The 64,146-nt window shown below is 38.5% G+C and overlaps 3 protein-coding genes across 3 annotated transcripts; 2 read left to right on the forward strand and 1 right to left on the reverse strand.

The window, feature by feature from the left end:
- Positions 1–7,775: 7,775 nt before the first annotated feature.
- On the reverse strand, positions 7,776–19,532 carry LOC137294683 (deubiquitinase DESI2-like). Its single transcript, XM_067825755.1, has 5 exons — positions 19,132–19,532; positions 13,472–13,544; positions 12,334–12,427; positions 9,660–9,801; positions 7,776–8,541 (listed from the first exon to the last, which is right to left on the reverse strand). The coding sequence occupies exons 1-5, from the start codon at positions 19,168–19,170 to the stop codon at positions 8,353–8,355; spliced, it is 537 nt and encodes a 178-aa protein (XP_067681856.1). The 5' UTR covers positions 19,171–19,532; the 3' UTR covers positions 7,776–8,352.
- Positions 19,533–19,799: 267 nt separating this feature from the next.
- LOC137293588 (2-oxoisovalerate dehydrogenase subunit alpha, mitochondrial-like) lies at positions 19,800–34,067 on the forward strand. The gene is made up of 9 exons (XM_067824225.1): positions 19,800–19,934; positions 24,641–24,811; positions 25,489–25,684; positions 26,159–26,320; positions 26,985–27,129; positions 28,134–28,195; positions 29,405–29,546; positions 30,542–30,713; positions 32,763–34,067. The coding sequence occupies exons 1-9, from the start codon at positions 19,839–19,841 to the stop codon at positions 32,937–32,939; spliced, it is 1,323 nt and encodes a 440-aa protein (XP_067680326.1). The 5' UTR covers positions 19,800–19,838; the 3' UTR covers positions 32,940–34,067.
- Positions 34,068–45,899: 11,832 nt separating this feature from the next.
- LOC137294803 (putative transcription factor p65 homolog) lies at positions 45,900–59,616 on the forward strand. Its single transcript, XM_067825919.1, has 12 exons — positions 45,900–45,992; positions 47,311–47,430; positions 48,148–48,413; positions 49,044–49,195; positions 50,328–50,419; positions 51,625–51,759; positions 52,095–52,193; positions 52,398–52,489; positions 52,713–52,851; positions 53,306–53,374; positions 54,092–54,187; positions 55,001–59,616. Exons 1-12 carry the CDS (start codon positions 45,974–45,976, stop codon positions 55,477–55,479), a joined length of 1,758 nt encoding a protein of 585 aa, XP_067682020.1. The 5' UTR covers positions 45,900–45,973; the 3' UTR covers positions 55,480–59,616.
- The last annotated feature ends 4,530 nt before the right edge of the window (positions 59,617–64,146 follow it).

Here is a 64,146-nt window from a genome sequence, read left to right on the forward strand (position 1 = left end):
ATTTGTGGCTTAGAAACTGATTATTCATGATAGGGTGAGGTTATGGTTGGAGAAACCTGAGATTTATCGAAAAACAACAGATATCCTTGGTGGGAGTCATTGACAAAACAGTCCAACAGCTTCAAGTAGATACTTCACTTCACTCCATGGAAGAAAGGCTGACCTCTGTAACACCTACTTGCATTTAAATGCATTAACATACTCATGGAAACAAAAAAGGGAACATATGTAACAGTTGTACAAACAACTATGGTTATGATGAAAGCATTGATTATTATCATAACAACATTGACTCCCATACACCTCAAAACCTTTTTCAGTCATAAATTAACAACGAAGTTCCCGTAATCTTTCATAGAGCATATATTACAAGGACAAATCATGGATGCAAGCCAATGATCGTGAGATTCCAACATAGTAAAGGTTACTTCTAAAAATAGAGTTATTTCCCTTGTAATGACTGAGTGTATTTGGTGTGAAGCTGCATTGGAAAGTAATTCTGTTACCTGGGCTACATCAAACCATAGAAGCTTACTGATGGAGGAAACAATGAAGTGTCACAGACTGAAACATGAAACCCTGAAACACTGAGTGAGTTCAGTTTTACACATCACTCTGCAATATTCTATCTATACGGCAGCAATCTGTAAATAATTGAGTCTTGACCAAACGAAGTGATCAACAGCATGAACATCGATCTACACAAGTGGGGGAAGATGACACGAGGCAACCAAATCAGACATTCCATTAGTCGCCTCTTACTATAAGCATGGGTTACTGAAGAAATCCTCAAACGCATGTGGACAGTTTATACAAGGGTTATAGTCAATATATAATTGGGATTCACAACCCAAGAAGCAGATCCTAACAAAGCAAAGAGATGCTACTCCACAAAACAAACTGCTGCATCTCACACTTTACCGATGAATGATGAAATTTGTTGAGACACAACAAATCCGCAAGAGTATCACCTGGCAGTATCACCTTCTGACTTGGTCAGAAAGCACAAAGTTGGCAGTTGGATAACATGGGTGATTTCCCTTGATCTGGCCAAACAGCAAATGCTTACTCTTATTATGAATATACTGATGATATACTCACCTTGCATATGACACCCTTATGATAACTGCCTATTTACTACTCCTTAATAGTGGCATAAACATTCACATAAACTGAATAATATACTGCAGCAACACAAAACTAAACTGAATGGTGTACACTCTCACAAGAAGATAAATACATCCCTATTTTGTGATTGGACTATAGAGATTAGTCCTGGTAATGTCAGGTAACTGTATTCATATGAAAACAAAACACATGCTTTTTAACTTCTTTTGAGAAGTGACTTTGGTTTTACGACGCTTTTAGAAATATTCCAGCAATATCACTGTGGGAGACACCAGAAATGGGCTTCACATACTTTACCATGTGAGGAATTCAACCCGGGGCCTTGAGTGTGACAAGCAAAACGCTTTAACCACTATGTTACCCCACCACCTCCCTATACAACATGAAACAACACAAAGTAACCACTAGCTATGCTGATCTGTAACATCCTGTATTATATGCAGAAATTTGCAATTATCATTCTACAACTGAAAAGGTATATTGTGAGTTATGAACTCTGTCAAATTCAAAATAAATCTGTTTGTACTTGCACCTAAAATGGTCCCCAAGTGGATCACATTCCGTGGACCTTCATTTATCATACACATAGTCAGCAAAACACAGATCTTTCTAGGTACAAACTCTAAACATAACAGGTCCCAAAATGGAGACTAATCATCTCTACAGATACAACCCACAGTCAGTTCAATGTGCAGAAATTAAGATTTTCCTTGTGCAACCAAGTGAATGCATTTCAAGACACAAAAATGAGATTATTGCCTTATTGTCCTATGACAGTCATAAACATCGTCTGTGTAACATATTTCTCCACTTGCTACATGCAAAATAAAGTAGTGAGTGTGTGTGGTTTTACACTGCTTTTTGCAATATTCGAGCAATGTGACAATGGGGGACAGCAGAAATAGGCTTCATACTTTGTACCATGTTGGGAATCAAACCCAGGTCTTCAGCATGACAGGTGGCCACTTTGACCACTAGGTTACCCAACACCCCTAATAAATACTGGACAAAATAAGTTAGGGATATTGGTATTTTTACGCCTGATATGGGTTAGGTCTAAGTGGGTTAGGTCTAACACTGCTTTAAGCAATATTCCAGCAATATCACAGAAGGGCACACAAGGAATGGGCTTCACACATTGTACCCATGTGAGGAATAGAACCCAGGATTCAGTGTGAGAAGCAAACGCTTTAACCACTAGGCTAAACCACCAGCCCCTGGATTATGAAGGTAAAACAATAACTTATGTAACACATTGTACCCACATGGGGAATCGAACCTTGGCCTTCAGCATGACGAGCAAAAGGGTTAACCACCAGGTTATCCCACCACCCCCTTGGATTATGAAGGTAACAAAACAACTTATACAACACACTGTACCCATGTGGGGAATCGAACCCGGGCCTTCAGCATGACAAGCAAGCGCTTTAACCACTGGGCTACCCCACTGCCCCTATTCCAGCTATGATGTGTGTATAATAAATATAACTGGACCAAAAAAACCAATGAGCGATACAAGGAGCATCAAGTACGGCCACTATGTTGCCTCTTAATTCCAGTTGGGTCGCTGGTGTAATATTCTCTCCCATACTCCTAAATGGGTTTCAACTTACACAAATCAAACTAGTTTTCTTGCATGATCATTATCGATGCATGACATGGTGCTTTGATACAAAGATTGTCCCTCAACAGCTGGTAGCGTAACTCTTCAAGGCAAGAGTTTATTATTGCATAGTCAGAATCTTTTGTGATTGATTGTATTACCATGGAATCAAAGTATGTAAAATGCATCTTGTTTCACACAAGCCTCTGGGTCTAGAACCTCTTTCCATGGCTGACATGAAAGGCAGGTATTGTTGATACCAGACTGATACAGAAAGTATAAAGTGAACTGTCTGAACAACACACATCCACCACAGTGTAAGCTGTAGGGGCACTAAGCACTACCACTGAACTACAGACTGGAATTATGCATTCACATATATTGTAATACATGACAACAGAGGTCCTTTAACACAAGCAGTATTTGCACTGTGATCTCAGTTACCGTATTTCATCTAATAAATGTCTGGTCTCAGATAAACACTGGCAGTAAAGCTGCGGTATAGGATATAAGGGGCATGCCTATAAGTATAACAAGTGCTGGGTGCATGTTTTTGTAAATGTATTGTCCTGTCGATTCCGAAATAGATTTATTAAGGAATGGTCCCTTTTGTCATAACTCCCTTTGCGCCAAATGGCTCAGGTTGATGGATATTATGTAATCGTCAGAACAATATGCCCCGGGTCTCCAATAAAGGCCTCTAACAACTGTCGGGTGTGGAATTCCATTTAAAAAATCAGCACCCAGGTGCTTATTAGAGGAAATACGCTGCCTATACAACTGGGCAGGAATATGTTACAAACCTAATCACAGATCTAAGGCATATTCCTAATTTTGACATATATTTTGATATGAATATACCATTTCCTAGACCACTCCATCTTAAATGAATGATACAAATAAATACCCAATTGAAAAATTCATTTTAAATGATAACAGACACTGTTCATTGATTGAAAATTCAAGCCAATGCAAAGTAATAAAATTGAGAAAGAAATTCGAGACATTTCATGGTCAGAGTAAGTCTGAATGTGTCGCACATTTCATAGTAATGCTTCAACAGGGCATTTACCATACTCATATCCCAACATATTTTCTTGCAGTGTAGGATATTGAGCGCGCAATTTTTGTGATGTTTAAGACTGAAGTTATAATTCAGCAAATTATTGTTTCGGATAGCATTGTTTCATGATATATGATCAACAGAATCCACAAAACAGTACTGAAAAACAAGCCTTTCCTTCTGTATTCATTTGAGGTTCAGTTTAAAGTTGATTATGGTGTAACAGCAACCTAAGGTATTTGAGCTAATTCACTGAATGAATAAATGCATTTTTATGCTGCTTTTAGCAATATACCAGCAAAACCATGATGGGAGGAAATTAGATATGGGTTTCACAGATTGTACCCATTTCTGGAATTGGAGCCGTGCCTTTTGTATGATGAGCAATTCCTTTAACCACTAGGCTACCGCATATCCCTGCTCCTTGAACATAATGACTTTGACTGTAAAGAACAATGCTCTCAGTATATACAGAACATCACAAATGTATTTTGTATATACAAAAAAACTCAGAACATTCTTTTATACATGACATTTAAGATTTTCACTAAACCATGTACACTTGCTACCACTTTACTGACTATGACATGTCTTCCACATACATCGGCTTCTATTGTGTGAAACAATTAACAGAATAGATATAACAAGATAATGAAAAAGAAATATCAATCAAAAGGAATAGGTTGTTAGTTGAAGTGATTAAATAGTTGAAGCAGCCATCAACAAATAAACAGGCTAAAATTATTTTGTACACATCACATTGATAAAAATCACATTTTCTCATACAGACTAAAGTATCCATGAGCGTAAGTCTTGCACTAAAACCAATAACAGGCTGGCAGTAAAATCACAAACAAAGACTGGCAATATTTAAATTACACTGACAAAACATAGAAACGACAATCTCACAAATACTGTTTCACTTTGTTCTCAGAAATATATGCGATTACCATTATTATTATCATTATTATAGGAACGTTTTAGCTGTGGCAAGTCAGCTTCAACTATTCAGGATATCACACCTCCAGTTTGCCATAATAAACACCCTGAAATCACTTATGAATCAAAGCTACATTGATAAAAACATCCTGGTTATTTAGTGAGTGAGTTTTGTTTCATGCTACCTTTAGCAATATCCAAGCAATATCAGGGTGGGGGACACCAGAAATGGGCTTCACACATTGCAGTTATGTGGAGAATTGAACACAGGTCTTCAGCATGACATGCAAACGTGTTAACCACTAGGCTACCCCATTGTCCCTCTGGGTTACTTACAATCGCCTAGAGACACAATACACTGAATAATCAAGAGACAAGGAAAATATCTCCTAAAAGTTTATCTGTTGATTGAAATCACAATTACAAGAATTCTCAACACTTTACATCTTCAAATATTATTCTTGAAAGGAAGGATACATCTGGGGTTTACCATGAAAAAACACTCTCATTATCAAGCCCAAAGTAACTGTGATCATGTTCTTACTGACCAAATTGTCATGACTTGTCACAAGCTTATCACTCTCAAATACAGTTGAACGAACTCTGAGAAGATTTCCATGATCAAGATTACTTCTGTCTTTGAGGATATTTCAGATTCAGATTTGAACATTTGTCAGTTACGAATGAGATAACGAAACAGAAATCCAGATCAACCTTTTAAAACTGTGTACTCATAAATACAGGTTGCAGGTAGCACACACTAACCTCACATAACCACAGAACCTATCATAGTAATTTAAGTGATGATAAAACATGACCTTTGCACATTGTCAACACTGAAGTGACTTCACTGATTCAGCACGTCGATTTAAAAACATAAAAAACAAATTCACAGGCTTCAAAAATGGTTTCATACAAATGCAAGCACAATTTCAACACAATCAAAAATATTGCTTGCACAACAGACTGCTCCTGAGTAAGTCACAGGAGTGATGGCAAGTCCTTCTAATGATGATGATGATGTTAAATTTCGTAAAAGTAAGATGAATTGTTGGTTACTTGGTTGGTTTTAGCAATATTTCTGTATATGGTGGCAGTCTGTGAATAATCAAGTCTGGACCAAAAAATGCAGGGATCAACAACATCAACATCCATCTACACATGTGTCAACCAAGTCAGCGAGCTTGACTACCCGACACCATTAGTCGCCTCTTACGACAAGCATGGGTTACCAAGACCAACTCTAACACGGATCTTCACAAGTAGAAATAACATGTCATTCTAAACCAACCAAGGAAACAACAAAATCAAAGTTCAGATGTAAGTATCAAACATAATCTAACCCTTTGGAAACAGTTCCAGAGTTGGATGTCTTTGGTGTTTACTCACAGCATACCTTTACGTTGATGAAACACTGACAATGATAGCCCTTATACTGTATCAAGCTACGACTGGCAAAGAAAACACTCCTAATCATCAGACAGGTATCTATAACCTGCCTTGTGGACCTTGTGAATCTATTATTAATGCTGTTATTTGAAATAGTCACATATTTTGGTTCAGTCAGGTGACAAATCCTGTCCCACAACTGTGTCATAGCTGATTCTGTGAGGGATAGCCATAACTGGGTGGATGTTTAACCAAACCAAACGTCAGATGAACACTTGAAAATTTTACTTTTTTACTTTCTACTGACAAAAACTTATGGTGAGCTGGTCATATCAGTGAGGATTTCATCACAACAGCCTCAGAAAACGACCTCAAAGAGTCACGGATTATCAGTGCCAACTGAATTCAGTTTGTAAGTCTTCAGCTCCAGTGGTCTTCAGTTAAAACATCATTTGAGATGTACATGTATATATAACCAGTTAATTCCAGCTGTAAGGAGCTGCTCTTGTTACAATAAAATCACATAAAAACGTCCTTGAAACAATGGATAACATTTTAAATTATTTGCAACAATGTGTTTACATGTAAAAGAAATTGCACAAGTGAAAACTAGCCCTTAAGCATGTGGCAAAACCTGTGATCCTCAGAAATTACTGAAAATTAAATGCATCCATGTAACTTGATGACTCGTCAATCTTTGACTGTCCGCAGTGATGCTGATCAATTCTAACGATATATAGTATATTTAGGAGGTACTACAGGTACATATGATAAACAAAATGTGGAATTATATCTAGCAACGGAAAGAATCACTGCGTGTTAAAACATGTTTGAGACACTCTTCACTTCTATTCTCACATAGAACATGAACATCCATGACGGAACAGGAAGCCCCATGAAAACTATTCAGTTACGTCACCATTCAATGGCAACCTCATCTTGGCATCCTGGATGACTAGGTATAATCTCAAAGCAGCAAGCAAAAGCCTATGTGCCATATAGATACTGTGCTACATTTGACATGGATTGTCTCCCCTTAGAGACCGGCATCACTGAAATGTACATCAATGAATATACAACAGTGCTGACCATGTCAGATATGTCACAGTGATGAAAATACTTATCAAAGCATGCACATACTTTACACCTGACTACAAGCAGGTGCTTGCATTCAGCAGGAAGCAGGAAGGTAATGCTTATTGCTATGTCCGTCAAAATGGACATCATTGTGAAAGCTAGCATAGTTTGGATAGCAAGGCAATTCTGTACTGTGGTGCTGTGACAAGCAGCTTTTGGCAAAGTGGTTGTGTTTTATTATCATCTGTTTTCAAAGAGTAAAATATTTACATACTGCACAGCACTTTATAGTAATGACAAGCAGCTGGGAAGACATCCTCATCACACTATATCCCTGATACACAGAATCATTCTAAAGATACCAGCATGTCCTCTCATACATACCTTTAAACAATTCAGCCAGAAAAAGCTATTATCTATTCTTATGCTATCAGATGAACATAGTAATAATAATTATCCCTTTAATTAATGAAAAGTTTAGAATCAGAAAACAGTAATAAACAAAATTTGATAATAGTGACAATCAAAAATGACCTTCAGTCTAAATATTTCAGAACAGTATGTAAACATTTCCCTTTGTCTGATCAAAATGAAGCTAATCTTCAAAAACTGGCTTCATGGAATAACAATTACAGGATTAATAAAATGCAATAACACTGGCACTTTCAATAAGTAACTGATCAATGTAACATTAATAATCAACAGAATTTGATCATCCCAGAACAATACCATGGAAAGGAAAAAAAACTTTACCAATGGGTACTGGATGACAATTCCAAAAGCTTTGTTTTACCATTGTGAACACACCTGCAAAAAACGACCTTAATCCAGTATGTGACCATCACTACAATCATATCAAATATTAGCAATGGTCACGGTATTAAGACTGCTTTCAGCTTGCTGACCACCCCTTCAACCTACCCAGATTCCTATGATATCCGCTTAAATGCACGTGCATGCACAAGCACCAAGACAGTACCTGAAAACATTTTTCTTGCATTGTTCCCTGATGATAATACTTGATCGTGGCCAATGGCAGCCATGTAAAGTATATACATGCTCCGACTTGTAAGTAAGGCACAGAAGGCAAATGCAGTTTCAGACCATTCTGGTAATATCAGACACGACCGACGAAAAGCAGCCCACTTGGGTATCACCTCCTCGTCGATGAAGATTGCTGGGATGCATTTCTTTGTTCCTCTTCGGTAGGTTCGGGAATGACAGCCTGGAGAGCTGCTGGTGTTAGCCACTCCTTTGGTATTGCTTTCTCAATGAAGGGAATACAAGAGCTCATGTAAGCTAGCCTGTTGACCCAACTGGGCAGTTCCTTGCCACAAATGATCTGAAACAAGCATTGTTGTATTGCAAGACATGACCGGCATAACAGCTAAAGAGTGAACTAATAATCAAAGCTGATAATAGTATCAAAACACATTGATGGTAGTGGAGCATATGTTGCCAATATGGAGAAGAGTGGAGTATTAGACTACTAGGGGTGACTATTGAGGGCGAAAACAACTATTGTGATAGTGATAGTCTATTGCAAGTAATGCAACATACTATTACCATAACGACAGCCTATTACGACGAACTATTGCAATACTATTGCCAGTTTTTTGCTCCTTTAATTGTCTCTTTTGAGTCATTTCCCAAATACTCGTACAGCTTACATGAAATTAAACAAAACTGTTGTAGTTTCAGTTTCTTCTAATAACTGACAAGAAACTTGAAACCCAGATCTAGTTAAAACATAAATTCAATGAAGCCGAAAGAGTCAAAGTGAACAAATCTGGTACTTCCTGTATTTTGCAGTGTGCATTTATCTACTAAACTATATACAGTAAGGCATACCATTGATAGCTTTTCATTTATACCAACGATGACTTACTCTCAAAGACTAAAAAATTGCAATCCATCAATAATCCAATGCATCGTTACAGCCCAATAGACTACTATGGAGAGCAGGGTCTAGATTTTCAAAGCTCTCTTATTGCTAAGATAGTCGCATGTGCCACACATTAACATTAACTTATGACTATCTTAGCACTAAGAAAGCTTTGAAAATCAGGGCCTAGAGGATTATAATGATGATATATACAGAGAAGTAATCACATGGAAACTCTATGGTTTACAGTGGATTATATGAAAAGTATATGGAGAGTAAAAGGTTCTGGAAAGTAAACGGATTACAGTGTTTTACATGGAAAGTATATGAAGAATAGATTATTTTATGGAAAGTATATGAATTACGGAGCTTTATACAGAAAGTATATAAAGAATTAAGGGTTGTATGGAAAGTATATGGATTGCAATGGGTTACATGAAAAGTATATGGAGAATAAAGGGTTATGTGGAAAGTATATGCACAGAAGTAAGCATGACTGATTTAACAGAGTGGACTACAGTGAACTGGATAAAACAAATCTTATATCTACTCATATATTCAAACCCAATACCAACCTGTGTAAGAGACTGAGTAAAATGATTGCAGTTTTTATTGAGTAAGTGATACTGGTCCCCACGGAACTCCTTCCCAAGTTGTTCCACTAACTTCCTGATTTCATCTGATGTGAAGTCAGTATATCCTAATACAATGGACTCCCTGGAAGTGAAAATATCAGCATCAGTAATATAAATGGACAGGTGTTTCCAGTGATATAACTATTTGGTAGACAGATGCTACAATATATGAAATGGTGTGCTAGTCTAAGAAGAGCTAAATTAAGGAAGTACTGATCACTTGTATTACTTGGTAAATCAAACCTCTGTAGTTATGGAATGGGTCATTTTTAAACAAAAACTAACTCCTAACCCTGTGCTTATCTGCAAGACCAGTTACCATATTGTACAATATCACAAGAAATGGGTTTCTTACATTGTATTCATGTGAGGAATCAGCCTTCAGAGTGACGAGCAAACGCTTTAACCATGACCCCACCATCCCATACAGTTCAAGGTACAACACAGGATAACTCAGTGTACAACATAACTCTGATAACAGATAAGCAAAACAACTGCATATAAGTTCACACTATATTCTAGTGCTGGGAATTGGTTGAAATGCCACAATTGATGATTGGTTCACTACCAACAAGCAATCATTAAAGAAAATCAGTTTGTGTCATTTTTCAAATTTTCCTATTCAGGTTGTCACTGCAGATAAGCGTAAGGCAGGTCTTTGTTGTTGTTGCTGTTGTTGCTGCTGCTTTTAGAAACTGTGCAAATTGTATCTGCATTTGCAAACTTCACATCCAAGGAAAGATGATTCAACTTGCTTCTTTGAAATGATGACTAATACATCATGAACATAGACTTCCTGGAATCCTCATGACATATTCAGTCATGACATTTCAGCAAGTAAAGTGAGATTTCTAAGAACTAAACAAATGTTCAGGCCCTGACAACTAACATATGTTCCATCATCAAGTTCAAACTCAACCAATCTGCAGATATTTCAAATAACTCGAACACCACTACTGTGTTCCAGTTCGTAATATATTCTACTATATATGAGACACTTTCTGTTTCACACTTCATATAGATGACAACCAATGATAGAGAGTTCAGCACTGTGTCACCTCCACTGTTCCATGCATACAACTGTAAACATGGTGAATAAATAGTTCTGATTCAGGGACTGGGAAAGAGAACTTTGACAATGGGCCATTTTCAGGATTATTCGCCATCTGCTGAATTAGGAATGGGCCACTGCTCTTGTATTAATAGAAAACTTCAAAATTGTAATGGGCCATATTTTATTCTAATGTGTAAAACAGAATATGGCTCCTGCCTTTCCCAATCCCTGTTGATTTAGGTGACACCAGTCATGGCTGGCCTGTACCATTTGCAAATTTTAATGGTTTGGAATGAAAAATAACACTCTATTGTAAACTTGTTGCCATGGAAAAATAGAGATATCTAAAATCCAAGCGTCAAAGGTGTGAGTTCAAAGTACCAAGTACAGGTCCTGTTCTTAGTTTCCATCATACTTTCATTCTCTGAGATTTCCAAGAACTTTTCATTAAGGACAATGGTTTGTCCCCAATTCAAGTTGGACAGAAAGATGGGCACTCAAAAATCAGAAACTTATAAAACATACATATGCTCTTGAGAGTGAGTGAGTGAGTGAGTGAGTTTAGCTTTACCCTGCACTATACACATACTTACTGCTATATGGCAGCAGTCTGCAAATGATTAAATGATCAAGTCTGGACCAGACAATACAGAGATATACATTGATCTTCACAATTGTGATACGATGACATGTGCAACCAAGTCAGCGTGACTGACAACCCAATCCTGTTAGTCGCCTCTTACAACAAGAATGGGTTACAGAAGATCGGTTCTAACACAGATCTTCACTTCATGAGTGAGTGAGTGAATGAGTATTGTCTTTAGCATAATAGTAATATTTCAGCAATATCACGGCGAGGAACACCAGAAATGTACTTCATCCATTGTACCCATGAGGGGAATCAAACCCTGGATTTCGGCATGACAAGCTAACACTTTATTTGCTAGACATGTTTGTCTGATGTCGCATCATGTTTATGTCAGGTCAGCTCTATCCTGGCATCCACAAATGATTGGGGATTGATAGATCATCTCTTGAGAAAAGTCACACACACTGATGTTATTATGACATGTATAGAATCTGCCAAGTCAGCAAAATATAACCTTTGGAAAAACTTAAAACTAGTCTGTCTCAGTCTCTGAACCACATTATGTACCCTGCCACCTAGCCCTACCTGCAATGTTAAAACCCTAAATGACGCAAATCTAGACTTAACTAGGTTAAGGAATCACCCTACTCACTAGGATTACTTTTCAATTTAAATAGGTTTACTTGTTGATATTACTTATATCATAGATAGTCAGGCACTAAGCATGAGACTTTTTCAAAACCTGCATAATGTTTAAGAGTACCCTGGAAGTGACAATCTAAATAGATCTCTCTTCAGATGCTACCATTTCATTGTATGGACAAATTTAGCAGCATTTTATTTAAAGTCTTATTACCAGCAGTTTCTGCAAATTTAACTATTGTTATTCCTGTTTACACAGTCAACCAATTAACAGGAACTCCTAACAATGAACATAGTGCACACACTGAATTACAAAATGTTTATCTCACTTGAATTTGAACTGCTCCCCCAAGTCATCTGCATCCTTAGGTGCTATTTCAAACACACCAGAAAATGGAAATGGATGTCCTCCGTACGCATATTCTGAAATAAGGAAATAATATTCAGCACAGTCATAAACATTCTGTCACTATAGTTACAAGAACATCACTGTTGTTACAACATCACCAAAGTTTGGTTGGGATAGGTAACTTGGGTGCCAGCATCAGGTCAGTACTGAATAGGAACTGGATACATGCAGGACTACCAAGACAATTATTTTTGTTTGTTCCTTGTTTATCACCACACTAGGCAGTATTCTATCTGTACAGTGTCTATCTGTAAATAATTGAGTCTGGACCAAACAATCAAGCGATCATTAGCATGTGCATTGATCTATGCTGTTGAGATAAAATGACGCATCAAAGTCAGCAAGCTTGACCACCCAATCCTGTCAGTCGAAGTTTGGGGTGCTGAAGACCAATTCTTCATGGTTTTAGTCAGTTATTAAGAACTCTGTGCTTTCATTACAAGTTACCAAAATTTGCATTTCTATGAACTATGCACATGTTCTTTCTGACCTTTATATGTTTTGTTAAGATTAAGCTTCAGTCAAAGTCAGTGTTTGCAAGTCCAGATCATTTTATATGGCTGTCAAAATATTCTTAACAGGGTTCCAGTCAAACAATTCTCAAAAAGGACACATGGTACCCATCTCTCGTTTGGTTGGTTGGTTTCTTATTTAATGCCGCATTCAGCAATATTCCAGCTACATGGCGACGGTCTTTAACTAACTGAGTCTGGACCAGACAATCCAGTGATCAACATTATGAGCATCAGCCAGCACCATTTTTGGAATACTGGTTGGGGGATAGTATGAGAAGAATTCAATTTCCAAGTCACAGAGCCTGACCATCCACTCACCATTTTAGATGGGTCTACCACAAACCAAAGCTTCTGACTAAGTGAGTGTGTTTAGTTCTACCCCACACTCAGCAATATTCCAGTTATAGGGAGACAGTCTGTAAATAATCAAGTCTGGACCAGACAATCCAGTGATCAACATCATGCGCATCGATTTGCGCGGTTGGGATACTGGGAACCAGGAAACAAAACACAGTATATGACCTTCATAATTTATATGCTCACCTGTCCCATACACCTCAATGCCTGAATGGAAGACCCCAATGCCAAGCGATGACGTGTACTCATTTATCCAGTACTGCAAATGAAATTGAAAGGAACATCAGAATTAGTTGTTCTTGGATTGGTAGGGTTAAAAATGATTCTTTTCCAGCTCCAAAGAAATTATCAGAACATACCATTCTCTAAACCATTACTCCATAGCACCCTTGTATTGCCTGCAAGGACCATTATAACTAATAATTAGGAGTTCCCAGGGTCCCATACGCTTGTAAGTCAAGGTAAAACCCTGTTAGACCTGTTTTTTGTGTATTCATATGATCATATTTACTCTCCTCAGTGGAGGAGGTAAAAGTAATGCGACTCATGCAAATGACTGAAAGAAAATAGGAAATATTCTAACATGGACTGAAAACCCTTTTGATAGCTTGAACATGACCACTGTCCATACCTCACTGGTTTCCTTACTGTATTTTCCTAAAACTACACACTGCTATAAACATGACACAGACACGTAACATTGACACATTTACCTTAAGAAAGGTCATTTAATATGGACGCGTATCATGTCCACAACACATGGAATCCAAACAAACATTACTTTGTGTGTATGTACTTCACTACTTCACCATAAATCCTACTATTGCATGACACTTAAGAAATGTGCATGACACGCAACCATCAGGTTAAGTAGTGCTGATATTAGTTTACAACCTGCGATATGATACTAAATGTTTAGTCACAGCGATATATTGCCAAAGTATTGAGCACTGATGCCTTGATACGATACAAATAGTGAGTGAGTGAGTGAGTTTTAGTTTTACGCCGCTTTTAGCAATATTCCAGAAATATCACGGCGGGGGACACCAGAAAATGGGCTTCACACATTGTACCCATGCGATACAAATAGCAACATAAGGGAACTAAAATGATTAATTCTAAAATCAACTATAAAACATGTTAAGATCAAAACAAAAACTTTGTAAAGTATTTTATCAAATTCCATTAGCATTTTTCAATATTCATTCAGAAATGAGATAACAAAGTTTGTGAATGTTGACACATGTGAGCACTGAGTCTGACACAGTTCTTTACACAAGAAATTTCTCAGAATATGTTTACTGATGAAGAAAAGCCTATATCTTCATCATCAAACAAAAGTAAGTCTTTTTCTTGCAAGATATCGAGATTCAGAAATATTCAAAGTTACCATCGATGTATCATAGCCCATTTGAAGAATCATACTGGTATATACTACCATGCTTAACTTTGTATTGATTCAATGTATCTAGCAGGCTATGGATCAATGCATCGATACGCATGGATGAATCTTCACACCACAGACTATCATATACTCATGTTCTTCTAATCAATACAGTCACAGAGTTGGTAGAAATATATTTGGGTTAAGAAAGTTATGCATAGAGTTAACCATCTCATCCAATAAACATGATCAATGGGGCAGGGTTCTAAAAATAATTCTCTGGATTTATGTTTATCAGAGATACTGATGATTAGGTTACTAAACCAACAAGCATGATAAAACACTTTGTACGTATTGGAGTTCAACTTGATATTGAGGTTGCAGGTATGAGTGTTGCATCTGCATCAGTGCCATAATCATGTTACTAATGACCAACTATTGTCAATTATGTGGAAAAAAATATGTGAATGTTACCAGTCTGAGTAAATTTATCCTCAGTACTTTTCGTTACACTCCACTACTGAGTCTCACAAAACTTTATGGGAGGTTGCGTCAGGTAACCTTTGAGATTGACCAATCAGAACACAGCTTACCAAATCGCGAAAATGCACATTCACACATACCTTTTGAACTTTTTATCTTACGTACAACCATGACAACAGTGAGTAAACAGTCGCTGAAAATAGTGCTTTGGGCAATATTCAAGAATGTCATCTTCAGGAAATATTAGCTAATGGTAACCATGTCAACAGAAACCTTAAAGTGTATATACTGCAGGTCAAATAACTGTGTTATGTGCAGATTTTTGTTTGTGGAGAGATCTGTGTCACTGACTTGAATATTTTGAAAGTCCCTCCGATCCCTAAAGAGTAGCTGTTGTCTGATTGGTTAAATCTATTCAACCATCTCACGTTTGATTGGACAGTCATTGGTCGCTCAAAGGTTACCTGATGCGACCTTCTACTAGGTTTTGTTAGACTCAGTGGTGGAGGGTAATGAAATACACTGAGACTAAGTTTACTTAGACTGTGAATGTTACATTTAACAATTATCATATGGATCATTTGGATTTATCACTTTGAATGAATATTTACTGAATGATATTTACACTTGATATAGTGATCATTTTCGCTGGAAACTGAAATGATAACACAAGATAAGTGCAAAAGTTATCATTTGTGTTTGCAGGATTTTTCAGTAGCTTATCTACTTAATTGGCCATTCGAAGGGCCAGTAAGTCAACAGTTTGGCCAATGATCCACTAAGCATACATGTCCTGACCTTTGTCTTGTTTATAAATTGTAAAGAAGTGTTATTTTCTAAAATAATAACACATGGACCTAACGCTAGTTTCTCATATTTGTCTGCTTCATTAACTGTAACACTGACAAAAAAGAAAACATAGACATTCATAGAAATGAGGGTATGTGCAGTATTCATCTACATTTCAGGGGTTAAACTATTTCGTTTACAGGTTTGTACAAACCTGAAATCGCGAAAGCTGTTGAGAAAAATGAAAGCTATATGTTCTCACAATCTACTATCATTTAGTTTTTTCTCCTGCTTTGCCTAGTTTTCGAGTTACAACCCTTGTTTTCATAGATGATTCTGTCAAAATCACTTGGTGTCACTAGGTTGTAATTCGTGTTAGGTGGTATAAACCTACACGTTATTTGTCATCATTCACTTTATGCTCAATTAATGAATTTATAACAGGTATAATTAGTGGTAATGCCACTTAGATTACCCGACAATGGCCCCCATTTGGCATTTCTTTTGTCTGGATCCATCAAAGGATTAACCGATAACACTCTGATTGATTAATTAGTTTTATGGGGATTTAAATGGGGGATTTGTCAAAAGGTAGTGTTTATGTATGTACATTTACTAATCTATACTGAATAGACTCTGTCGTCTCTATGTCTATGTAAAACAAGACCCTTCTTTCAAAGGATTAACCGCCAGTACATTGATCGCTCATTATTGGCTAACTAAATAACTTTTTAAAAAGAATGACGCACATTATGCAATTAGTTGGCAGGTGTGCTATCTTGGGTAACCAATGAAACTATACAGCAATGTGAAACACCTGAAACGATACATCACGTTTTCGTATATTAGACTGTTAAAAGACACATCACTTGGGAAATCTGCAGATGAATTATATATCACTTGTTTTTTGTGGATATTGATGGATACATTCCTCAAAGAAGGTAATAGCCTGACATTGTTCCTATAACTTTAATTTTAATATTTGCATTTTTGTTTTTAATAAGTTGTCGTAGCTTTCAATAGAGTCATTGTAATGATGCAGACAACATACACTAGGGCGTGCATGCGAATTTTGATTCATATAGGCAAACTATGAAATGTCTACATATTACATTCCTCTTATACATTCGCAGATCGCTTCTTTTTATTAAGTTTCAAAATGCATACAAATATGATTATAAAGTAATTAGAATTATGAGACCAAGTATAAAGACGTATATTGACAAGTGTCTACATACTGGTGAGTGAATGTTACAAACCAAGTATTATTTATTATCGCAGTATTTTCATTTCGACCCCGACCTCGCTTAGGTTAGGTTACAGGTTGTGCCACGCAAACTCTTTTTGGTAATGATTCAAATACATATTTATGTAGTTTTGATTTTCTAACTTACCATACATAATCTCATTAATTCAAATGGACTTGACTTCACGATTTTCAAAAATGGTGGTGCCCTGTCTTGGGATGAGTGCTATTTAAGTTTGTTTTCACTGACTTACAAATGGACAATTACTTTCTACTGGTAGTAAAATATGTAGTTTATTGATGGACAATAGGATTTTGCATGGCATTGCTTATAACATAACAATTTCACTCTTGGAAGTGAGGTGAAGGTCAATAAAACATTGCTTGCAATATAAATGTCACTTCGACCGCCACCTTGCTTCCTTGGAAGAAGTCCTTATGTTAAAAGTTGTGTCATGCAAAATTCTTTTGGCCATGATTCAAATGCATATTTAACTACCAGTAAAAAGTAGTTTTGATTTTCCAACTTGATGAGAACAAATCATAATCTCAATAATTCTAATGGACTTTAGCCCGTGACTTCACGATTTTCAAAAATGGCGGCGCCCTGTCTGAGGATGAATGCTATTTAAGTTTGTTTTCACCGACTTACAGAATCAAAATTACTTTCTACAGGTAGTAAAATATGTTTTCTATTGATGGACATTAGGATTTTACATGACACTGCTTATAACATAACAATTTCACTCTTGGAATCGGTCAAAATAAGGGGTCAATATAAGCTAACTTACGATAATATTGTCTCTTCGACCACATCCTCGTTTTCGAGGAAGAAAGTGCTATATCCATGCAAAATCCTTTTGGTCAGCAATGTGTAGTAAGCAGTCTTAATTTTATAAACTCGATGAAACTTAAACTCCATTTCCTATCCTGCACGCATGGTAGGGGGCGAACCATCCGATTTAGTATATACCACAGGCTTCCACACGCTCGCTTCGCACGCATTAACAACCAATTTAAGCACAAACTACAGAGTCTGGTGGAAATCTGTGCATAGTGACACCATCACCCGACTCCAAGGAACAATTGGCGGCAACACAACAATTCGGCATGTCTTTGGTGACGTCGAGAAATCAGCAACATGACGAGCTTCCTACACATTTTCTATACATTTAACTGGAAACCGTTCCTTCTATGACGTCACTGTAGGGCTCTGGCAACAGAGTTACGTAACCTGTCTGTGGTTTCGTTTGTGGGCGAGAGAAAAGCAGAAGGCTTTTTAGCAACTTTTAAGCGCTTGGTATGAATTAACCACAAGTTTGTTTTTTAAAAAAAAATGGTGTTTCGTTTATGACTAACCAAAAGTCTTTCATATGCAGTGATAAAAAGAGTACCAAAAATTGAGTTTAGTGGTCCTTTAAGATTTCTCTTCGATCTTCCTCAGTTATTCCGCATAGGGCTTGGGTTAGCTGTTGTTTTCCAGTAGTGTGTTTGTTGAAGAATTTAATCTCTCTGATATTGTTTCCTGTGTGATATAATACACCCAAATGTCAACTGTCAACAGACTTGCCCTTTAACATGTTTATGGGTTATTTCAACTCCTCTGTTGAAACCACAGAGGCCATTTTCTCAAGGCAAATTTAGTACAGTGGCACTACATTTGGGGTAATATCTGGGCTAGTTTTTCTAACATACCCATCAAACTACACAACCTATCACTGCATAAGAAAACATGAAGATGCTCGTACACACATATCTGGATACATGCATGAAAACATAAACACTCGCACCCACCATATTTTCACTTGCCAAATTTCAAGGCTTTCCCAGTGAATAAAAGTAATTAATGCAAATATGAGGTTCCAAATGTTAGAACATACACACAGAAATCAGCACATGTCAAAACTAATAGATAAATACGTCATAACAGAAAATATCACTTACCATATCATACACATTGACAATAACTGGCTCTTGCGCCATAGCAGTGCACACAATTGTCGGTTGAAAAGCCAGTTAGACGATTTTGCATTTAATCAACTGGAAGAAACGTGTAGTAAGGTTACACACAAAGCCTAGGTGTGCAAAAGTTGGTGCACATACAGTTGGTCAAATGGTCTTCGGCTAAGTGAGGTCACACCAATAAAGCAAGAGATGATCTGTCAAAACCAGGCACCTCAAATATCCTTTCCTAGTTTCAATCAGCTGATTGGGTTACCAACATAACTATATCCTTCTTGACAAGAAAACACCCCAGGAATGACACATATCTGTCAAAACGTCAAAAATAAGAGTGACATGAATGAGTAATATTGGTGAACAATAAAAAAGTGAGAAATGTTCTACTGTGGGAGTTGTACAGGAAAGTGTATTACGTCATTTCCAGCAACTGAGTAATCATACTATTTTCCCTTAAACTATCTCACAAGGTGTAGAATAATGTTCAGTGAACATATCTTTTGTGAATCAAATGTTGAAATTACGTTTTAAATAAAGTGAATAAGCATGTAGCTAAATAATTACATCTTTGTACAATTCAAACCATGAGTACAACAAACACGTTTGCCAAAACATTTTAACGATTAAGCTTTTCCAAAGTGAATACTTTCTTGCACATATATTGATGACGTAGTGCACACCCACCGTCAGTCATGGCATTTTCCAGGTCGCTGCGGATATTCCATTTACTGAAGAATATCCACAGAGGACAACCTTGTTCCGTTGCACGAACCTTTCATAAACAGAGCGTATGTTCTATGTCGTTACGTCATAATGCATATATATTCTGTTGACACCTAATCTTGACAAGTGCACCTAGGTCGTGCATGATACGGTGCGCAGCCAGATTACCTTGTCATTAAAGATGCATGAAAAATGTGAATTGTTCCAACGAGTTTCCGAAACAGAAACCAGATGACGTGATCTGTAACCGTGGCCGTTTCAAATAGCATCTAAGTAAGATTGTCTATCGGGAAACCTACCGATCTGCCTACAATATGCCGAACGAGATCTACTATAATTTATTTTGCTATAGGCCAATTGGACTATAGTTGGACTTGTTTCTAATTATTTCACAAACTATCAATTTCCGGACAAAATGGTTTGTTAGGTCACAGAGATGAAAACTTAATGGACCTCCTCAGTTTGAAAAGAACAATGTTTTTGGACAAAATTGAAATTTACATATGTAATGAAGCATCTTTTCTTGAACATTAATGTTCAGGTAAAGATGTTTCATTGAAAACACAATTTTTCATAGATTTTCCTTCTGACAACCTAAACTGAATATCTGTGTCATTGATTTTCGGTGAAAATTGTAAGAAATATTATAACCTTATATTTAGTTAACAATTTCCAAACTCCTGTAATATGTGATGAAATTTCTCAAAAAGGTTTCAGTGGAAACCTTAGGACAACAAAACTTAAATCATATTGATATCCTCATGCAGAAATGCACCACTTCAAATTTATCTGATAAATATCATAATAAGTAACTGATCAGTCTATAGCAAAATAGGTAGAATGGCCAGGATAATATCCTGTTTGGCCTATTATAAGGCAATCTGTAGGTTTCCCCAACCTGTTAACGGTAAAACAGTAATACTTGCCAAACAGATTGTCATGGCACAGTGGGTGAAAGCAATGATCTGTTCTCATCTTTTTGCATACACTGTTGTTGAACAGGCAAAACAGCTTTTGCTGTGATTTCAGGACATAAGTAAATCAAAATTCTTGTTTGTTTTCAAAGACATTTGCATGTCTTCATCATCCCAATAAAAATAGAATCCTGATGAAGATGTGACTTTTTTACCCTTTAGTAAACTTCTGCACTCAAATCACCAGTCTTCAAATACAGGCTTACTGCTAGACACATATTAGATGATCCTGCGCACTAAACGCATTTGTGACAAGAGAGGCGGTACAATGAATTGGGGGAGTACACTTGGCTGCTACAGGTAGCTTGAATATTATGCACGTGCAATACATGCTACCATGACATGAAATCAACACTGCTACTGATTAACACCTGTCTCGCTACTGTTCTACACCTGTCTCAATACTGTTTAACAGATTTCAGTTGTAAAAAATGTCCAAGTTAGGAAAACATGGGCAAATAGTTCATTCTCAGGCAAGGGAGATAGCATACAATGTTATCATGTATATGGACAAAAATTGTGCAACCAAACCAGATTCTCTTTTACAAAGTAGCCTTGCTACTGGACTCTAAACGGCAACTTTAAAGCACATTAAAGCAGAAGGTGGTAGGATTGCGAGTTGACCTACATTTATCAGTCCCACCAAGTTGTGCAAACCCAAAACTTGCAGTTACAAACTTGATGATTTCGACCGGTGTGCAGTCTGTCAATTTGTACGAAGTTTATATGGCGTAAAAAAAACAACTACCCACTCTGGATACGATGTATGATATGGCAATTCGTTGGGATTGTACCTCTTCCCAAATTGAGTGTGCTATAACAATTCATGCGTGAAACGCTCGGGGAAAATGAACTTCTCAATATTTATCAGACAACCTGTCTCCCTCTTGTTTCAAGTGGATCATGCCGTGGTGCGTTCCCAAGTATGCAAATTGGGGACATTTGTCAGGTCGTGGATCATCTTATATGTGTTTACCAGTAAGTTGATACATATCAGGGTTCCAGCAAATGAAGAATGGTGTATGGTGAACAGTTCACATAATTAAGACCATCTTGAGATGACTTACAGTAGATAAAGAATAGTTCATGATAATGTAAGTATTAGGGCATGACCACAGTATATGAGCCAAATATGATGCTTTATGAAAATATAGTAACAAACAAGAATTTTAATTCATTTCGAGGTGAATATAATATGTTTTATGAATGTATGGTAATGAATATGAATTTTGATTTATGGACATTTTACTTGATACTTGATTCAACATTTGATTCAGTAGCAACAAACTGTTGTGGATCCACATTGCGATAATGTCATCGCAATCAGTTGCTATTCATGAAGTACATGTACTTGTTTTTATTTGTGGCCACTCTATTCTGTTTATTTAAGTGTCACATTAACATGAAAATAATACATATGTATGGTATAATCAGTTGACAACAAGTTGCAGTATACCACTGTATATCTAGAGATCTCTGGTGATGACTGTGATTGCAAATTCTGAGAGATCTTTCAAATCAGTAACATTTGAAATTTTTTAACATAATTTCACAGAGAGACAGATATTGTATTAACATCTCACCTTGTGTTACACTGCATATACAGAGATGCCAGCCTCTGTAATTTTATCATAGTCTCTATGAATTTTAACTTTGAACTATGCCAATATGATTCCACGAGAATTCCCAGAAAATTTGAATGAAATGCATTAAAATTTTGACATACAGACAAAAACATATATTTTCAATGAAGAAATACAATTTCGGACTTCACATACCTTCCAATCATATTTAATGACATATTTCAACTGAAATAATTGCAAGTAACAAATGTAATGAGTTCAATACCTTTGCGATTTGACATATTTAGTTCAGGTGTAAATAATGTAACCCCGTGACCGTAATATCATTCATTTTTTTTCTCAGAATCCATCGTGATTTTGTTTATTTAGTTGACTACTAATTTTATGGTCAAACTGCTAATTTTGAACATTGAAACTACTATTTGCAATACTTTATGGTCTGCATCTCTTCATATATCAGAGCTCCAGATATTTTTGAAGTAATCGGGAGTATGTCCTGCCACATATTCTTATATATGAGTTATTGCATTTCTTGAGGAGTAACTAGCATTTTGTATACTCCCATTAGTTTAAAGAATTGAGTACTTTTACACAGTGTCTTTTCCTTATTGGGTAATTATCCCTTCTAACTATGCAAATATAAATGCAAGACCTAACTTTTAAGTGATTCTTATATTCCCAAGTAGATAGCAGCCATTTTGGCACAGGCAACATAGAAGTCACGTGACCTATAGTCATCGCCAGACAGTGGCTACGGCTTTAATAGTATATGTACATATAGGCATGACTTAACATTTGCTAATACTGTTGTAGAGTTCGGGCTCCACAATGAATTATTATAGGCAAGCCAGTTTAGTTGACTGAGTAAAGTTTGCCAGGTGTTATAGACCTATGGGGTGTTAAGTAATTCTTATGCTTTTCTGTACTTCCAGATTTGTAAGTAATTGAGTAAATTTGATTTTTATTGAGTGATATAAGGAAATATGCACCTTATCTGGAGGTCTGATTTATAATTTTCACAAGCCTTTCCATAGGAATTACTGGAGACAAAAATTATATATTGAATAAACTTTGCTTGCATCAAAATTACTAATAAACATTTTGAAATGTAAATGGATGAAGTATTAATAGAGCAATATACACACATAGATATTGCAGTACTTATGTAAACACCATCTGCTTCTTTGTGAACTATTGAAACAGGCTTTGGCACTCAACAGAGTTAAATCAGCATGTGTAAGGAGCACTTGAAAGTTCCATAAAAAATGGGACATGTATTCTGCTTCTTTGAAAGGGGTATATATTAAATCCTTATTATCAACACTCTTGGGCAAGAGGTGTCAGCTTATTTGTGTGGCAAGGCATAATAGGAATAAATGTTAAACCTGCTGATTACTTAATCAGCAGATTCATAGTTTTGTGAAATCAGTTGTTATGTGCTCGTGATTTATTGATGTTGACATCATGTTCAATTTAGCATGAGTACTGCCAATGAGTGTCTGACTTGTGAAGGTCCAGGTTAGAATTGATCTTCAGTAACCCATGCTTGTCGTAAGAGGCGACTTACGGGATCGAGTGGTCAAGTTCGCTGACTTGGTTAAACATGTCATCGGTTCCCAGCTGTGCAGATAGATGCTCATGCTGTTGATCACTGGATTGTCTGATCCAGGCTTGGATATTTTACAGACCGATGCCATATAGCTAGAATATTTCAGAGTGCAGCATTAAACAATAAGCCAACCAACTCTAACAAACTGTGTTCGAAATTTTTCTCACAAATGCTTAAGACTGTTATAATCATGTTACTAATAGAGGCAGAGCACATTGCTAGACTCTGGTATTGACTTTCCTCCATGTCATGATTTACGTCTCATCACTGGAAGGGCAGTGGCCTCGCTAAGTAGTTAAAGCGTTAGTTCATCATGCCGAAGATTTGATTACCCAAAAGGGCACAATGTGTGAAGCCCATTTCAGGTGTCCCCCGCCATGATTTTGCTGGAATATTGCTAAAAGCAGCTTAAAACTGAACTCACTCACTTACTCATCACTCTAAAAGTGGTGGTAGAGTAGCTTAGTGGTAATAGTGTTTGCTCATATTTCCGAAGACCAGGGTTAGTTTTTCCACATGAGTACAACATGTCACATCTGTGCCAACTCAGAAGTTTGTCACAGGTAAAACACTTCTTGTTTTAACATCAGTATCGCTTACTGCAGGTGCTGTCGTCTCAGAATATTACATTTGAAGAGAAACCTGAGTTCCCTGGTTCAAAGTCACAGTATGTCCATAAGCTGGAATACATTCAGCCCGAGATGCAAGAGGGTATTCCCGTCTACAGAGTCATGGGAAGAGATGGGAAGATTGTGGATGAAACACAAGATCCAAAGGTAGGTTACCCTGTTTACAGTTTTAGATTGCTTCAAAAACTACCATCCATTCCTTTGAATATTGTTTTACATTTTATTTGCCACCTTATATTGTGTATAGTACACAACCCTGTGCACTTAAAAGAACCCATGAATCCATTGGTAAATGACTAGATAGTGGCCTCATGAATTCATGAAAACACCGATAGTCCATTTGTCTCATAAGCCTAAGCTTATGAGCCAAATGGACTATAGTTGCAGGTACATCAATTTGTAGGAAACATGGACAAAAGACTGTGACTATGTGTCCCAAACCACCCAGCTTTGAATGGGTACCTTGTTAACTTATCCACCCTAATGGCTGCAAGAGTTGTGTAATTTCCAGGGAATTGTGACTGAAAAATGCAATGTGCTGTTGAGATTGACGTACTGTGATTAAGCAGAGCTGGATATGAGCACTATTCAAGATTTTCAAATCTCTCTTAGTCTTATGATAGTCATAAGTTAATGTTAATGTATGGCACTTACAATTATCTTAGCCCTAAGAGAGTTTCAAAAATCTAGGCTCAGAAAAATAGTGTTGCCCTTATAGTATCAAGGAAATACACAAAATCTTCTGTTTGGAATCACTGTAACAAAGTAGTTTTAAACAATCACTAACAATACTATGTGGACTCAGTTTTTGTGAAATGTTCCAGTTGGACAAAGACACTGTGATAAAGATGTATAAGGACATGACTCTCCTCAACACCATGGACCGTGTACTGTATGAGTCACAAAGACAGGGCCGAATCTCCTTCTACATGACCAACTACGGTGAGGAGGGAACTCATGTGGGGTCAGCTGCTGCCCTTGACCCCAGAGATCTTGTGTTTGGTCAGTACAGAGAGGCAGGTATGTTCATTAGCTTGAAGGAGAATTTTCAGGCATTGTCCAGCTAATGGTTGGACTGGACAATATGACTGTCATTAGCATATGACTAGGCTTAAAAATTGACTCTCAAGCATACTTCAGGGTTCCTTACAGTTAGTGTGAGGGTTCTTTGAATGGACCGTTCAACTGCACATGTTGATAATATCTTTAGAGCCTGGAATGAATCATTGATCATATGGACTGGTGGATGAGATGGTGCACTTAACAGCTCTGAAACAACTAACCACTTCGCTAAGTCATAGATGTGTTGTCAGTACAATGAATATTGTACATCTTGATGTTTCTCAACAGGTGTGCTGACTTGCTATTTCTCTATGTTTGTCAACAGGTATCCTGATTTGATGTTTCTGTATGTTCAACTGGTGTGCTGACTTGCTATTTCTATGTGTTGTCAACTGGTGTCCCTACTAGCTATTTCTGTATGTTTGTCAACAGGTGTGTTGATGTGGCGGGGCTTCACCCTGGACCAGTTCATGAACCAGTGCTATGGCAATGCAGGTGATGCAGGGAAAGGGAGACAGATGCCAGTCCACTATGGCTCGCGAGAACTCAACTTCATCACCATCTCCTCAACTCTAGCCACACAGATGCCACAAGGTCTGCAGGAAAAATGATGAAGCTAAAATTATCTGTGAAATATAATGGACATGAATACTTATGATTATTCGTAAAAATAAGTAGCATCAGGATTGTAACTGTGAAAGGTTGTGTTGTATGAGGTGGAGCACTTTCCATTGCATTATTACTGTCTTCAGCTGTCTCCGAAACCATGAGTATGGGTTCGAATATGGATTTCTTAAAAGTGGAAACACCCAAAACCCAGATCACGTGGGCTTTTTCTCAGATATCGGACACACCACAATAACATTAGTAATGTGTGTCAAATGATTTATTGAATTTTATCTTCCCATATTGCTATCAGATTAGTGTAGTTTAAAAATGGCAATGGAGTCAATATCCCCTGTTATATAACATGCATGTCCTTATGTGCTGTGTTCAGGGTCGCAGTATATACTAGGAATCTAAATTAGTGTTGATTGTAAAGGCCTGTGTTGGGGGTGGCAGGTGTTTTCATACTTTAGAAGGTATGGGCTTATGATTGCCTCAGCTTTTGGATACATTTTGCGGAATGGTGCTTATGCTAGGGGGTTCGGTTGACTGCATGTCATCATACTTCAATTGCAAATGAAGCTACCCAACTGATGTCACATCCATACTCACCTATTCACACCAACAAACATGCAATCCTTCCTCCTTGCAGCTGCTGGGGCTGCCTATGGCTTCAAGCTGAAGAAGAACGACTTGTGCGTGATGTGCTACTTCGGGGAGGGGGCAGCATCTGAAGGAGATGCTCATGCTGCATTTAACTTCGCTGCTGTTCTAGACTGCCCGATCATCTTCTTCTGGTGCGACTTTCTGATAACATCTAACTTACTCAATCACAATGCACCCAATAGGGACACCAAAATAGAACCTGTCCTCAACACAACATGCTGCTTGTTGGGACGTCAGTTAGCCTTGTGGTTGAAGTGTTTGTTTGCCACATCGAAGACAAGATTTCATTTCCATTCAGAATGTGTGAAGCCCAATTATGGTGTCTCCCACTGCTTGAATATTGCTTAACACAACATTCAAACATTTCCATTGTGCTGGATGTATGAGGGATGAATTTAATGGACTGGGTTGTATGATTTGATGATGAGGATGTTTGTGCTGCTTCACTATATGGATCATTGTTTGTTATGGCCATTACTGGTTATTAACTTGAATGCTTCCATATTGCCACAGTATGTACAAGAGGCGACAGAGTAGTGTAATGGTTAAGGTGTTCATTCATCACGTTGAGGACCCAAGTCCGATTCCCCACATGGGTACAATGTGTGAAGCCCATTTCTGGTGTACCTCAGCATGATATTGTTGGAATATTGCTAAAAGCAGTGTGAAACCAAACTTACTCCCTCAGTATATAAATGTAGCATTGAACACCAAGATCCATTCAAGATTTTATATGAGACCACTAAAATGTGAAACACATGGTTGTATTTTTAATCTAACTGGTTGTGTGCAGTTGTGTGTCGCATCCTTAACAAGCTGATTCTAAATGCTGTCAGCTGTTTACCTGACCCAAACATAGGATTTTCCTTAAGACTGGATTATTGCTGACAGAGGCATAAAGTAACTGGGAAATAGAAGGGAAACTACATAAACATGTTTGCGGATACCCTTGATCATAATGAATTCATTATGCTGCTGCATCAGCAAATTTTTTCCCATCTTATTTTAGGGTATTGATGTTTTATCAGTAGAACCGTACAAAGATTAACACCTTGGATTGGGACATCAAGGTTTTCAGGTCTGTTTTTTACAACGAATTCTTAGCAGTGTCATCATCATATCTTATTTTTTTCAGCCGAAACAATGGATATGCCATTTCTACACCTACGAAGGATCAGTACAAAGGAGATGGTATTGGTAGGGATACTTTGTGTGCCAGTGGAAAATTACAGAATAATACAAACTGCCATTTCTTGTAGTTCTATTTTTTTATGTTCTTACCTCACTTGCCCTGTCACGTCTCGTACCATTGGTACAGCCAGCAGGGCTGCTACTGATGGATTGCTCTAGAACTATGTAGCACCAAAGTACTATCTCCATGACTATAGTATACATCCTCCTCGATAGTCTACAAGGTATAGACCCATGAAGGTCACAGGGTAGAATCAGCCTTCAGTAACCCATGCTTGCCATAAAAGGCGACTTTGCTTGTCGTATGAGGCGACTAACGGGATCGGGTGGTCAGGCTCACTGACTTGGTTGACACATGTCATCGGTTCCCAGCTGTACAGATCAATGCTCATTTTGTTGATCACTGGATTGTGTGGTCCAGACTCGATTATTTACAGACTGCTGCCATATAGCTGGAATATTGCTGAGTGTGGCGTAAAACTAAACTCACTCACTCACTACAAGGTCTACGTTCCGATAACTCTCCACTATACCCTGGAAGCATCTTCAGCATCAACAGTGTTGCCAAGTTTAATCAGTTGGATAATTTAAGAAGAGAAAATGAGTTGTGATTGGTACACTCAACTTCAAGCTAAGTTACCAGATTGGATAAAAAGCCAACAAAGGGAGGTAATAAAATCATCGGGCTGAGTGGTAAATGCATCCAGGATATAGAGATATACCATGGAGATTATCTAGGATGAGACTGCATAGCATCCATGAAGATCCTGCTTAGAACTGGTCTTCATCAACCCATGCTTGTTGTAAAAGGATGTTGCTAGAATATTGCCTATATGATGGTGTATTATTTGGTCTCTTATTTGCTTGTATCCCTCTAACTGGTAACACTCCCTTGCTCAGCTGGTAACTATAGCAACTATGTGCACTTACAACCTGTGAAGTTTTACTTCTTTAAGTGGCACTTGAAAGCTGGTATGAAGAGGAACACATTTTATACATTGATAACTTCCTTATTGCAAGAGCTGAGATGATTGTTGAAGGTGCGAATACCATTATCAAGCAAGTGATACATAATATTATACACAAGAAGAATATATGCATGAAATATATTTGAGTTTAAACAATTGAAGAGGGTGATGCATAGTGTCGTGACTTTCCTTGAAGTTTTTGTGGTGATGCTTTGTTAAATGTAGAACTTAACTGTTTTCTAATCAGCTTCACGTGGAGCAGGGTACGGCATTCTGACAGTCCGAGTGGATGGCAATGATGCTTTTGCTGTGTACAATGCCACAAAGACTGCTCGGGAAATGGCTATCAGTCAAAGCAGACCTGTTCTCATCGAGGCAATGACTTACAGGTATGCATGTGTGAAGCTTTTTTCTGAGTTATCTCCCTTTCTATACTTGCTCTAGGCAGAGACCATATAATAGATTATATGGTCTCTGCTCTAGGGTAACTCATGACCCTTCTGCTTATTACACTACCATCATCATCATGCAAAATGTATACTGAAAACCGTATGGGGCTGCATGTAGTTGGGCAACAATAAAGCTTTTTATGAAGACATATTATTCAGTGCTTAGTGCAGGTACCATCTTCCCTCACAACAATACTCTTCACGATTCTGTGGTTTATGTTTAACCATGGGTGACCCATAAAAAGCAAATGCACATCTTCACGTTATCAGGAATAGCATATCACCAAATCCGCAGTTGTGATCAAGTTAATCATGTTGTAAAATAGCAATATTGAGTTTTCAGATTCATAGGTTTTCAGATGCTTTGGAAACATTCAAGGGTTCAGAAATTGAGATGATTTCCAGTGCCATTATGATGTGAAAAGACGTGTAGAATCCAGCTCCCTTTCTTCCAAGTAATGCTGGCTCAAGCTGGTTGAATTTTAGGCTTCAGTTATGTGCTTGTTTTTGTGTGCTTGTTAATTGTAACATATCGGGCGGGTATACATTGAATTCTGAATGTTGACGACCCTTGAAGATTCAAATTAGAATTGCTCTTCAGTAACACATGCTTGTCGTAAGAGGTGACTAACGCCACCCACTGGATTGGATGCTCAGACTCACTGTCTTGCTTCACACATGCACAGATCGATGTTCATGTTGTTGATCATTGGATTGTCTGGTCCAGATGCGATTTTTTTTATACACCTCTGCCATGTAGCTGGAATATTGCTGCCAGGCTCGCTGACTCGCTTGACACATGCATAGATTGATGTTCATGTTGTTGATCATTGGATTGACTGGTCCAGACAAGATTTTTTTTATAGACCTCGGCCATATAGCTTGAATATTGAATGCTGAAAGCTGAATGCTGAAAGTCGGTATGTGTTCTCCAGGATTGGGCATCACAGCACCTCTGACGACAGTTCAGCTTACCGGTCAGTGGATGAAGTAAGCTACTGGGACAAACAGGACAACCCGATCTCACGTTTACGCAACTACATGGTGAACCAGGGCTACTGGGATGACGACATGGAAAAAGAGTGGAAGCTGGAATCGAGGAAAAAGGTAGGGCATGTAAATGTTAACTGCTGTATAATGAAGATGTCTCGTGGAGGAAGTTGGGAGATAAGATGAAGAAAAATGACTTCTCGGGAATATCTGTGCTGATGTTACTGGACTTCCTAAATGGCATAGGTTAGATTTCTCAAAAACTCAAATTGGTTAACTGATTTGTCATCTTTTGTTTTTTCACTCTTTACTCCTTTATATGGATTCAGGAAATGATATGGTAATAGAAATAGTGTTCATATCCAGACTCACTGCCTGCTGATGGCACCATGTACATTGCTATCCCCGGTCAGAGGACACTATCATACTTTCTGGTACCTTTTCAACTCCCTGGGGATCATACAGCCATGCTGCCTATACGCAACTAAACACTCACATTGTCAGCACATCCTCGGGGGTACCCATTTACAGTGGGTGAACTGAGACTGTGACAAAGTATCCATACTTTTCAGCATTTTACTTGGGGCACTAGGATCGCCTAGTGGATAAAGTGATCGCTTGTCGCGCCGAAAACCAGGTTCAGTTCCAATCATGGGTACAGTGTGTGGAAGCCATTTCTGATGTCCTCCTCCATGGTATTGCAAGAATATTGCTAACACTGGTATAAAATCATACCCACTCACTCACCAACACTCACTTAAGTGACATTCCTCCTCAGCAGTTTCAGGGATTTGTGTTACCAGATTGTGCCAGGCTCACCTTGGACAGTCTGAATAGGTGATAAACAACTGTTTTGTTTAGGCAAGAAGTTGACACTGAATTTGTCTAGATGTCATTGTTTAATGCATTTTTATCCCCACGGCATGTAATGTGAGGGATATTGTTGACGTCTTTGTCTGTCTGTCCATCTGTCCGTAATGATTTTGTTTCCAGAGCATAACTCAGAAACCGTTCAGTATTTTTAGACCAAACTTGATAGATATAATAATCTCAACCTATGGTTGTGCCTTTTGCTATTTACAGATTTTGGGCATTTTTATTTTTAGTGTTTTTTTCGATGGAACATTTTGGTGTTAGTCTAATGGTGGGGTGGGCTTCGTTTCCGGTGCAGAACTCAAAAACCGTTCAATATTATTCTGCAATACTTGGTAGATATATCAATCAGAACCTAAAGTGGTGCTTTTTGCTATTTACCGCTTTTTGTGATGTATTATTTTCTCGGTTTCCAAGGAAACGTTTTGGACTTTGTCTCAAAAGTGAGAGGTGTGTTTCATTTCCAGAGCACATCTCAAAAACTTTGTAATATCTGTCAGCAAATCTTGGTAGATATGTGTGGCTGATCCCGAAGTGGTGCCTTTTGCTTTTTACAGGTTTTTGTGATTTATTATTTTTTCGGTTTCATAAAAACGTTTTGGACATAATCTCATAATGGAGGGATAGGCTTCCGTTCAATATTTTCCTGCAAAACTTGTTAAATACATCAGTCAGAACCTAAAGTGGTGCCTTTTGGTACTTACAGATTTTTGTGAGATATTATTTTCTCAATTTCTCTCTCTCTCTCTCTCTCTCTCTCTCTCTCTCTCTCTCTCTCTCTCTCTCTCTCTCTCTCTCTCTCTCTCTCTCTCTCTCTCTCTCTCTCTCTCTCTCTCTCTCTCTCTCTCTCTCTCTCTCTCTCTCTCTCTCTCTCTCTCTCTCTCTCTCTCTCTCTCTCTCTCTCTCTCTCTCTCTCTCTCTCAAATGTGTCTCTAGTCAAATGTGCGACTGCACGTTTTCTTGTACCTAACATCAGTGGTATTTTAAAACAGGTTTCACATGTTGGCAAAATAGGCACAAGTAACAAAGGTCTCCTAGTATTATCTGTGACCGACAGGGAATAGCTTCTTGTGCCTGTTTTGCCACCATGTGAAACTTGTTTTACAGTACCACTGATATAGCTACGAGATAACGCCTTTATTTATTTCACATTTTTTCTCAAACTTACTTCTTTACTAATTGATCAATATCAAGTGGACAATTATTGATCTATATGACCTATATCTGAAACCAGGTCTATTGTTTAATGGTAAAAGTCTTTTGTATTTTTTCCATTGAATCTATTTCTTTTAGGTGATGAAATCATTTGCAGCAGCAGAAAACCGCAAGAAGCCAAACCCAGAGGAATTGTTTCATGATGTGTATGATGAAATGCCTCCACACATACGGCGCCAGATGCAGGAGATGAAACACCATGTTCAACAATACAAAGAACACTACCCTCTGGAGCACCACGACAAAATGTCGTAACTCACACACAGAGTCGCTCAGTTTTCGACACACACTGTCAGTCAGTCACAAGTTCAAGTTCATAGGCAGATGTTTATCAATTCAACTGTATCAAATCTTTCAAGTAGAGAAATATTGCAAATAGGGAAGACATGTTTGACTCTGCAGGGTTTCAGTGTTCCTCAGATATTACTGGGAAAGAATGGTTCAAACTTAATTTGTCATGCTGCCAAAATGACTTTATTTATTGTGGTTTTTTGGGTTTCATTTTTGTGATTGTATATCAGTATTAATAGTTGATAATGTTGATAGAGCCATTTATTTCCAGTTTTCAAACATCCATGTTGACCTAGATCTGTGTCATCATGTGAGGACTTTTTGACTGAAATTAGGTGCAAACTTAAATGATCTGCCCATGGCATGATTTGTTTTGTTTTACAGGCATGTGTGATTAAGACATGCCTGTTGGTTTTCTCATATTTAGACGCTTATTCTTCAAATCAAAGGTACAGGATCTGAGTTGTGTTCAATTTGATGCAGGGAAGGGTAAAGATCGTATTGTTACATATCAAAGCAGTTGTTGTAAATTGTGTAAATAGGATTCATAAACTGTTCCTGAAAATGAAATATGACATTCACAAGGAGTACAGTTCAACAAAATGAAGTTCTTGTGTTTGTTAGGACTGCTTCAGACATCCTTCTATAGCATTATCTTTTTTAAAGACTTAAGATTCTTTGGTTAGTTGTTAATGCAAACTTCAGTTGCTTTTATCAGTTTTAAAGAACAAACATACAACACGAACAATACTCACTGGAACTTTGTCTCATAACCAGGATATCATGATGACCTAATAATTCCAAGTCAAAGTTCAAGTAAAATGTAGAAACTATTTTACTGAACACTGATCATTATCATGTGAAACAAGCAGATGCAAGATTGTGAGCCATATTAACAGATTGTCACTATTAATGTCACTGTTATTTTGAATGATATTAGAAACTGTAATATGTTGAGTTCTTTCATGGAACAAACTGATGATGAAAATGTAATGTTTGAGAGAGTGCTTGTTTGCATGTATATAGTGTGTCATGTGGAAAGAAGTATCTGAAATTATTGTGGATGAATATAATAAATACTGGGTAAACTTATTTGTGATCTTGCTTTGTTTTGGTGGTTGAGGGAGAGTCTAAACTCTCCACTCTTGATATATCATGCACTGTTGCACCCAATGTATTCACATTTTGTGACAGCCTACACCAGGAGATTATGCAGACAGCAGTTGATTTGGGTGACCTTGACCTTATTTTCAAGGTCTCATTGACACTTTGACAACTTTTGGACATGTGCATACACAATATCTTATAAAACCTTGCACCCAATTTTAGCCTCTGAGCTGAAGAATATGTTGCAACTTCTGCGTGAGGAATTGACAACAGTATCATAGTAGGGTAGGGTAAAAGGGGATGGGGTACCTGGTTCAGAATTTGGATCTGCCCTAGCGCAAATACAAACTTGATACAGACAATGGATGTGTGCATCTGATCTGTACATTATCGGATGCAGGAAGATCTTTTTCTCGGCATATGTACCACCTACACTTACCCCATAAGATCGTTTCACAAAGTGTGCCATATTCATACCAAATAAGAACTATCTAATACCCGTGCAACTAAATAGATGGATTGTTGTTTGTCATACGAAATCACAGAATTGTCTGGCCCAGACAATTTACAGACAAGACAACGAAGATGCGACAACAAAGAGATCTAAGGTAAGATACATATTATTCACTTTATACCATGTGGATGTGTTTCGTCAGAGTCAGTGAGTTTAGTTTAGCAATATTCCAGCTATATGGCGGCGGTCTATAAATAACCGAGTCTGGACCGGACAATTCAGTGATCAACAGCATGAGCATCGATCTGCGCAATTGGGACCGTTGACATGTGCCTACAAAGTCAGCGAGCCTGACCACCCGATCCCGTTAGTCGCCTCTTACGACAGGTATAGTCGCCTTTCATGGCAAGCATGGGTTCCTGAAGGCCTATTCTACCCCGGGACCTTTACAGGTCTGTTCGGGCAGAATTCACAGACAAAGCTGGCATCCTCTTGAAAGCAGTTGGGTCCCGAGCCACAGAACATTCGTAACCTTACGACCTGTCGTAACCCTGTGGTTTTCCATAGGGATGTCGTACCGCTCCGAACGCTTTGTGGATATCGATAGGCCGATGGTTGATATTAAAGGGTTGATGAGCATCTTTGCTGAATCAGATGTTGTGCTTGATGAGTCTTGGGACGATCCCCAGAGTCAAGAGCATTTTCAAGCAAACTATTCATGCCTCACGAGTGAGTATGGCTTTACGCCGCTTTTAGTTTTATTCCAGCAATATCATGTCTTCAGACACTAGAAATGTGCTTCACACATTGTACTCACATGGGGAATCTAACCCGGGCTTTCATCGTGACGAACGAACGCCTTGATCACTAAACCCCAACCCAACCCAACATAGCCCACCCCTCGATGCCACATGGTGACGCGTAGTAATCAGCCTCGTTAACATGGTTAATGGCACTGCGTTGTTCAAAGATCTGTATATGTTTGTGCATGATATTAACTGCCCCCAGTTAATATTGCGGGAATATTGCTGAGTGTGGCTTAAAACTGAACTCACTCACTCAGTCATGATAGTACGCGAGCAAAAACAAACCTTGCTACGTTTACCGGGTATTCGGCAAACGTTTTTATCGACTTTTATCTAAGCAACTCAGTATATATTTAAGTGACTTTTTAGTGATTTTCTACATCCCCTAGCTTCTGCAGAAATTGAGCACCTTCAGCATGTTTTCAGCCACTATACCCGGTCAACAAAATTATACGCATCGCCCTTCACCTAACATGAAAACAGGCCTCCAGCAATCACGAACCTGTACCTATCTTTCTCCCCTGCTAACAGGATCGGTTTCCCAGTTGCATAGCTCGATGGTAATGCTGTTGATCACTGGATTGTTTGGTTCATACTCGCTCATAGACGGGGTCGCCATATAGCTGGAATATTGTTGAGAGCGGCGTAAAACTAAACTCGCCCACTAACAGGACCACCACGTCAACCGGTTCCGGAAGCAACAAACTGCCATCGAACCACACTTTCCAAGCTCGACACTACTGAAAACCCAACTAAAAGATAACGACAGGAACACCTCAAAACAACCACCCAAAGATGTCTACAAAATCAGCTGTGGCGAGGAAGGTGAACATCAAGCAAAAAATCAGACCGAAAACAACAAACTCAGATAACATTATCAACTGTACTGGACAGTGTTGAAACATCAAAAAACTCCTTTAGTTCACCCACAAAAAACTGCCAGAAGTACTTCAAATCCGCCGACACAAGCCCTCAATCACCAGATATGAGGATATCTCATCCGATCGCCTACAATAAACTGATAAAAGAACCAAGCAGAGCAGAGCACTGAAGCCATCATTGCTAATACTATTAGCCATGTATACTTTCTTCATCCTCATTGACAAATGGCTTCCTCGTATTGTCACTGCATGGTGTCACCTCATTAGTCATACGTCCCATTAGTCATACGTCTTGAATAAGCATGTCATAGTTGATTGCTCTAACATATGAACCCTTAATACCTCTGTAAATGGAATGACCCACATAAGACGAAACAAAAACAATTTAGATTTATATTTATTCTTATAACAAATATAAATGTATAAAATATTACTTTAGTAGTTCTGTCACATCTATAAACATTTCTTCAAAACTTAGTTATATCCTCTTTGACATAACATTTCATTAGCAGATTGTATTTATGTGTTTATTCTGCGGCATTAGTAAGGCGTATGTTTAAACCATTGCTTCTCATAACAAATATGAATATACCATTAAAAGTAGAGGATATGTGATTTACAGAATTGATAAAATACAAATGGTGAAGTCAAGGTGGAAAGAGGTGATGAAGAGAAATCAAGGGACAATGTGACAATTTATTCAATTCCTTTGGAAATATTTCATCTGTATGGAAAAATGTTACTTTTTCTCACATGCTTTAGTATTGGCTAGTGGTATGCTCGCAAAATGGAATATCCCTTACTTTTTAACGGTATTTATACAACATTTCTTCGGTACTTCAGTCACATATATAGAAAATTTCTTTAGTACACTGGTAACATACTCTAGTTCGTTAGGAGTGAGTATTTATTCTTTTAACAGACGTAATATAAATAGTTCTTCCTTACTTTGGTTACACGCTTTTAACACATCACAACATGAGTAGATTCATAGTTCTAAAAATGTAAAGTATTTCCTTACATCTGCATGGTAGTTTCATTCGAATCGGAAACTGAATTATATTCTTACCCAACTTTTCTAAGAATAACACATTCAGAACGATCGGTATGCATAGGAGACGTATTGACTTATGCTTGACTATCATCTTCTTTCTCGCACAAGAAAAAAATACGTATGTAGAGCCCTTAAGGGCCGCACATACGTACGAGTCTGTTGTATCGTATGGAACATGACTAATCCGTGCCGTTCCGTAAGACAAGCGGACGTATGAAGAATGGGCGTATGACTAATGGTATACAACCCACTGCACTATTTCTCCTATCCATTGTTGTTGTTATAACACCCCTTCATTCATACTTACATGTTGTGTTTACCTAATCCCTGCTGGTGTTTATGAGTCTGTTTTGTACTATAGTACTTCACCCTAGCTTGACACCGTTATAAGAACCAATACCGAAACATCCCATCATAGCTCTAATAAAGAAGTTGTGATCCTTAAAATGTCTTCATTGCCACTCCTTTCACTTAAACAGTCTAGCATAGTGTAACAAAAGGCATATCTCGCCGCGAATAGTTGTTAAACTGCCGTTGCGACGTAAACCAACATTCATATTCATTCACACAAACAATCACTTAGTAAACGACGGATAAGCATTATCGGTGCAGTTGATAACAAAAAGACAGGGGTGGAAGGTTGATCGCGGGCCAGTCGATTATACGTTCTCTATGCTTTCATATCGATTAAGCACTCATACTGACGCAAGCGTCACGTCACATCGCACAAGAGTTCCCTGTTGCAAGGAAATGACCCCATTAGATCAGAGCTAGCAGTGTGTCAGCAATGTTGTCGTGACGTCATATTGAACCATATTTATATCCCGTACATGAGGGGATACGCGTCACTTCCCCTTCGGATACAAGTTGTCATACACTCAAATAGCACCGTGTGATGACAACACGCTTCACATATCACGTTACCTAAGTCTTCTTTGCAGTGTTGTGGGGAAGCCTGTGAGATAAAGTTGTCGCTCGTCATTCTTGCAGTGTTGTGGGGAAGCCTGTGAAATAAAGTTGTCGCTCGTCATTCTTGCAGTGTTGTGGGGGAAGCCTATGAGATAAAGCTGTACGTCGCTCGTCATTCTTGCAGTGTTGTGGGGAAGCCTGTTAGTTAAAGCTTTCGCTCGTCACGCCGAAGAGACGAGTTCGATTTCTCGACATAAATATAATATGCGAAGCCTATTTTTGGTGTCGTCCGCTGCGGTAATGCTGGAATATTGCTAAAAGCGGCCTAATACTATAGTCTCAAACTTATTATTCAACATCAGGCAGCTGGAGTAATTTTGTAGGCCTCTCGACGTCAGAAAAGTTCGAGAATGCCTGGAATGCTAAAAGCAGAGTTAAACTCACTCACTCTGAAATGTCGTAATTTAAGGGTATTGTATCTGCCATCTTTTTGTAATCACTTTTTTTTTCTAACAAACACCCTTTGGGCATTCCGTTAGATACTCTGTCTACTGCCGCATGTATTGTAAAGTGACTTATTTGCTGATTTCTTTGTTTCTCTTTGTTGTTTAAGTTGATCACTGGATTGTCAGGTCCAAACTCGATTATTTACAGAGCGCCGCCATATAGCTGGAATATTGCCGAGTGCGTCACTCACTCACTCACGTTGTTGTTCAGCATCGCCTCCGGGACGGTGGGATAGTCCGGTGGTTAAAGCATTCGTTCGTCTCCCCAAACCCAGGTTCGGACCCGTGAAGGTCTGGGGTAGAATAGACCTTCAGCAACCCATGCTGGCCACAAAAGGCAACTATGCTTGTCGTAAGAGGCGACTGACGGGATCGGGTTGTCAGACTTGCTGACCTGGTTGACATGTCATCGGTTCCCAGTTGCGCAGATCAATGCTCATGCTGTTGGTCACTGGATTGTCTGGACCAGAATCCATTATTTACAGACCACCGCCATATAGCTGGAATATTGTTGGGTGAGGCGTGAAACTAAACCTAATCACTCACTAACCCAGGTTCGATCCGATATTTTGTGTTTAGCCCCTTTCTGGTGTCCTCCGCCGTGATTTTGCTGAAATATTGCTAAACCCGGCGTAAAACCGTATTAACTCACTTGCCAGCACCTCAGTGAATGGACGTACTTCCTCAGCAGTGTCAGGAATTTGTTTTACCAGATTGTACCTGTGCAACTGCTTTGTTTAGTGAGTAAGTTTAGTTTTACGCCGCGCTCACCAATATTCCAGCAATATGGCCGCGGTTTGTAAATAACGTCGCCTTCAGCAATAATCCAGCTCCGGTGGTGATGTGTAACAAATCGGGGACAGACAAACCACTATTCAATTATAAATAACAGCGATTCATGTGCTGCGAGTAGGAAGACACACAACCAACCTTATACCGGTTTGGTCAATTCACGTACTAGGACAGGTTGCTGGGACAATCGCTATCCAGGTTACACAGTTACCGGGTCTAAACGTATCCTGATCGTGCATTTCACTACATCTGCACATGGGAATTCCTGGTTAAAAATATTTGGAGAAAGTTGGTAGTAACTGAAATATGTACACCCTAGGATGAAAATTAATATGGAAATATAATATTCATACAGAGCTGATTTGTCGTCTCGGTATTCTTAAATCCATACAGAACTGACAAGTCATGTCTTAAAACAGCATGAAAGTGTTATGTCTAGAATTGAGGGGGGTATTGCACCATACAATAGTGAGTGAGTGAGTGAGTAAATGAGTTTAGCACTCAGTAATATTCCAACAATATGGCGGCAGTTATATATAACGTCGCCCTCAGCAGTAATCCAGCTCCGGTGATGATCTGTAACACTATCCAGACAAACCACTATATGATTATAAACAACATCCATGTACTCCAAGTACAGATCACACAATCAAACAATCGATTACATCACCTGCTACAACAGGCTGAGACAATCACTATACAGTATGCACAGTTTCCAGGTCTAAACGTACCCGGATTATATATTTCACTACACCTGTAGTGGGAATTCCCGGTTAAAAATATATGTAGAAAGATGGTAGTAAATTAATTACATATCTGGGACTGAGAGGGGAGTATTGCATCATGTAATACTGAGAGAGTCTAATATTACGCCGCACTCAATTCAGCAACATCCCCGCAGTATGGTGTCGATCTGTAAGTAGTCGAGTCTGGACCAGACAATCCAGCGATCAATAGCATGAGCATCGATCTATGCAGTTGGGACACGAAGGCACATGTCAACCATGTCAGCGAATCTGACCACCCGATCCCCTCTGACAACTTATGTATAATTTATTACCGTCCGCTCCCACCAGAAATATAAACAATAATGAATGTACGTAATGATTGGATATAGTATATTTAAAACGTATAATTCACTGGTCGAAGCGCTTACTTCATACATACTCTGGCACATGATCAAAGATATTTTCATTTATACATGTATAGTATTTGGAAGTACATGCTTGCCGTAAAGAATGGCATCAATGTCAACGTGAACTTGTAATAGTTCATAGTCTTGCTTCACATCAAAACCGCAGATGACAAATTTTGGACATTTCAAAAAAGAATGGGTTAGCATCTTCCACCGGAGCACTACAAATGCAAACGCTTTCCTCTCTGACAAATTAACACGAAAAAGGTCTGCATGTAGTATAGACAGAACTGCCACGTTTATTTCTGTAACGCCGTTAAATTTTAAGCAATCTTTTCACAGTACATTTATCGACAGAAGATGAAAAAAGATAGCGACTTCCTAACCTTTACTTTAATGCAGATGAAAATAGATGCAGTTAAATCAATACAGCTATAGGTAGGAAATTGAATTTTCAACATCTGTAATATATTTGGGAAGTTGATCCACCCCTGCATGAGTGTATTTCTCGCACAACGGACACATTTTAGAGACATGTATTATCAAAATGTTCTTGGGAAAAAAATAAATAACCCGACGTCCGGAAGACTTGCTAGGCTATGACGCAATTGTTCGTGACGTCACACATTGATCACATTGCTCATTTTTTTATGTTCTCAGGTGGATAGATATACTACTCTTTTCTCTATCCTAATTCTTAAAACAAATACAAACATGAAGGCAGTAGGTAATGCTAGATGATACAATCATTGCTCGGATTAACGGGTTTCCAACTACTTCATATGAATAAACTCGTATTCCACCCAAGCGAAGTCGTCTAGTTCTATGCTGGACTAGTTTCCAACCAGTCCCTCTTGTATATGTCTTGGTGATACTTATTATTGTCTGTTTCCTTTCAAAACATTATATGATCATCACCTAAAGGCTAACATTTGTTTTTAATAACCCGATTTCATCTGTCCAAACTGACCACTATTTATGTTTATATTTTATTTCTTGCATAATCATTCTCGTAAACGCGCAGTGCACATTCTACATGTATTGATGGCATACCATTTCGATTTTCCAACTTTGTGTGTATCTGTTCATTTAGACGATACTGTTTACATCTTACATCCGGTTTATTACTAATGATGATACGTGTTTATTGATCATGTGCTGTGCTATAATTGGTCACGAAACTCCAAGTTTCAGTTTCTTGACCAAATGGGCATCGACACCATTGGCTGGGGTTTTCCACAATGGCCCACGGCGTGGTCTGCGCATGCCCGTAGTTACTAAAAGTCGAACTGTAAAGCGGGACGAACTGAGACAAAACGCTTAGAAAGAACAACTGTGTGCCGCACTGAAATAACGTAAGTTGATGTTTCAAAATTTTCACCAAAGTGGCAACCAAATAACCGAACAAAGAAATTTTCAATCACTAACCAGATAGCGATATAATGTATATTATACATATTATTCACATCATTTCTCAGAAAATTTGTAGTTTAATCTCTATCACAATCTTAAAATTACACCTTCTACAAATACAATATATGGATTTTTACACTTTTTAATAAACTTGGTAAAAACAATATTTTAATATACATTATTTTTCATATTTTCTATTGGCTTGGTTGACTTTTCTATGTCAATTACTAACTGTCGTTACACACCGCAAATTGTATTATTTTTCGATAACAGACAGCCATTTGTAATTATCATCGCCAGGCACTGGAAAGCAAGTGGTTGATAGCATGAGTGTTACATATGTGTGGTGTGTAACAGTGTTGAAATCCATATATTGTATTTGTAGTAGGTTTTGAAGAATGTGACATAGAACGAGAATAATGTTTCAGCTATATAACAAACATGCCAATAACTGATGATTAATGATTAGAAGGAAGTGCAGATTTTCTGTCCCGTGGTGAAAGTGGGACTCCTTTCACGATGCAACTTTTACTAGTTAATTCTGTACTAAGGTTACCATGGATGCCTTGGAGGAAATAAAGTTAATTTAAGGATAGTTTCCTGTATGTATATACTCGCTTTCAAAATGCTATACAAACGTCGGTTCAACTGACCAATCACATTTCAGTTTCCAATGTACACATACTGGCATCTTTTAAATTAGATTATTATATAATATTATATATTATATTCTTTTATATTCTTTATTTCATATTTATAAAACGCATATATATATGCGTAAATAGGAAGCTGATGTGTGATTGGTCAGTTGAACCGTGACGTCATATCATTATTAAACAAAAACAATACGTTGTTTTCGTTGTTCGTGATGTTTTCGTTGTTCGCACATGTCGTCATTAAAACGGGAAGAGAAATTTAAAGCAGTTCCTTAGAAGACTACACTGACACATTCTTCAACAGCTTTAAATAGACTGTGTCCGCATGCAATACCGACATCTGTGAACGCTTATTTGTTTCCGTGTTCGATGCATCGACATTCACCATATTCATAACACAGTGGTGTGCTCTTCAGTAGTCGTTTGGACACAGTTTTAGCCATGGCTTCGTTGTCTTCAAAAGGGGGCGGTGGAGTAGCCAAGTTAAAGCATTCGCTCGACACGACGGAGATCCCAGTGCGATTCCTCACATGGGTGCTGCGTGTTCCCGCTAGGGTTCAGAAAGGGCAGGGTAAATTCATGGAAAAAGGCACTTCATAACCTCAAAGGGCATGTTGGTGAGGAATATTGAAAGAACAACAAAATGTATATGAAGTCAAATTGTCTTATGATTTCAGTTCTAAAGTTCGTTTTTACTCTTCTCAGTTTGTATTTTAAGATTAGAATTTTAAAAAGCATTTCAAATCTGGAAAATACACACTCGTCATGGTAAACGACTGCGATTGAGACGAAAAAGGGCAGGGCGCAAAATAAAAAAGGCAGGGCGCAAAAGTCAAAGGGCAGGGCACTGCGCCCTCCTAAATGTGCCTAGGGGCAACACTAGGTGCAGTAGTGTGAAGCCCGCTTTAGTTGTCCCCCTCCGTGATATTACTGCAGTATTCCTACAAGCGGCGTAAAGCACAACTCACTTAGTTTTACGCCGGTTGTAGCAGTATTGGTGCATTATCACGGCGGGGGACGCCAGATATAGGCTTCAGATAACATACCCATGTGGGGAATAGAACCGAGATCTTCAGCATGACGAGCAAGCGCTTAACTACTAGGCTACCTCACAACCTCAGAAAGCACGTGAAGGGATCAATGTCTTACTTCGAGACAGATGTAAGTTCATCACAGGTCAACATGTCATCAAAGAGAAAATTTGATCTTGTCACGTATCCTTGATTCATCATCACCTTAAATCTGAGTAACATGCTATATAGAGGCTTTGTGTTCACGAAAAACCACACTAACGAACTAAGTAAGTACGATCGATGCTGCAATATTTTGTACACGGGGGAGGGGAGGGGGAGGGGAGGGGGAGGGGAGGGGGAGGGGGGGAGGGGGAGTGCTAAAACTCTGCGTGAAGCAAGTCTAGATTTCCCCCAGTTCTGATTTTTTTCAATCCCATTTGGTCAATTTTACAAAGTTAACAGGAATTATTAGTTTCCTAGCATTATTCTACAGATGATCGTGTACAGAGATTACTTGCTCAGGGGCGAACGGCTTGTGCGATGAAACATGACATATAATAGGACATGTTGAGTTCCACATGTGTGTCTAAACCCTATGATCGCGGGTTCGAATCCCCGGATTCACCCTGGTTTGTTTCTTGTGTTTTGAACACCCGACCCGTTCTCGCGGGTTTCACCAAAGCGGTAAGCGTTTTACACCCAACTATCATTACCTGGGTTTTTCCTTGGATACCCCTACATATATAATGAGTTGAATTAAACTCACTTACATGTATTTCAAACTATCTAAATATACGGTAAATACGTAAACATACTGAATCACACTTTGGGCATTATCATGCCAGTTCCTTAACTTGTACAAGTAAGAAAGTAAGAAATGTGATCATTCTGAAATGCACTTCCGGGTTGCCATTGTCAGCGTGTTTTACACTGACTATGCAACTTGATCAACCCAAGTGGATTTTGCCATCCTGCACAGGAGAGCGTGTGTATGTGTCTATGTATGTACGTACGTACGTACGTACGTACGCACGCACGCACGCACGCACGCACGCACGCACGCACGCACGCACGCACGCACGCACGCACGTATGTATGCATGCATGTATGCATGTATGTATGAGAGCGTATATGCGGGTGGGTGCATGTGTGCGCGCGCGCGCGTCTGTGTGAGAGAGAGCAGGGGGACAGAGCGCTCACGTCCGCTCGCGTGTGTGCGTGCGTGCGTGCGTGCGTGTGTGGAATCCGAACTACAATAGGCTCCTTTCAAACTACAGAATCGCTAGTGAGCGTGTCAGCGTCCCACGACGGCGTGGTCCGTGGCTGACTTGGTTAACACGTCATCGGTTCCCAGCTAAGCAGATCGATGCTCATGTTGTTGATCACTGGATTGTCTGATCCAGACTCAATTATTTACAGACCGCCTCCATACGGCTGGAATATTGCCGAGTGCGGCGTAACTCACTCACTCACTCTGTTGGGTGCTTTACGCTTGCAGTGTTTGTGCGATGTTTTTCTAACTAAATTCGTTTTTGATAACATGTGCTTTATGAGCCCTAAGGGATCTTGGCGATTCAATTGTCTTAGTCTTTGTTCAAATTTGGGAGTTACGATTGTTTTTACGTTTAAATAGGTATACGAGTATGGGAACTCAGCACCGGCACTACCTGCTCATATTGCTGTAATTTCTGTTTTCATGAGAATAATACGACATGTGCTCAAACAAAAACCTTTTTGAATATTTATGTATGTATTTATTTGTTTGTACTAAGAAATCGGGCGTTCTTCTGTGTAAAACAATAATATTACCAAAGAAAATTTCAAATCACCAAAGTTGACACTTATCAAAATAAAAAACGAATATATATATATATATATATATTATATATAATTCAACACATATCTTAATTGTTTGCATTATGGTTGTGAGCTATTTTGAGAAGTCGAATTTCCACCAATTGTAAATAATTGTGTCTGATGGTTTTACTAAAAATAAACGAGAAAACTTTCAAATGTGTCATTTATGTTTGAGCAACGGGGACATTTTGTACGGCACTGAGCGAGAATTTCCGATTCATAAACCCAGGCAATATTTTAGATTAGCTGCAATGTACACTGGGATATAAAATCAACCAATCAAAACCGTTAGACTGCTTGGTAATTCCCCGAAATCTATTTATAGCATATGACTTCTGGAATTATCAGGAAGGTTGTGAGCGTATTTAGAGTACAAGTTCACCACGAGTAGTGGTCTACCACTGACTTGTCAACAATGACGACTCTCAGCGCAGGTAGGTACGAATGTAGGTCTAGTGCAACACTCAAATATGACATTTAGGAAATCACAGGGCTTGTAATGTGCGAGCAATCGTGCAATATACTCGATTTCCGTCAACTGCTCCATCAGGACGCCATATTTGTTGACAGCAATACAACGAAGAAAACGCCTGCATGGCCGAGTACAAAGTGGCGGTGCGAAACATTGGTAGGGCATGATTTAACTCAGCAGTTACTGTAAGATGCACTGTGTAATATGAAAGACGACTCTTGCATAATTTATGGATGATAAGCTTTATTTTAAGCGATTAGGTGATTGTGATAGGTGTATGTTACATATTTTCGATTTAGTTTCAGCATCAAGCTGATAGAGCTTGGGTAATTTTAATGCAAGTAATTCACGACTTTGATGTTGACAGTGGCTGCAACAGCTACTACTCGCCATGCAGGCGGTAATTGTTGCTACATGAGGTTTCAGAACTCGTATTTCAAGTTCTAAGATGGCAGTTTGTACATGTATTGACACAGAAGTCTGAATTTATGCCACATCATGCACTCATTTCTGACTTGTGCACTGTCTCTGTATGTGAACATGGTATAAATATTTTTGGATGTGCAAATGATAAATTATTTTACTGCATCTCAAGACATTTGTTAGTCGTATAAATGCATTGTAAGATGAATATGACCATAAATTATTCTTTGGGGTTTTTATTGTGCATGTATTTTTTCATTGTTTTTTTTTTCATATCATGATATTCTTCTCATCATGTACAATCCTTAGGGTTGGTACTGGTGAGGCATCCAAGAGATGATCTGATTGATTGTAATCAATGAAACATCAAACTGGAAATGTTTCTCTTGGGGTAGGATCCCACAGAATTGACATCACAGCATTATGAACATTTATTCCTGACAGTGACATGCTTGTATGATACTGTAAAAGTGCAGTAACCTGAATAAGACGCAATATCACCTGTCTACATATTCATTCAGAAACCTATAAAGCTGAAGGTTACTTCAATAAAGTCAACTGTTACCGAGGGACAGTGGGGTAGCCTAGTGATTAAAGCATTAAAGTTTGATTCCCCACATGGGTGTAATGTGTCACTGTTAAATGTGTTTCTGGTGTGCCCCACCATGATATTGCTGGAATATTGCCAACAGCGGCGCAAGGTCATACTCACTCACAGACTCAACTCATTTCAATGCTTTGAGACAGAGATAAATAGGGTAACACATGATAACATAGCTTAGAGGAAAACTCAGACCACTGTTCGTAAACGTTAAATTGTGTTGGGAGCGCTGTCATAGGACTGTGTCTTTCTTCAGATTTTAACCTGGATGACCTATCGGCTGTGCAGCTACCAAGTGGCGAGCTTGAGAGATATATTCAAGCTAACTTTGGATTACCCGAAGAACAACCAGTCCAGGCCACACAAGAAATGAATGGTTAGCATGCAGGGTTTAGAGAGTGAGTTAGGTGGCAGACTTTGTGTTCTTGCGAATAGGTGCCTGACTGAGATTGATTCCTGGATGGGACTCTAACCAACAAAAGTACTAAAGTCTATGCATGGATTTTTTTCGGACATTTTTGCATATGTTCAAACATGTGCAGTAAATCATTGCCACTATTCAACATGTTCAAGCATTTTTGAAAACTATTTGCTACCATTTCAAACTTTCGAACATACGCAGTAAAATGTTGCCTCTATTTGGCATGTTCAGACATTACCACCAAATATTTGCCACTATACCATACATTTGAACATTTGTGTTAAATCCTAGACACTATTTGACATGTTCAAACATTTGTGAAAAATATTTGCTTCTTTTCCACATGTTCAAACGTGTGCAATAAATCCTTGACACTATTCGACATGTTCTGGCATTAGCTATTATTCTTTGCCACTGTTCCACATGTTCCAACATTAGTTTTAAATGATTGCCACTGTTCCATGTGTTTAAACATAAGCCATAAATTCTTGCCACTATTCCAAGTGTTCAGACATTAGTGATATATCCTGTCCACTGTTCCACATGTTCAAATATTAGTCTTAAATTCTTGCCACATTTCCATGTGTTCAGACAGTAGTGATAAATCCTTGCCGCTATTCCACATGTTCAAACCTTGGCCATACATCCTTGCCGCTGTTCTGCTTGTTTCAGGTCAGGGTCCATCACAAGTTCAGACCTCAGTACAAGGGGGCATGATCCGTCAGGTGCAGTCACCAATGTTCTCTAGTGCTGCTCTCACCTCAGAACCAGCACCTCAACAAGCACCTGCTCGCACAAGCAACCAGCCATATATGGAAATAATTGAGCAACCCCAGTCACGGGGACTGCGGTTCCGATACGAGTGTGAGGGACGATCTGCCGGCAGCATACCAGGGGAGCACAGCTCATCCGAGAGAAAGACTTTCCCCACTATAAAGGTGAGCACCTGTTTGAGTAACACCTGGTCAAGTTACATCTTATGCTATTTTGAAGAGTTTACCTGAACTTTTGGTGTGGACATGGACATGGTTGGCGTAATGTCTAGTGCGCAAGGCTGGTGATCCAGCGACCTTGAGGTGTTGCGATTGAGCCCACCTGTCATCCTTGTGTGAAGACTCCTTCAGTATTGTCTCTACCCGGAGCGTACAGTACACAACACTGTGTACTGTAAAGAATCCACGAATATGTTGGTATATGACCAGATGGTGGCCACATTAATACATGCAAACATGGAGATTCAGGTACAGCACCATACTCTGTCCCAGTCCACTCAGCAATGAATGGGTACCTCATGCAATAACTCCACCAAGTAGTGGCTGCTAGAGGTTAATAATATGATGTACTACTGACACTGACAGCCAGTAATTGAGGGAAATAAATGCCAGCGTCTTGAGCATGTGCTAATTGTGTGGATATGTGTAGTATATAAATATCCAACTTCCAGCTAGAAAGGATCTACTGCAAAATATGCCGTAGATCTTTGTTTGGAAGAATTCTCTTGTAAGCATTTGTTCCTTGTAACCATGACAATATTTTCAAATTGACATTTTGTGTCACTTTGCTTTCAGATACGTAATTATAAGGGCCCAGCTATAGTAGTAGTTTCATGTGTGACCAAAGATCATCACCCACACTGTAAGCCGCACCCACATTCTCTTGTGGGGAAAGATTGTAAGAAAGGTGTATGCACAGTAAAGGTCAAGGACACAGACACGATAACGTAAGTTGATAATGAAGTTGGTAGAAAAAGCATTAATTTCATGTTTCATTTGTTTTGCTTAACAATAAAGGATTAAAAGGGCCCCTTTTAGTACAAGTAACAGCAGTAGCAGTTAAGAGAATTATCTCTGAAGTGTCATGTTCCTTAAATGATAGAGGTCTTTCATAACCCGTGTTTGTTTGCTCATCATAAGAGGCACCAACCGGATCGGGTGGTCAGACTTGCTGATTTGGTTGACACATGCATCATATCCCAGTTGCATAGACCAGTGCTCATGCTGTTGATCACTGTATTGTCTGGTCCAGACTTGATTATTTACAGACAGCCATCATATAGATTGCTGAGTTGGGCATAAAACAACAATCAATCAACCCTATGGACAGAGTAGCAATGGGGTAGCTTAATCATTAAAATGGGCTCGATTCCCCAACATGGGTACAGTGTGAAGCAAATTTCAGGTGTACCATTGCTAGAATATTGCTGAAAATGGCATGAAACCATACTCCCCAGGAAAAACTCAGTGTAAAACTAAATAAAAGCCACTTGCCACAGGGCAAGTGACTTTAAGAAAGTAGCTTGTCCTGACTTATTTTCCACTTGCAATGATTTTTCTGACATAGTCATGATAATGAAGTTATGAAAGAATATATCAACATCGTATATGATGTTATATTTGTCAGATTTTTTATCAAAAAGTGATACAGAGCCAAGAAAGATAACCCTACTTTATTGTCATTGCAAAATTTGATAGCTACATTTTGAGCGGATATGAAATGAAGTCCAGGGTTATTTGCAGTTTGAAACCAGAAGCAGAAATTATCTGGTAGTCCACAGACAAGTATGATACCATTATTTGATCGCCCGAAATGAAAACTGACGTGTCCTAGGCGTCGGGCGATGGGATTTTTTAACCACCCTCTCACTCACCCACTCACCCACTCACCCACTCACTCACCCACTCACCCACACACTCACTCACTCACCTACCTTATATTACAGAAGTTCACCTCCACACATTTTTCCTGTCAACATGCAAATACAAAGACTTGATGGTCTGTTTTCACCTTCTGGCCCCATTGTTGATTAGTCATGTGTCTCGCTGTTTTTCTGAGTTTTTGATCAATGTTTTCAGATTTCCTCATCTAGGCATTCAGTGTGCCAAGAAGAAGGACGTGGAAAACAGTTTAAAACTGAGAAAAGAAATTAATGTGGACCCTTTTCAGAGTGAGTAAATCAAATGTTCTAATGATGTTGACATTTTTCAGTTGTGTTAATTAACCTCCATTGGTGGCACTCTTGTCTTGCCAGGTTCTCATTTTAACCTCCACAGGCAGTTTCGTGAGCATTCTCCATAAAATCACGTGGATTTTATACAGAATTGCTTGTATCCAGGAGATATTCTGAAAAGTAGCCCTTGACACTGAATTAATACTTGTTTTGAAGGTTGAACTTTGTCTTGCTATCACTGAAAATGATTGCAAAATATCACATTTACCGAAAACATCCAGTATATATTACCGTGACTTTGGTTTGAACCAGTGATCTTTCAGTTACTGACCTGTGAAAGTCCCGGGGTAGAATAGGCCTTCAGCAACCTATGCTTGTCATAGAAGGCGACTATGCTTGTCATAACAGGTGACTAACGGGATCAGGTGGTCAAACTTGCTGACTCGGTTGGCACAGGTCATCAGTTCTCCCAATTGCGCAGATCAATGCTCACTGGATTGTCTGGTCCAGACTCAAATATTTACAGACCACCACCATATACCTTGAATATTGCTGAGTGCTGTGAAACACTAAACTCACTCACTCACTCTTCCTCTTACCAGCGTGATGGTTTTATCCACCTAGACACGTAGGATCGCTGTGAAAAAAAGAGAGTGTTGTTAGTGTGAACCACCTGTTACTCACAAATAACAGTGCTCAGATACAACATACATTACGTGTACAAGGCAATGTGTCCGCTGCCAGTTGCATCCCATTTGATTTCCACAGTAAATACTAAAATTGAAGTTATATCTGAAGTGTATCTTCGATCGGTTCAGAAGTTAAATCAAAAACCTCCTCCGTGGTTTTGTTTGAAACAGTAAGCTCATGAATTCAGAAAATTGGGTCAAGTTTGTCGGTCCTTCCCAATTTCCCTCTACTGCAGGATGAGGAGTGGGGGAAGGGGAGGTGCAGGGATCACAACCAGATGACATGAGGCATGCTTCATTGTGGTATCATTGCATGTACATGAAGTCGTTACCTTATCAAATGTGGAAATTTCAGTGTTAGATTAATAATGCATCAGTGATTGTATTTCTTGTACAAATTTTAGGCAGAGAAACGCCAGTTATCATCTTGCTTTCACATGCTGAAACACTTCTTTTCCGGTTTGCGAAAATGTGTTCCAGCTGAGTTTTAATGAATTTTGTGTTGTATTGCAGCTGGTTTCAATCATGGCACCGGTCAGATAGATCTGAATGTGGTCCGTCTGTGTTTCCAAGTCTTCCTGCCTGATGCCAGTGGAAAGATCACCAGAGTTGTCCCCCCTGTTGTGTCGCAACTCATCCATGATAAAAGTAAGGTTACTAAGTTGTTGCACATGCAACAATAAGAGATATTTGTTGAATGGGAGTATGGTTTTATTCTATTTTTAGTAATATTCCAGCAATATCATGGTATCTGACACCAGAATTGGGCTTCACACATCATAACCAGAGTGAAGAACACCTCACCTCACCTCACCTCACCTCACCTCACCTCACCTCACCTCACCTCACCTCACCTCACCTCACCATATTGCCCTGTGGTGTTCAGTCAAATGCACTCACTGTATATTTTGAGGAAAAGAAAATAATTAGGATACTCTGTGAATACCTGCTGAATAATATAATTTCTTTTCTTTTTTTCAAAGAGTCTGTCAACGAGCTGACAATATGCCGTGTTGATCGCAGTTCGGGAAAGGCAAAAGGTGGAGATGAGATCTTCCTCCTGTGTGAAAAAATTAACAAAGGTAGTGACTCTTATTGCTAGCACATCAATTAGCAATCTAGCCCACTTAGCCAGTTGAGCAAGTTTATCAATATTTGTTACGCATATGTCTTAATGTTAATTAAACAGTATCTATGTGTTTAATGCTCATTAACCAGGTCAGCATGTTTGTTATTGCAATGATGTAACATTTCAGTGTGTATACGAATGTCTGTGTTGGTTTCAGATGATATCCAAGTCCGATTCTTTAAAGACACAGCTGCTGGTTGCATGTGGGAAGATTTTGGTGATTTCGGACAGGGTGACGTGCATAGACAGGTTGGTGTGCTTTGGTTGATTGTTTTGTTCTTTAACAGAGTTCTCAGTACTCCAGCTGTATGGAGGTGGTCTGTTAATAGTCAAGCCTGGACCATACAATCCAGTGATTGGCTGGGGGGCGTGGGGTGCTGTGGTGGCACTGGTATTCAGACACAGGTGTACTAGGAAAAGGAAATTGTTCTCAGACAGGTGTTAATTATCTTTCCTTTGTGGTCTGTTTCAGTTTGCTGTCGTGTTCAAGACACCACCTTACAAAGAGGCATTCATACAGCAACCCATAGACGTGCAGATGCAGCTGAGACGACCGTCAGACAATGAGACCTCGGAATCGATTCCATTCACTTACATGCCGGAAGATCCAGGTAAGTAGTGGAATTCTTGCACTGTTCTTTGCGCTCTGCTTGAAACTGTTTTTCTACCAGCCCCGTTTCCCAAAGTTCATGTAAACCTAAAATCTCGCAGCTTTTCTCGTAGCATCCATAGTTACTGTGTTACAGTATTGGAGGTACAGTGTCTACAAGAAAACTTATGAGATTTTAGGCTTACGAAAGTATTTGTAACTTCTTTGAGGGGCATATTAGAAGTTCTTATGTAAAATGCTGAACAGTCTTTATTGATAACAGCTTCTTGTGTTTCATGAGTGTGACACTTTGATTCAGATTCTTGTACCATTGTCAGTTCATGCTTGACAAAGATACAGAAATGTGTATCAAAGCGTCACGCGCACGAAATAAAAGAAGTTGTTTTCCATTAAGCTTGTTCATTTATCCATCAAATGGTGTGCACTGGTTAATAATCAACATTGAAATATTGTAGATCCAGACAGAATTGAGGAAAAGAGGAAGCGCAAAGCAGCACACTTTGTTCAGAGCTGGGGTGGTTCAGGTAAGTCACTGACCCAATCTGCTTGCATAATATAGGCCTTGGTGTTGCAGAAAATGTGAAGTATATTTACTAAAACAGGTTAATTTCCATAATAATCGCAATTTCTGAAAATACAGTACACTGTGTTTATAACAAACTGAACTGATGGATATAACTAATTGTTCATTTTTATCCCCCGATGTTTATTTTTAGTTGAAATGCATATAACTAACTACTCTAACACAAGGTAGTGTCAGTGATCCCTTTGAGTTTGTTAAAACAATAGGTAGTTGTATCTTATACCAGTGAAGATCCAGGTTAGAACTGGCCTTCAGCAACCCATACTTGTTGTAAGAGGGACTCATGGGGTCAGGAGTCATGTGACCACGTCATTGTATCCAAATCATGTCAATTATGTTCAGACTATTGATCACTGTATTGTCTGGTCCAGACTGGATTATTTACAGGGTGCTGCCATATAGCTGGATTATTGATGAATGCTGTATTTAACAAACCCACAGACTGTAATTGCACAAGACAGCAATGAAGCGCTAACTTTCCCTAAGTTATCAAACACAGTTTACGCTGAAAGTTTTAAAAACATTATCTATTTTACATTTGGGAAAAGTATGTAGAAAAATTATTACCATGATTAATTTGCCACAGCCTATTGTCAGTACATAAACCAAATGAGGCTGCATTCTGACTTTCAAGTCACGATATACTTCTGTTCTTCAGTGAGTGAGCGAGGAAATGCCACAGTCAAAGAAGGGTTGCGGACGAAACTGAAAGCTAATCGCAGAATCAAACAGGAAGGGGAGCCAATGGTGCAAGGTAAACACAGTCAAGATGGTTGATGTTGTGTAGAATTGGGATGGATGGTGTTTATGGATGAAGTGTTGAAAAGATGCATCAATGGCTGGAGAAATTTAGACATGGTGTTGCATGGCTAGGTTGTACATGTTCCTGAAACGACATCTGCTGGCTAGCTGGTTGGTTGGTTGGTTGCATGAATGGACAGGAGAGACATGATGACCAGGAACGAATGAGAATGAATACAGTTTATGGATAAGAGACATAGGTGGGATCTCAGTATACTGTGTAGCATTGTGGACTGATTGAACTTTTGTTTATAAGGAAGTGAGTAAGCTCCATCACAATGTACAAGATGTTTGTTCACTCTTACATTATGGAACAAAGAATCTTGTATGGCTGTTTGGAATCTCGTCGTGTCTTGGAAGTAAAACACTTTGGTTGGCTTTTGTCATTTGTAAACAAATGTTCAGGAAGACAACAAAAAAACTCACACATTCCTAAGAGTAAATGAAAAAGAAAAATGTTTCTCGTGCATCACTTTTATTTGTGCGCGTAACAATTTTTTATTGCCATTTTAAAAAAATAATTTTGACTCCACTATAAGAATGAGTGCCTGTAAGAATGAGTATGACCGAATCTATCACGTGTTAATAAGTGGAAACTTCCCAATCTGTATTTCTGAGAGAAAACAAGAACAGTACTACCATGACAAGATCCACCAAGAAATATCCTTGATATGTCAAGGGTATACACTCTGATAGATCTTCGCAATGACTGTAGACAAACCAATACCGTCTCAAATCACCATGATTTTCTTCCGACTGTTTCCAGATGAACTACCCAGATACTCCTTCACCAACACCGGCGCCAGTGCAACAGCAGGGAGCATGACAGGCATGCCCACGATGAACATCCGCACAGCAGACAACACTGCTATGGGGAGCATGACCGTCTCCAACACAACATCCACGGCAGCCAACCCCCAGTTTCAGAACTTGAGGATCGACCACACGGGGAATGTAATTGACAACTCGGTTGTTCAAAACCAACAGCAACAGCAGAGCATCATGCTGCAAGGCGGCCAGATCACCATCAACCCCGATACCATCGACATGGATTTACTTCAAGCCTATCTCCAGGATGCGCAGGGAAGCAGTAGTGATGCCTTGTCCGCTGACCTGCTCGACGAAACATATGACCCAAACGTTGCAGCAATGGAGAGTGTATCAAGCAACACCCAGCCAATGAATCATCCTGGTTCCTTCGCAGCCACGCAAGAGAGTTTACAGGGGTTAAGTGAGAACTCCTGAACAACATGTAGATATTTTGTTTTATACAGTGGACTTTGTGCGCATCAACATGCATTGGTATCCATTTAATGTGAAATAAATGTGGATACAGTGTTTTATTTCTCAAACTGATTCAGATACACTGCCAGCAAGATGGATGAAATTTTAAACGTTTTGTTGACATTCAGAATCCCAGTCTTTATATGCATCCAAGGTTTTGTTGGGGGTGCTTTTGTCTTGTAAAAGGCCTGAAATCGCTGACCAGCAAGCAGATGAGATTTCCTCCTGGCCATGTTCAGATGCTAGAAAATCTATAAATGAAAAGGCTGTTTGCTGTACATGCCATGCATGAACTAAATACTGACATGGTACTTGTCTCCTTTGTAGAAACAGAATGGTAGAGCCCTCCTCTACATCCTGTAAATATGTGCTTTTTACTCCCAAGTGAAGCCTTGCAAAGATTTTTATACAAATGCTTTTCAACATTGTCGAAGATTTGTACATACAATTCAGAAATCATTTACAAACGTGTTTTTAAAATATGTCTGTGCTTTTGTTTGTCTGTTGTACAGTGTTCGGAATTAAGAAGGGAGTCGTTATTGAAAGTTTGAGAATCAGTGAGTCCTATGGGTACAATCCTATTGTGGCCCTCTTAACTGCCCCTCTTAATTACAAACTCAGTAGACATGTTTCTCTTCTATATCAAGCGTGATTGTTTCGGGCTTTAAGCCCACTGTATTAATTTGGCTGTTACTTTAGCATTGTTACAAGACTGTTGCATTGTATATGGATGAACTGGTCTATGGTAGAACTAAGTGTGCTGATTTTGTGGACTGTTCATTAAGTGCTATGATATCATGAATATATCAGTGTTTGTTTACCTTACATCATGTTTATGTTCATCACTGAATCATGCTGAAAGTGCCATCTTTCTTACAGCATTGAGAGTTCCTACAATACTGGGTCTTGATTCACAAAGCGTTCATATCTCTACGCCTATTACAAAACTATACAGTTATGATAGGTCGTAGCATTACAAGCGTTCATTGGATTAGGACCCTGGAGCAGGATGCTATTTGTTTATGTATCAAATGTTCGAGGTGATATGACTCCCAGTATGATTGATATTGGGTTTTTAACTGATACCATACCCCCCAGTGTGAAGATCTGACAAATCCTCCCAGGGAGTCAAGTGAGATGAACTCTATGATCAGGCTGTTACTCTTCACTCATTTATTCAATGAATTGAACGGTTTCCCTTCAGTTGGTTATTTGCTATCATTACTACTGAATATTTGCGAATATTTCCAAAAAAGTGTTTTAATTTGAATTTGGATGTTATTTATCAAAATAGGATATGCAAAATGCAATTTTTTAAACCAGGCTGAATAATAGCTCTCATGTATTCATTTTGTCAGTAATGAGTTCCCTGGATGCTCTCATGATAGATTTATGTCTCATGACATAGCTGAAAATTGTTCTGATTGTTTAACTTAATGACCCTTGTATTCATTACCCACTAATCATGATGTGTATCTTATTCCCGTCATAGTGGATTACAGCCCTCGATTTCTGTATCTCGGTATCACAAGAACACCGACTCGTCTGATAGTGTTTAAAATTCCTTGTCACTCATCTCCATAGAAGGCAGTGGTGTAACCGAGTGGCTAAAGTATTCGCCGGGTTCGAGTTCCTACATGGGTACAATGTGTGAAGACCATTTCTGCTGTCCCTGCTGATTTTGCTGGAATATTGCTAAAAGCAGCATAAAACCATACCCACTCATTTATCTCCATGGCACCTGTATCAGATAGGCTGTGCTTGGGTCAGTGCATGTTTTCTTATACTTGTAAATTTTGATAACAAAATGAAACCAAATGTTTCTGATTGGCTTGAGAACCGAAAAACACTTCATGGCAAACCTCACCATCAAATGCCAAACTCCTATTTATTTGTCAGTTTTTCATTCATACTGTGGCAGTATGGGATTTGATTTCAGTGGATTGTATATATTCTAAGATTGTTTCCAGATAGCATCATGACAATTCCTCAAGACATTAGAGGATCTAGAGATTTCTGATTGATTAGAGAAAAAAGTTCTGTGATGAAGACAAACTGGTGTCATACTTCGTGAATCTCTTTGTTTATGTAAAACATTACATATGTTTTATTTACTAGACATATGCAGGAGGTGTGCACTTTATAATAGTGTGTGGTCTTTAGCTGCCTATCAGAATAAAGCATTTATGGAGATATATTTGTATTGGATGTGCTTGACGATCTATCATGACTACTAGAACACAACAGTGCTTGCTGCCATATTTGTTACAGACTGAGGTCAACAAATGTTTTGTCTGGCTTTTCCATTTGAATTCATATGAGGAAATGAAGTTATGTAATATTATTCCCATCAACACCATGATCATGTCCTTATGATCATCATCTTGAAATGTGCAGGTAATGTGCTTTTAAAGTGCAAACAATACTTCCTGCTGTTGCCTTGAAAAAAACTTTGCATTTGTCAGAATGGTCCGTATTTAAGGAATGCCCAAACTAGACTGCCATGTTTGATGACAAGCCGTGATATAACTGAGGTGAGTTCTGACTGGCATTGATGCCAATGCTATGTACACAGTCACTCTTGAATAATCAAGTTAGGCTAGTCAAAATGGTTTGGTACCTTGAGCACTGAACCCATATTTCCTGTGTTTGGGCATTTCCATTTTTTTAAGGTGTAAAAGAATCCTAGGTAAACATTTTGTGAGCTGGGTACTTAAGACTTTAAAACACCAGGGCCATATGAAATAAATCATTGTGTGAAACAGTGATTCACAAGGTCATGGCTACCCCAACCAGACATGGCTGCTATATTCTAAGTACAAGTGTACCAATTCAGCAAACATTCATCTTGAGGTCATATATCAATCATGTATCAAAATGACTGTACCATATGTTTTCCTGCTGGTATGTGTTTCAAAACACTGCATGAAATTTTGGAATATATTTAAAGGATAGATTTATATGTCACAGTGACGGTCAACAAGGAGATAAATGAAAATTGTGGTAATGCATCGCCGTTGTGTTACAGTACATACACGGGGCCTATGTACTGTGATATCTTTGGTTTTGATTCATGTTCAGATAGCCGCTCAATGCAGAGTTGTGTTCTGTGTACTTGAAATGGGATCAAGTCACTAGTAATTGACTCTTGTCACCAGCTGTCTCATATAGAACTGAGAAAACCTGTAAGCATTAAGATTTCTTTATCCCATTTCAACTGGAATTGTGGTTGAAATGTTCACTTGTCATGCAGAAGGCCTGGGTTCGATTCCCAACATGGGTACAATGTACAAAGCCCATTTCTGGTATCCCGTGCATGATATTGCTGGAGTTTTGCTGAAAGCGGCATAAAATCATACTTTAATTTTACTTTATTTAGTAAAACTTCTTTCCCAGCTAAGTGATCAAAGTGTATTCATTAGGGTAGGTTATATGTATTGAGATTGCAGCTGTGAATGTAGATACATACACTATCCAAACATTGAGTGTATTTGAGAAGTAATTGATTTCAGGGCGAAAAGAGAAATTCTGTTTGTGATAAGAGAAAAGATGGTGACGTCCCTACAAACATAAAGTTATGATGGCTCATGGATCAGCTGAATATGATAGACCATACTCAGTATTTAAAATGCAAATGCAATAAAACATTGAGTTCATTTCTCTCTCATGGTGATGTTGCCTATCTCTGTAATGCAGAAGAAATCTTTCATACATTTTTGCTTGTGGAGGTTGTTTATGAAATCAAGAAACCAAATTTTCCATTGATTAATGTTGGAGCATTTAGGGCAGGTTGGAAAATGTTAGTTTCACAGTGGAAATGTTGATTTAAGGTTTATTCATAGCCGTTACATTTTGTTATGTATTCTTGAACCATGTATATATGATGTGATATATGCTTCATCATTGTTTTCCAGCTTGTAGTCAATACATAATTATGAAACATTATTTTTCTCTTTCATATATGTATCCTTAAAGCACATTCTCATTATATTCATATTTATCAGAGAATCATGAAGTGGTCATTTCATTCAGTTCATTACACGCTATGTAATAAGTATTAGTTCATGAAACACTAATTAATAAATATTTTTGTTTCTATATTTCTTGTTTGTCATACTTCTGTTAATGTTCAGTGCAGGAATTAAATATTTAAAGGTCTTCATGGAGTGCTGTCAGAAGACTTAAACTTATCATGTTACAGGTAGCATGAATATGTCTCAAGGTCATTATTCTTTCAAACGTACCGCGAGATTGAGTTTAGTTTTACACAATTCCAGCAACGTCATGGCGAGGGGCACCAGAAGTGGGCTTCACACACTGTACCCAGGTTGGAATTGAAATTGAGTCTTCTGCATGATGAATGAGCACTTTAGCCACTGGGCTAATCCATCTCTCCCCATGGCAATCAAAGTTCTGACTGAAACAGTGAATCTGTGTAATTGAATGAACATGTCTGTGAAACCCTTGACTTCTTCTACATCCCAATGCCTATGGACAGTTTACATTGGGAACATTAACAATTTATGGCTCGGAGGGGGGATAAATTTTGTACCCATTTGTTAGTGGGGAGGGATGTTGGCAATTCTGGTCATGAAAATATTAAAAAATCATAGAAAAGATAATTCACAATGAACGCAAGCACGCACACAGACAGAGCCATAAATTATGAACGGTCCCAAAAGGTCACGGTCACTGATTTTGACCTGATTTATTCTGTTTAAACTTTGATTGAATTGGGTAGCAACGGACAAGTGAAGTGGCACTTGAATATTAATTTAAATAAAATATTTTTGTTCATCTGTCAGAATATCAAACATGAACCTCCAGCATCCTCAGTCATCAAAATCAATCCAAGCCTGGGTATGGTTCCACATCCACTAATATTGTATACTGAACAGCTAAAGAAACACAACTGTGGTCTTGTGGTCACAACTTGTGTTTCTTTTGCTGTTCAGTATAGGTACATCAGGGTGTGTCGGTACAAAGCTAGAGGAAAGCCGTGTTTTAATAGAACATAATACAGATAATAAATGATGCAGATATCATTCGATATTCCTCCTACTAGGCATCTGTGCACTGCTGGTTAACCAGAAGCACATTTCAACAGACATTTCCAACAAATCTGGACATTCCTTTGAAAAACATTTGCCATAAAATGAGTACAGTGGAAGCTGTCTATTTCGGACTCGACTGGGACCGACTATTGTGTCCGAATTGGACTGGTGAGAGTCAAGAGTTAGCTCCCTTGACCAGGAGATACGCATGCACAGTATTAGTTAGCTTATATGTAATGATAACTCAGTTAACTTCTGCCGGGACTGACAATTCGGTCCGAATTATATAGAAAACCGAGTTACTTAGGGTCTGAGTAAGACAGCTTCCACTGTATGTGCTGAGCGAGTATGTCAGTTTTACATGATTACATATCAAGTTACAATATGAACAATATTGCATTAATAATGATTTTATTATAAAAGCTTTTAAAATAATGTGATTAAAATACTTATAATACAATGTACGTTGAATAAAATATTCAGACTGTATAATGGTTAGTCTAAAAAATTACAATTTTTAGACAAAAATCTCATAAACAAACAACAGCAGCATTTGTAAATTGGCACATAAGGCCATGGCAATTGAATCAAAACATATTCTCAACAAGAAACATTTCATGTTTGTAGAAAACAAGCTTCAGTCACAACCACTTACACATCATGACACCATCTGTCAGAAATCTAGCCCATCTCAGGCAGTCGGACAGTCTTTATCTAATACACTGGTTTAACATATTATGGTCTTGATGGTCATCTGCCAAGTATTTCCCTAAAATGGTCCCTCATATGGTCCATGAAAAAAAGAAATCTTATTTGAAATCTTGTTTGACAGTCAAACATAAGGTACCATGGCAGTCAAAGAAGAAACCATTCTAGGAGCCATGGCAGTCAAACATAATGTACCACACTAGGAACCATGGCAGTCAAACATAAGGTAACACTCTAGGAACCATGACAGTCAAACATAATGTAGCACACTAGGAACCATGGCAGTCAAACATAAGGTAATGTATTCAAACATGATGCCATGAGAGAGAAAACGATTACTTCAAGACACAGATGGGGTGGGACAGGCTGATGAAGCCATATTGTCAGCCAACATTAAAACTACAAAATCACTAGTGTTTTTCCTCAAAGTCAGCAGCCCACAAGCAGTTGAACAAAAACAAAACACAGACTGCAACAAAAGTACAGTTTGTAATTAGGCAATTTGTGACGTAAATTTGTGTAAGAACATGATAACCACCAAGATGATAATGCTACAATATGTTCACATTTAACAAAGCCGATCACTAACACAATGTCAAGATGTGGACAGGCTTAGTAAGCATCCATATTTCCCCTATTTGGATATTGGGATGACAGACTATGACTAATTAGATACATACGCTTATACTTTTACATGAAAGTAGAACCATACACATTCATACATTATATACACAAAATTGTAGTCTCATGCAAATCAGATCGACAAGCATCAACTTGGAGCAACACACAGGATAAAATCCACACAGTCGCTAAGTGAATTTGTTTCTCTTACTATACATAGTGATCAGCAGTGAAACCAACAACAAGGATTGAAAATGTTAACATAAATCGTATATTTATACATACTGTACAGCAAAAGAAATGCAACTGTTTTTGTCAAGGTTTTGAATAGAAGGCATAAACATGAACGCGTACTTTAATGATATTTCATTTTTTTTAAACTTGCAATTCTTTTGCTGTTGGTATACTTATCCTATCTCACAGCTGCACCTCTCTCTCCTGATTCGACTCTGAAACTTTTCCCTCAAGCCTCCTCGTCCAATAGACCCGTGAAGGTCCCGGGGTAGAATAGGCCTTCAGCAACCCATGCTTGCCATAAAAGGCAACTCAGCTTGTCGTAAGAGGCGACTAACGGGATCGGGTGGTCAGACTCGCTGACTTGGCTGACACATGTCATCGGTTCCCAATTGCGCAGATCGATGCTCATGTTGTTGATCACTGGATTGTCTGGTCCAGACTCGATTATTTACAGACTGCCGCAATATAGCTGTAATATTGCTGAGTGATGCGTAAAACTAAACTCACTCACTCACTCCTTGTCCAATAACCTCCTTGTCCAGTAACCCATGCACTCCTCTTATAGGACAGTTTAGCCAGTCTCAAAAAGCCATGCAGTATGCTCCACTAACTGCCCACGTGACCACCACATCATTCTCTCCCTTGTCACACCTCTGGTTTATTATTATCATTTACTCATATCATTAATACATGGGTATTTGTGTATCACTATAGTCTATCTCATGCTCATGCTCATGCTCGTGCTCGTGCTTGTCTGGGGACATAGGTTTTCAACTGTTATCATGGGAATGCCTGAATCTTCGTTGAGGAAAAATAATTCTGTGCGCAATGCAACACAAATTTTTCAGTTCCCTCCTCCGGTGCCTAAATATCACAAATGACCTTCACCTTCTCGGAATCTGGTACATAACCATGGAACTCATGGAAATACATCTATTGGGTATCCATTTACTGTTGGGTAAACAGAGGTCCATTTTGACAGACATTTCCAACAAATCATGAATATTTACACAGACCTCTCGAAAGATATCCTCAAGTATATGCATGGAGATCATTAAAATGGCAGGTCTGCATGGGTGTGAGTCATTTCAAACATCAGACATCAAATTACATCACGAACATGTGATGTGATTGGAAACTAATCACATCATATGCACCCCACAAACAGTGGCCAACACCATCAATTTCTACACACACCATATATGGGCAGGGGGTAGCCCAGTGATTAAGCGTTTGCTCATCATGCCATGTGCCTGGGTTTGATTCACAGGCTAAAGCCCATCTCCAAAAGCAGTTCACACCCTCACTCACTCATTTAGGCCCCGAAAAAAACTTAAATCTGAGTTTTGACTCAAGGTAAAGTTTTCACCCAGTTTGGGATCAGCAGGAAAATGCATTTTCCATAATAAACTCAAATGGATAATAAACTCAAACTTAGCAGACAATTTGAGTTAGGCTGACGGGCAACTTTAGTTGTGTGGGCTACTTTTATTCTAAAAATGCAGTTGTTTTCTACTTGTTTTTAGAACTGCGACTGAGTTAGAAACTCAGCTGTTTCAAATTGTCAAACAGGTTCTGGCCCTGATTTCTTCAAACAGATTTAAGTTTTACTCAAATTTCAAATTGAGTTTGACAATTAGCTAAATTTGTAACTCATATGCATTTTTGAAATAAAAAATGCCAAAAAAACTCAAGTAATTTATCCACAGAACTCATATTATCTATTATGTAAACATCCATTTCAGACCATTCTGGGAATCCCTTTTCCTGTGTTTTCTCAAATTTGAGTAGAAACTACTTTTCATTTAAGTCAAAACTCAAGAAATTGGGGCAGATAATGTAATCTTACACAGCATTATGGTTGACTGTTATTATGACAATGAATCTGATTGTCAGTACCAGAATTATGATGTGTCTTGATTGTTGGTAGATCCCATTGACAAGAAGGGACTGAGAAAATGAAAGACTATCCTATGATACTAATGATCAATGATCTGAGCACACCTAC

Source organism: Haliotis asinina, chromosome 8 (genome assembly GCF_037392515.1).
Source record: "Haliotis asinina isolate JCU_RB_2024 chromosome 8, JCU_Hal_asi_v2, whole genome shotgun sequence".
In the NCBI taxonomy this organism is placed as follows: domain Eukaryota; kingdom Metazoa; phylum Mollusca; class Gastropoda; order Lepetellida; family Haliotidae; genus Haliotis; species Haliotis asinina.

Bases quoted from the DNA above. Each gene is read 5' to 3' on its own strand.
- LOC137293588 (XM_067824225.1), top strand. From the start codon at position 19,839: ATGGCATTTTCCAGGTCGCTGCGGATATTCCATTTACTGAAGAATATC. The intron at 19,935-24,640 runs GTATGTTCTATG...CGCTTACTGCAG, and splicing joins GAACCTTTCATAAACAGAGC to GTGCTGTCGTCTCAGAATAT. The intron at 28,196-29,404 runs GTAGGGATACTT...TTTTCTAATCAG, and splicing joins GTACAAAGGAGATGGTATTG to CTTCACGTGGAGCAGGGTAC.
- LOC137294683 (XM_067825755.1), bottom strand. From the start codon at position 19,170: ATGGCGCAAGAGCCAGTTATTGTCAATGTGTATGATATG. The intron at 13,545-19,131 runs GTAAGTGATATT...TTTCATTTGCAG, and splicing joins TTGTCAATGTGTATGATATG to TACTGGATAAATGAGTACAC. The intron at 8,542-9,659 runs GTTGGTATTGGG...TGCTTGTTTCAG, and splicing joins TTACTCAGTCTCTTACACAG to ATCATTTGTGGCAAGGAACT.
- LOC137294803 (XM_067825919.1), top strand. The intron at 52,490-52,712 runs GTTGGTGTGCTT...GGTCTGTTTCAG, and splicing joins AGGGTGACGTGCATAGACAG to TTTGCTGTCGTGTTCAAGAC. The intron at 52,852-53,305 runs GTAAGTAGTGGA...GAAATATTGTAG, and splicing joins TTACATGCCGGAAGATCCAG to ATCCAGACAGAATTGAGGAA.